Raw genomic sequence first — 72,089 nt, forward strand, 5'->3', positions numbered from 1 at the left:
CCAAGTGAGCTCAGTAAGCATTGACTACCAACTGATATGACATTTGTGTAACATCAAAGAAAACACACAATTAGACAATTGTATCCAACAATTTCCCTCTTTGGCATTGATGGAAACACAAAATGTCATAGCACAATAAAATTTGGAAACAAGACTTTCTCTCACAGAATCTTTCTCCCTCTTAGATTTTATACCATAAACTTCTTCTTCTAAAGAAATTTTAGAAAGATATGATAGTAAACTCTCTCTCTTTGACAACACATGCAAAAGACATCACATACCAAATGAGTAGCAATGTACCTTGAGTATTGATTCATATGCAATGTTCTCTTGACTATGCTGCATCAACTGATAGATTTTCAACTTGGTTCCGATTGATGCATCACTAAAACTTTATTTTAGTGAGCTTTAGATAGGGGAATGACCCCTAACTTACCTCTTAGATACAAGAATGCATCCTTAGGTAATGACTTGGTAAATATGTCTACAATTTGTTCTTTTGTATGGACATATTCCAATCTGATTTCCTTGTCCCACACCAATTCTCTAACAAAGTGATATTTTATAGAAATGTGCTTGGTTTTGGAATGAATCACTGGATTCTTTGATATGTTAGTTGCACTTGTATTATCACAAAAAATGACAACTGGTTCTTTGATCTCAACCTTCATGCCTTCCAACAATTGTTTAAATCAAACAATATTAGAACAATCGACTACTGCTGCAACATATTCAACTTTTTTTGTAGATTGGGATGTGCAATTTTTCTTTTTACTTGTCCAAGATACCAATCTTTTACCAAGAAAGAATGCTCCACCACTTGTACTCTTTTTCTCATCAATATTTCTTATCCAATCAAAATCAGTGAATACTTTTAAGTCCAAATTTCCTCCAAGTTTATACCATAAGCCATAATCTTTAGTACCTTTCAAGTATCTCAAGATTCTTTTTATTGCCATCATATGATTTTCTTTGGGTTTTGCCGAGAATCTTGCCACAACTGCAAGAGCAATATCAAACCTTGTATGAACTACATACTGTAATTTTTCAATAATTGATCTGTATAAGGTCTATTCTACCTCTTTTGAGTCATCATCTTTGGTAAGCTTTAATCTAATACACATGGGGGTTCCTACTAGTTTTGAATCTTCCATACCAAACTTCTTGAGTATCTCCTTGATATATGTAGACCGACTAATGTAGATACCATTCTTGCTTTGATGTATCTAAAGACCAAAAAAGAACTTAATCTCACTAAACATAAACATTTCAAAATCTTTATTCATTTTCTTTGAAAATTCTTTGCATAGATCATCGTTCCCTATAAATAAAGTATCATCCATAAATATTTCTGCCAATACAATCTTGTTGTCTGGTCCTTCCGTAATGTACAAACTGCTGTTATCATTAGTTCTTTGGAAACCAATCTGTATAAGGTAGTTGTGTAGTCTCTCATACCATGCTCTAGGAGCTTGTTTTAGACCATACAATCCTTTGTGTAATTTGAAGACCATGTCCCTTTTGTCTGGATCAAAAAAACTTTCTACTTGTTCAAAGAAGACTTCTTCATCATGAATACCATTGGGAAATGTAGATTTAACATCCATTTGATATATCTTAAATCCTTTATGTACTACATATGCAAGTAAGGTCTTAACACCTTCCAATCTTGCAACATGAGCAAAAGTCTCACCATAATCAATGCCTTCTTCTTGAAAATATCCTTTACACACCAATTTAGCTTTGTTTCTTGATACCTTACCATCTTCATTCAACTTATTCTTGAATACTCATTTTGTTCCTATCACATTTTTATCTTTAGGCCTAGGTACAAGAGTCCAAGTTTTGTTCTTTTTTATTTTCTCTACTTGTTTATTCATAGCCTCAATCCAACTTTCATTTTCCAATGCATCTTTGACATTTCTAAGTTCAAAATTAGCAAGTAAACATGTACCTTTTAGCTTACTTCTTGTCATATTACCTTCTACTTTATCTCTAATAATCTAATCTAGTGCATGATGCCTACTGACGTACTTGGCTAATATAAGTTCTTTGCCTTTTGAATGAATTGCATTGTCATCCTCTTGAACTTCAACTTTAGGTACTGGTTCCTTAGACTCAGTAGGCATTGGCTTAGTAGCTTCAGATTGTGACTTGGGTCCTTGTGACTAAATTTGAACTTCTTGCAACTCGATGACTGAGGAAGACTTGGGAGTAGAAGTCTCTTGATTGATAGATGTTTTTGGCAATGTATCAAGTTCCATGTAAAAAAATCTCTTGTAATCTTCTAGTTCCTTTTTGCTTTCTTTTTCAGTCCTTTTTGCATACTCATCAATTCTTACATGTGCACTTTCTATGATTTTGTGAGTAGACAAATTCAAACACTATATGCCTTACTCTTGCAAGAATATCCTAAAAATATACCTTCATCACCTTTCACATCAAATTTTCCTTTTCTAGATTCTTTCAGAATATAACATGATGCAGGAGCATTCAAAGGTATAAGGGCAATCCTATGTCACCCAAAAAAATGTACTTAGACTTAGTTTCTATTTCATGTTTTTTCATTTTTGGATACCCATTTGGGTCAAATAAAGGTTCCAACTCTCACAGTTCCACTATCAATGTGTTTTAAAATCTCAAAAAAATAGGAGCATGCAATTGGCCATCATTTTGGTGACCTAGAAGGTGTGAATTGGCCAGATGAATGTAATTATGAATTAGAGCATTCCAGAAAAAGAATCAGGTCAAAAGGCCCCACGGTTTGAAAGTTATTGCAATTTTTTGAGTTTTGGAGACCTCCTAAGAATGCTTCGAAGTCAGGTTAGGGGCATTAAATGATCTCAAAAAGGGTCAAAAAATGGGGAATGAGTGAAGCTTTTCCATAGGGCTATAGAGCACTTCAAAAGCTTTTCAAAAATGTAAACGGTTCGTCAATCGGAGCTACAGTTCAAAAGTTATGCCTCTCGGAAGTTCAGTTACTATTTTTGGATTCTTCTAGATTTGCACCAACTTCTTACGCAGCTTCCGAAACCTTCTACTTAGTCGATGGATGCCTACTAGCACTTTCTAGAATGTACTCCTAGTCCTTAACCCTCTGGGGTCTATTTAAGGAGATTTTTGGCATTGTAAAAGAGAGTTCGGAGTGGAGTTTGAGAGGAGGTCCTAAAAGGAGAAATTATCTCCAGATTTATGCTATTGTAAGCCCTTAGGGCATGTTTTGAAGTTTACTTTCTCTGCACTATTTGTACTAGCTTATTTTCTCAGTTAATATAATTTTCCCTTTTCTATTGGTTCCATTCTGTTCTTGGTTTGTGTCCCCATCAAGTGGTATCAGAGCTGGTTCTCCTGAGTGTGTAGACAGAGCGCCGACTGTGAGGCAGTTTGCACCAGGACTGTGTGGTTGTGGGTTCAAGTTAGAAGATGCCTCCACGAAGAGAGTGTGGCAGAAGGGCCAGAGCCATTAATCCTGAGGAGGTTAGAGCCCTCCAAAGGCAGGTGCAGGCATTGTAAGAGGAGCTCCGTAGAGGAGCAAATGTTGCCGCTAGCGACAACAGTGAGGATGACAATGAAGAAGAAGTAATGGGACCAGAAGAGGAATTTGATGGAGAAGTTCTAAATCATGCAGAGGAAAGGCTTTTTAGGGCCATTAATAAGTTTGGAAAAAGACCCACAATTGAAGTGGGTGTATTTTCAGGAAATCTGAAACCAGATGAGTTGATCGATTGGATCAATGAACTGGAAGAATACTTTGAGTATGAGGATATCAGGGACCTCAATAGGGTTAAGTTTGCAAAGGCCAAACTAAAAGGCCATGCCAAAATCTGGTGGCAAGAGGTTCAATTGGAAAGAAATAGAAGAGGAAAGGAGAAGATCACAAGATGGGATCGCATGGTGGACAAATTGAAGAAGCAGTTTATTCCTGTAGACTACGAGCTGGATCTGTTTAAGAAGATGCATGTGTTAAAGAAAGTAGGAAGATCAGTCCAAGAATATACAGAGGAGTTTTACCGACTCTTGATTAGAGTAAGAAATGAAGAAGCAAATAAGGAGAAGGTTGCTCATTATATCAGTGGGTTGCGACCAAGCATCCAAGAGGAATTAAGTTTGGTAAGAATGACCAGCGTTGAAGAGGCATACCAATTTTCCATATGAGTTGAAGAGAAGTTGAATAAAAGGTTTGAAGGAAGACAAAGAGGGCACGATCAAGGAGGAAGGGGAAGTGGTAGATCATCTGGAGGCCACAATGAAACCCAAAAGAAAAATGAAGATGTGGGTACTAGCAGAAACCAGAGGAATGAGGGTTTCAACCGCTCCCATGATCAAGACTTTGGAAATCAAAGAGGAAGAGGTAGAGGATGTGGACAAGGAAGAGGAGGCTTCCATGATACCTATTTCCATTGCAATGAAGAAGATCATTGTGCCTTTGAATGCCCTCAATGACAAGGAAGGACAGATAGGAGAGCTGAGGGCCAAGCTAGGGTTGCTCATGTGGATGAGGATGCACAATCATCACATTCAGAAGATGCAAAAAGAGGAGAGACCTTGGTAAATGAAAGAGTCCTACTAAGTGGTGAGAATGAACCAGGACAATTGAGGAGTTTGTTTCATACCAGATGCAAGTGTGAGGATAAATGTTGTGATGTGATCATTGATGGTGGTAGCACTGATAACTTGGTATCAAAAGAGATGGTCTCTAAGCTGAAGCTCAAGAGGGAGAAACATCCTCAACCCTATCGGATTTCTTGTGTAAAAGATGATCACAAGGTCTTGGTAAGTGAACAATGTTTAGTAAAATTCAAAATTGGGAGTTACCATGATGAAGTTCTCTGTGATGTTATTTCGATGGATGTTTGCCATCTATTGTTCGGTAGACCATGGCAGTTTGATAGACATGCAATACATGATGGACATGCAAACACATACTCTCTGACAAAGGATGGAGTTTACCACAAACTGAAGCCCATGAAAAAGGAAGGTGAAAAGGTATGTAGCAGTGCTAGGATTTGATTCCTAGGAAAGATAAAGAAGGTAGTAGTGAAATACCATTTGAAGTTTCAGATTTACTAGGGGAATTTGGAGATATTATCTCTGATAATGTTCCAGATGGATTGCCACCAGTAAGGAAAATTAGTCATCAGATAGATCTGATTCTAGGAGCTAGTTTGCCTAACAAGGCTGCTCACAAGATGACTCCTATTGAAACAGAGGAGCTAAATAGACAGGTTCAGGAGCTATTGAGGAAGGGCTTGATTTGAGAGAGCCTGAGTCCATGTGCAGTACCTGTAGTACTCGCACCAAAGAAGGATGGAGAGTAGAGGATGTGTACAGATTCCTGAGCTATAAATAGGATAACCATCAAGTACCGATTTCCTTTGCCAAGGATGGATGATCTTATGGACTGCTTGAGTGGAGCTCAGTACTTCACAAAGATAGATCTGAAGAGTGGCTATCATCAGATATGGATTCGAGAAGGAGATGAGTGGAAAACAACCTTCAAGACCAAGGAGGGTCTTTATGAGTGGTTAGTCATGCCCTTTGGATTGACGAATGCCCCAAGCACCTTCATGCGGCTCATGAATGAGGTACTTAAGAAGTTCTTGGGAAAATTTGTTATTGTCTATTTGGATGATATTTTAATTTTCAGGAAGACTTTGGAAGAACATCTATTGCATATTCGTAGTGTCCTTGAAAGGCTAAGGGAAGAGAAATTGTTAATTAATCTAAAGAAGTGTGTCTTTGCAAAAAGGGAGTTAGTCTATTTGGGATTTTTTATATCACCTAAAGGTCTCAAAATGGATCCAAAGAAGGTAAAAGCCATCTTGGAATGGCCTACTCCAAGGACTCCTACTGAGGTAAGATCATTTCATGGTCTGGTTAGTTTTTACAGGAAGTTTATTAAGAATTTCAGTGGCATATGTGCACCCCTAACTGATACAATAAGAGGGGATAGAAAAGAGTTCAAATGGACTGCAGCAGCTGTGAGAAATTTTGAATTGCTGAAGAAGAAGGTGACAGAACAAGCTGTGTTGGCACTTCCAAATTTTAGAAAAGTGTTCCAGGTGGATTGTGATGCTAGTGGCAGCACTATTGGGGCTGTATTAAGCCAAGAAGGTAAGCCTATTGCATATTTTAGTGAGAAATTGAATGATGCAAAGAAGAAGTATTCTGTTTATGATCAAGAGTTCTATACAATAGTTCAGGCCTTAAAGAAATGGAGGCACTATTTATTGCCAAAGGAATTTTTTTTGTATACTGATCATTAGGCATTGCAATTCCTAAATAGCCAAGGTAAATTGAATCAGAGGCATATGAAGTGGGTAGAATTCTTGCAGAGTTATACCTTTGTGTTGAAACATAGAAGTGGAAAATCTAACAGGGTTGCAGATGCACTAAGTAGGAGACAGTCACTACTTACAGTAATGCAGGTTGAAGTAGTTGGGTTTGATGAACTCAAGAATTTGTACCTTGAGGATCTTGATTTTTTTGAAGCATGGAAAGCTTGTAAAGAGCCTGTTGCTGTAAATAGAATGAAGTGGTTAGATTATTTGATTCAGGATGGTATTTTGTTCAAAGGTAGTCAATTGTGCATTCCAAGGAGTTCCATGAGGGAAAATCTGATTAAGGAGAAACACAGTGGAGGGATGGTAGGACATTTTGGTCGAGATAAGACCATTGCCATTCTTAGAGAACATTATTTTTGGCCTCAAATTTCACAGGATGTGAAGAAGTTCGTACAAAGTTGCCAGGTTTGTCAAATTGCCACGGGGTTTAGTCACAATACTGGTCTATATCAGCCATTGCCTATTCCATTAAGGCCATGGGAGGACATAAGTATGGATTTTTTTCTTGGATTGCCAAGGACACAAAGGGGTAATGACTCAGTATTCATGGTGGCTGATAGGTTCTCCAAAATGGCACATTTCATTCCATGCCACAAAACTCACGATGCTGTCCATATTGCAGACTTGTTTTTCAAAGAGGTGGTAAGACTACATGGTCTTCCAAGGAGTATAGTTTCTGACAGAGATACTAAATTTGTGGGGTATTTCTGGAGGACATTGTGGAAGAAGTTGAGAACAAACCTAAAATTTAGTTCCACGCATCACTCGTAGACTGATGGTCAAACAGAAGTGGTAAATAGAAGTTTGGGCAAGTTGCTGAGATGTTTAGTTGGGGATAAGCCCAAGGGATGGGATTTGATTCTACCACAAGTAGAGTTTGCTTAAAATAACTCTATAAATAGGAGTACTAGAAAATCACCATTCCAAATTGTATATGGGAGTAGCCCAAGGACTGCACCAGAATTGAGAAAGATAGAACAAGGAGAGAGAAAAAGTGCTGAAGTAGAAGAATTTGCTGAACATATCAAGCATCTACATGAGGAGGTTCAAGCACACATTACCAAGATGAATCAAGAGTATAAAGCTAGGGCTGATCAAAGGAGAAGACATAAGGAATTCCAAGTAGGGGATCTAGTCATGGTGCACTTACAAAAAGAAAAATTTCCAGCCGATACTTAAAATAAACTAAAAATGAATAAATTTGGCCCTTGAAAAATTTTGAAGAAACATGACTCAGGAAATGCATATGAAGTGGAGCTGCCAAATGGTATTCACATTTCTCCCATTTTCAACATTGCAGATTTAACAAAGTATCATGATGATGGTGCAGATGATGAGCTCGTGTTAGAGCCATGTCCAATTCTTGCTTCTAAGAAGGAGGAGATAGAAGACATTTTAGATCATCATGTGGGTAGGAGTACCAGAAACAGGCAGTATGAAGAGTATTTGGTCAAATGGAAAGGACGACCAATCGAGGACTCAACTTCGATTTCAGCAACTGAGGTTTCCCATTTGGGATTTCCTTTACCATCCATAAAGTGACAGGGTCACTTTTCAATCTACCCTGGGTGTCTGATGCAGGAGCATCCAGAGGTATAAGTGCAATCCTGTGTCACCCAAAAAAATGTACTTAGACTTAGTTTCTGTTTCATGTCTTTTCATTTTTGGATACCCATTTGGGTCAAATAAAGGTTTTGCTCTCACAGTTCCACTATCAGTGTGTTTAAAAATCCTGAAAAAATAGGAGCATGCAATTTGGCCATCATTTTGGTGACCTAGAAGGTGTGAATTGGCCAGATGAATGTAATTGTGAATTAGAGCATTCCAAAAAAAGAATCAGGTCAAAAGGCCCCATGGTTTGAAAGTTATTACAATTTTTCAAGTTTTGGAGACCTCCTAAGAATGCTTCGAAGTCAGGTTAGGGGCATTAAATGACCTCAAAAAGGGTCAAAAAATGGGGAATGAGTGAAGCTTTTCCATAGGGCTATAGAGTGCTTCAAGAGCTTTCCGAAAATGTAAATGGTTCATCAATCAGAGGTACGGTTCAAAACTTATGCCTCCCAAAAGTTTAGTTACCATTTTTGGATTCTTTTAGATTTGCACTGACTTCTAATGCAACTTTCAAAACCTTCTATTTGGTCGGTGGATGCCTACTAGCACTTTCTAGAATGTACTCCTAGTCCTTAACCCTTCGGGGTCTATTTAAGGAGATTTTTGGCATTGTAAAAGAGAGTTCGGAGTGGAGTTTGAGAGGAGGTCCTAAAAGGAGAAATTATCTCCAGATTTATGCTATTGTAAGCCCTTAGGGCATGTTTTGAAGTTTACTTTCTCTGCACTGTTTATACTAGCTTATTTTCTTAGTTAATATAATTTTCCCTTTTCTATTGGTTCCATTCTATTCTTGGGTTGTGTCCCCATCATAACATTTACTTCCAAATACTTTTAGGTAACTTACATTGGGTTTATAGCCATACCATAACTCATAGGGAGTTTTATATGAGTCCTTCTTCAACTGTACTCAGTTTAAGGTATGAATTGTAGTGCTGATAGCTTCCTTCTAGTATTTGATAGCAATGTTCTTTCAATCATTAGAGTCCTTGCACAATCCATGATGGATCTATTTCTCCTTTCAGCTATTCCATTCTACTTGGGAGTTCCAGGGGCTGATACCTATCTTTTGATTCCTCTTTCAATGCAAAAGTTATTGAGTTCATTGGAGATGAATTCACCACCTCTATTTGATCTTAAGAATTTCAATATTTTCCCTGTTTCCTTCTCCACTCTTGCCAAATACCATTTGAATTCCTCAAATTCTTTTGACTTCTCTCTTAGATACATAACAACCATCATTCTAGAGTAGTCATTGTATCACCTAGTTTAGTAGAGTAAAATGAACACTAACTATTAAGGAAAGCATTAACAATACTAAAATGACTAAACACTTAAGATAGGCCCGATTTGTTATCACCACAAATAGAGGCAAACTAAGAATGGTAAGCTCCAAATGGTATAACACAATGATGCAATAGATATGTCCCCGATTTAAGGTATGTATGCTCACAAGTATAACTCAAGCTTAGATGGATGGATGGAGTGAATGAGGCAAGGTTTCAACAATGGAGTCATAGAGTGATTTTTCTATTATAATGGTATTTTGGTAGTTTATGAGCTCTCAAAATAGCATTATAACTTTGCATGGAAGGTGGATGATTTTAGTGAAGGGAGAGGGTTCAATTTATAGGCTAAGGGCTTGAGGGATGGAGGGGTAAGATGCAAGGATGGCAAGATGGTGAGGGAGGGCTAGGATGCACTTAAAGGGGAGCACATGGATTGTGCTTGTTTAGTACTAATAGGAAGTGGACACTTGCCACAAGGAGGATGGAGGTAAGAGGATAGGATAAGGGTTGGTCAAAGGCTTGATGAGGGTGGTCGGGTATGTAAGAGTCATGAGTGAGGATGTAAGAGCCATTAATGGCTTTGTAAGAGCATTCATGGCTTGGTGGTTGGGATATTTTGAGGGGAGACTTTGGTTTGGATTAGGAAAGTCTTAAGCTCATTTAGGATTGTGCAAATGATTAGGGGATGGGTTAGGCTTGGGTTAGGATTAGATTAGGGATGTTAGAGATGTGCAAGTGGATGGTATTGATGAGGGTGGGTGAATTAGTGGCTAAGATTAGTTAGTATGGGTGGATGGGGTGGATTAGGCTAAATGGAGGATTTAGGATAGGATAGGGGCTATTAGATTTGAGGGCTTTATATATTTATTTAATAAATGAGGGTTTTGGAATTAGATAGGATTAATTGACAAATAGTGGTTTATTTGATTTATCAATTAGGACTATAGATGATTAATTAAATTAATCAACTAGGGGATGGAAAAGGATTTAATTAAATAGGAATTTAATTAATGATGCCTTTAGAGATAGCTAAATAGGATTACCAAAGTAGTGTAATCAAATCTAGGTGTCTACAGTCATCAATAAAAAGAATGAATAATTTTTCTCCACTATAGCTTTCTATTCCAATAGGTCCACACAAATTAGTATGCACAATTTCCAAGATATCTTCAGATTGATAGTTTTTTCTTTTAAAACTAGTCTTTCCCATTTTTCCAATTTGACAATTCTTGCATAAACCAACATCAAGTTTCTTCAAACTAGGAATGCCTCTTACTTTCCTAAATTTTCTTATTTTCACCATGTTATAAAAATTTACATGACATAACCTTCTCTACCATAACCAAATTTCTTCAACTTGAGCAATACAGCATGAGCATTCACCAAGATCAAGATAAAATAGGTTACCTTTTGTTTGTTTGCCTGATCCAATTAGTTTTCCTTTGTCATCTAGTAGTCTTGCCTTGCTATGCATGAATTCCACCTTGAATCCAATGTTGATTAGCTGTGCCACACTCAATAGATTATGTTTTAGTCCTTCAACCCAATAGGTATTATCACATACAAGTTCTTTGGTTAATGAGATTCAAACTCTCCCTTTTATGCAACAAATTTTATTATTTCCAAACCTTACACTACCACCATCATAATCTTCGAAGTGTTCAAACTTTTTTTTGTCACCAATCATATGATGTGAACATCTACTATCTATGATCCATGTATCATTTTTTCTCACATGAGAGATAAGTGCCATCTTATCTCCTTCATCATCATCAGATTCATCTTTCACAGCAATGTAAACTATTTCATCTTCACTATTATTAGAATCTTTAGCCATAAAACATGTCTTCTTACCTTTGTCCTTGAATGATTTGAAATCCTTCTTACCATTGTACTTGTGACCTTTCTTCTCATCCTCACTTTCTTTGTTTGGGCACCTAGTAGCAATATGACCAATTTCTTCACATGAAAAATAGATTAGGGGAACTTTACCTTTGTATTTTCCTCTGCTTCTAGAATATTTCCTTGCAAGTAGAGCTTCAACAACTTCAAGATCACTGTTAGAACTTTCCTCTAATTCTTCTTCACTTTCTGATTGAGTGTCCTTTATTTTCTTTCCTTTTTCATTAAGTGAAAGCTTGGCCTCAAATAAAAATTCAATATTCTTGGAAGCTAGAACATAATTGTCAAAGTTATGTAGCTCAAAGGCTATCAATCTTCCTACTAAGGTATCCAAAGTTATCTTATGATTTTTCTCACATCTTCTTTCTTAAAAAGAAGATACTCTAATTGCATAGATAGGAAACAATGTTCTAAGAACTTTACTTACAATAGTTTCTTCCTTGATATCTCCTCCAAAAGCTTTGATTTCACTAACACTTGCTTTGATCCTTTCAACATATTTGGCAATGTTTTCATCTTCTCTCATTCTCATCTGATCAAATTGTCCTTTAAGACTTTCTGCTTTAGCTCTCCTCACATTGTCATCACCACCATAGATGTCCTTTAGCTTGCTCCACATTTCAAAGGTGGTTTTTTAGTCCTTGATATCATCAAATTCCTCATAGCTTAGAGTAGATGAAATGTCTATCATCATGGTTTTATGAGTCTTTTTCTTAGCAATGTCTCCAACAGATAGTGTACCAGTGGGAGTTGTGTATTCTTCATCAAGGTATTTCAATCTTGAATCACCAATAGAAGTTAGATGAAGTCTCATGAGACCCTTCCATGCTAAAAAGTTATCTCTGTTAAGTCTTGGAATTTCTCTCTTGTAAGACATCTTGATCTTTGGCTTAGGTCTTTGAAACCTTTCTTGCAAGCACCAAGAGCTTTGATACCAATTGTTGGAAGTATAGATAGAGTAATTGAGAAGGGGGGGGGAATTAGTTACCACAAAAATATTTTAGATCCCTTGGATGTTAACAATAATACTGATTTCTATTGCAATTCGGTAAACACACAGAAAATGCTGTAACTCGGTAAAAGTAGTGTGATTTACTTATTACTAATCTTTAACATTTATAGTGATTAACTTGCAAGCACAAAATAAATAACATGAATACATGAGACACCAAGATTTAACGTGGAAACACTAGTACATTTGACTCAAATTTTTGACCAAACTTTCAACCATCTGATAATTTGGGGTCAATTTGGTCGAATTGTGATGGGTTTTGTTAAAGATGAACCCGTGTTGGTCAAAATTTTGACCAACACGGGTTCATCTTTAACCAAAAATTGAAATAAGTTATGTTTGCCACCCTAATCTTATTGTATTGCACCCAGAAGACTCATGCATGCACTGAACCATTTTCTACCACTGCGATTTGTGGCCACGAGTACGTGGCAAAAGGGTTTAATAGCATCAGCACCAGTAGGGTTTGACATATTGGGTTCCTTGGTGGTTGATTGTAGCAGAGGAGAGCTCGTGAATGCTTCCAAGTTGATCCATTGAAAGAGATTTCAGCAAGAAGGTGGCATGAAAGGATCAAATAATAGCTAGAAATGTTGAAGAGTCTCCTTCCCAGTGTTACAAAGGCGAGTTGAAGTTTTGTTTTATAGATTGACATTTCTTGCCTTGTTTTGAATATATTTATATGCACCCTATACAATGTTTTCCTTTTTTTGGAGTAGACATTTCTCATTTGCTTTGTTCCCTAACTGGAGTTTTCAAACTAGTGCTTATTACAACCTCCTAAGATATTCATAAATACCAGTAATTCAAAAGCAAGGCAAAAAAATTTGATGAGTCAAAAAATAGAACACAAAATTATCAAAATCTAATCAATGGACTCCTGCAGTTCAATCACTAACACAATCCAAATTAATTTCTTGAAGTTCAATCCACTCCTGCAATGTTCAAGCACATTTCCCTGTCAAAATTAGCTAGGTTGCTCTAGGGATCAACACTCTCATTGCTTGTTATTTCAAGTTTGGCAGAGAAAAGCGAGGCAATAAAATATTACTTTACATACTTGAAAGGAACATACCTCATGATATGTGCACTTACAGCTCATTTCAGGTCATTGTAGAGCTGGCAGGCTAGAAGAAGCAGTCAAACTCTTAAACCAACTAATTCTAAATGGTCTGGCTCCAAAAAACTTTACGTATAATATCATTATTGCTGGACACTGCAGGGTTGCTTGCACAAGTGTTGCATTCAAACTATTTTATAATATGGTAAAGAGTGGTATTTTGCCTCATGTGATTACTTATACTACTCTTACAATTGGGTTATGCAAGGAAGGTAATATATAGGAGGCACATTTGCTTTTGAGGGAAATGTTTGCAGAAGGTTTGATTCGTGACAAAACTGTACACAGTGTATTGATTGATGAACAAATCAAGAATGGTAATGTAGAACAAGCTTTTAAACTGTGGGCACAAATGGACAAGAAAGAAATTCCACCTGATGTTATTGCTTACACTCCTTTTATGAATGGGCTTTGCAAGATAAGCTACATAAAGCAGGCACATAGATTCCTTATGGAAATGGTAAATCGACACATTTTTCCTCACAATTTCACTTATAGCTCATTGATTGATGGACATTGGGCTAGAAAAGGAAATGATTAAAAATTGGGCTTGCACCTAATGTCGTTATTTTTAATACTCTCATTAATGGATTTTGTAAACAAGAAATGATAAGTACAACAAATCAACTTTGTACCCTCATGCCAAGCAATGGCTTGTCCCTTGATATTTTTACCTACAATATTTTAATTAATGCTCACTGTAAGGCAGCTGATATGAAGCGAGCTTTGGAGATCATGAACATGATATCATGTAGTGGTTGTGCTCCTGATACCTACAATACTTTGATAAATGGTCTTTGCATTACAAAAATGACTCAGCTAGCTTTTAATCTCCTTGAGAGCATTGTTTCCATAGTATTTTCTCTAGACATATTCACTTTCAATACAATTTGGGATGGGCTCTACAAGGATTCCCTTGGTCTGGTTCTTACTTTGTTAGAAAAACTTTTTTAAATGGGTTGTGTCCTAGATACGGTGTCCTATAGTACATTGCTTGATCATTTTTGTAGCCTTGGAATGCTGAATCAGGCTATGATGTGGCTGGGTAAACTTATGAAAATATTTTTTATTCACAATGCTGTTACATATGAGATATTGGACAATGTTCACTTTGGTGGGAAATGGTCTACCAATAATCCAAAAAATGTCACTAGAGAAGGATATCTTTTGCATTGTGTAATGTAGTCAATGAGTAATAGATCAAAGAGGCAAGAAGGCACTCAAATGCCATTTGTAAGTCTTAATGAGAATCTGGATAGTGTAATAAGCATAACTGATATTTATTCTAAGGTATACAAGACAGATGATAAGGGGCATCAACATGTTTTAAAGAGTGACGACTGGGATGATTCGACTTGTAATAGGCTGATGGTAAGCTATAGAAGTGGTCTCTATTGCAAAGAAAAATTAGAGGTAGATGAATTCTTCAATAGTTGGTCAGCTGTAAAATAGAAAACATTAGAGCCCTATGAAATAGTTAAAATTAATGATCAAACTTGCTCTTTGCTCATAGATTGAAGATACAGATATAATCTTGAATAGATGATGAAGCATAGTGCCAAAATTATGGGTAAGTCCTCTCAGTCTGTTGGTCAAAAGTAAAATTTTAGAGTCCAGACAAAACCTTGTCTTCCTTTAAGAAAGTTCTAATTTCAGCTCCACAATTTTATGCTTATTTTAGCGCACTATTCTATACAAAAATTTACGACAAAGATATACCAAATTAAATAATGTCAAAAAGTGTTAAGGTCAAGAAGAAAGTATCCCTTCTTAAACAATAGGCTGTTGGTAAATTTTTTCCTAAAACAAGAACACTGTTGTTTCCTCTAGAACCATAAGTTGAGCAATGCACAAAGGTGAGTTTAAAAAAATAATTCTTCATCTCTTCTAAATCCATTAAGGTGGATACTTGTGAAGGAATATTTATATGTTTCAGCATTACATGCATATGGGGCACTAGTGTCTCTTAGGTGATCAAATAACCTGATAATTGAAGTGAACCAATATTAAACTACATATAGTAGAACATTCTTTAGAATTATGTTAATCTATCCTTATAGCACTGGAATGCCTATGTATTCCCACAAGATCATTGCAACATGTTTATCCAGTCTTCCATGCCTTCAAAAGAAGTCTTTCCCCACTGTTTATATCTAAATGAGCCTTTTAGACAATTTAGAAGCATTTTTCTACATTTTGTTTATCCTCATCCTCTTTTTATTAGTATTGTTGCATTTATTTTATGCATCTTCATTAATCTCAGCACTTGTGCAAGTAGCCATTATGAATGACAAATGATTGATCTACATTTAAGTCTCTTAAATGAATTTTTAGTAAACATAAAAATTAAAACTATCCTATCAAATGAATCATAGTTTTGTCCAATTATATATTATTTCCAAGTTTAGCAACCCATAATTATTAAATGCCATGTACTCTTTTGTAGTGGTACAAGCCATCCTCATAAATCAGATATGATCTTACCCAAGCATTCAACAAAAATATGCATGATCTTCATCATTAGCTTTCTCAGGGCTTCGAACATCTACCAACCAAATTTTGAAAGTTGTCTCACAAAATATATCACCAAGGGATATAGTTGTTACCTTTTTTCTTTTGGAGATCAAGTCAAAATTTACTATTATATTTAATGCTATTCATTCAAAACATTGACATGTGAAGTCACAACTAAGCTGAACTGTTTCAACTTTCATAATGGTTTTCTAGCCTCTATCTAGTGTGTGTTTGTGTAAGCTATCTGGGAATTAATGTGACTAGAAGAAAGATATTCATGTCTTTCTGAAGATTGCTACATACAAAATTCACAATTTTTGAGATCTCTGTGTGTGTGTGTGTGTGTGTGTGTGTGTGTGTGTGTGTGTGTGTGTGATAGCTATCCCAGAGTTGATATGGCCAAAGATATTCATGTCGTTCTCAAGAGTGCCATGTACAAAACACCAACTTTTGATCTTTCATGTTCATTCTAATGTCTTTTTCCTTTGACACTATTTGTTTAATTGTAAACAATTCATCCCTATATGGCTTGTTTAGATTCTCTCAGTCTAGAGGGTTGTCCCATGGAAATATCTTGGGATCCAGATTATTGATGAAGTTTGGGGATGACGTGACATGAATAGTGGATGTATATTATTTTGAATTTTACACGTGCGATCTGATAGATTTTATTATAGGTGTTTCTAAATCTCTATTTCAGCATAAAGAATGGTGAAAAAATTGGCAATGACTCTGACATCCCTCTTTGTTATCTAGCGATGGAAAAAATTGGAACCATTCTTAATGAGATTTACAAATTGAGCCAAGAATAGTCCAAGTGTCTACAAGTGGGTGTTGTGAGTAGACTATGCAAATTCAGCTCTGTTTCCTTCCTTTTGGTGGTGTTCAGTGTAGGTTTGCATTAATGTAGAATACTGCACAGGTAGTGACTGATTGCTATCACTGAGATCCCCTCTCAAGTAATAAAGAACTGCACCAAGTTTTCTAGCATACATTTCCATCTACAAGTCACTATGCCTCGTATAACTCTCAAAGGTTTTGGCATGTCAATTGTAGCCAATCTCTCTAAAATTTTACTTTAATTTGATCTTTCCATTAAGATTCCTTAATATATATAGTTAGAATGTACAAAATTCCTAACCTCTTAGCTGTAGCTCCCTAGAGACTATCAATTCTTTATTCTACTTTAAAACTTTCCATATGTGATCTTGAATCTTCTATAGTTATAGCATGCCCAAGAAGGTATTCATGTCTACATTTTTACTTTACATTCTTCTTGAAATATAAACATTAATAATTCTTCCTATAAGATAATCTTCAAAAAGACTAAACTTTTGAGCCTAGATAGTAACATACACAACCTAGAAATAATAAACCTTGAGAAAATTGTAATGACATCATTTACTAGTATGTTGTATATCCTTTTTGTTAATAAAAAATGGTAGTGCTAATCACCATAGTTTTTAAATAAGAAAAGTGACTAAATGCTCTACAAGAAGAAACCATTGCATTAGTTGACAATAGGATGGACAAAACCAAAGAGACTAAATTTAATGTGAAAATAAAATATGTAAATGGAAAAAAAATCATCTGCTATAATATGAAACTATCTTAACAATGAGCTTTGAATTTTTGTGTCTCAAAAATCAAAGCATATGAAAGTGATACTTTAACAGTCAAAGGACTCTACCAGTAACACAACTAAATTTTGTATGTTCTCTCTCCCTTCTAGCATGTAGCATGATGGTAGAAGATATTTCTTGTATTTAGAAAACTATAACACTTTCAACTATTTTATGAATTCTAAATTATCAGATCAAACTTACAAATGGACAAGATGTGGGGCAATTCCAAGTATAGCAACATTTGATCCATTGGAGCCAAGTTTTAAATTACAATTACACTTACCAAACTAATCTATGGACAAGAGTCATTATAATTTATAAGATGATGTTCTTCAGCAATTGTAGTTAGAAGTTAAATTCATGTATCTCTAGGATTTGAATACCAAAGGAGGGAATCTTATTCCTTAGTAACCCCATGATCTAACATGACTTAAGTTCAAGTGGGATAGGATGAGAGGTTAACTTCATAGTTGTGAAATCCTTTGCCTAGGTACACTAGTTCAACTGTTGGACAATCCTAAGATGTTGCATACACCTCTAGTCAAGGGTCACACCAAGATGACAAGAGTTATAGGATTTGACTAATAAGGTGTAAGACTCTTACACTAGTTCCTAGAAGGTTTTCTCCTATTCCCCTGTAGAGGATTGGGCTCACTTTAGTTAGCAATATGCAAGGAAGGATCAAGATTGATCCATGGTTGGGTGGATAAAAACTTGATGATACATTTCCCCTACTTGAAGAAAAGTAAAAATTCTCCAATTACCACCATTTTTAACTTCTTAGTAATTTTTTTTCCAATTATTCATTTTTTTCTTCAATTATTCATTTTTTTCAATACAACTATTCATATAAAATAAAATTAATGAAGACTTACATTATTTTAGTTATCATTCTATTATCTTATTGAATTTTTTGTAAACATGCTTAGTGTATATTTGTTCTTTAATTCTCCAATTCAAAAACTATAATGCAATTAAAGTAATTAGAATAATCTCTTGTCTTATATTTAGTAATCCATTCTTTTAAGAATAAATCTACCTTTTCACTCTCCTTTTAGATCTTTTGCTTACAAAGGCAAAGATGGAATACATTTCATCTACATACCCCAAGTGATTTTGTACTAAGTTTATGTATGGAGAATCTAGGACAGAAGACGAGCATATTCATGCTTTTAAAAAAACATGTAATGTCACATGTTACTATAATTTTTAGCACTAATCATGACACACAACCCTGCATACCTGTCTTTCAAATAATATAAATGGAAGATGCAATTTTTTCTTTCATAATAATCATTTTTATTTACTTAATTAAGCTTCCCTAGCAGAGTTAGGGACGATTCCGTCCTCATTTTTACACAATGCTGATGTCTTCCCTGCTTCTTTCAGATTTTTTCTTGCCATCTTTTTTGAACAAAATTATTCTGGGTTTGAGAGAAGATTAGTATTGTGCAACACATGGAAGTTTTCATTTTTTTGTTGGATGGTGAAGTTAGAGGGTGGATAACTTTCCCCTAGAGTTTGACCCTTTTTCCAAGTTGGTTGTTATGTAGGGGGCTGTACCTTGGAAGTAATAAAAGGTGCTAACAACCTTGAGCAAGAGTATCACCCTTATTCCAATATCTTTAAGAGGGAAAATTTGTCAGCCAACAATATATTGCCAACATCATTGTGTAAAGAATCATTTCCAAAAAAGTGTAAAGAACTAGTATTTCCAGATAGGATTGTAAAGCTGCTACAAAGGATTTCTAACTTGAATCATTATGCCATAACGAAGTGTCTAGCTGTATTGAGAATTCACTTGAAATAAGAATCCAGTGAAGACATAAATTCTTTGTGATTTTTGTTTTGAAATGCTTTATGTTCAATTTTTTGGGAAGAGTAAATGTTATCTATATCCATGCCTTAAGAGGATGGTAACAAACATGCCTCTACAACTATGGAGAAGCATGAGAATACATAGTTTTACTTTAGCAAAGAACTTTGCTTTGTTGCATGTTAATAAAGGTCTTGATTCCTAGATACTCTAGATACTACTTTAATTCACCATAGCCTGTCCAACCAATAGAAATGGTTAAGTTTATCGTAGTGCTTATGTGGCAATATCGTGGTGCCTAAGTGGCATAGTAATTGTAATGTGCGCCAGTCACTTCCAGGAAACTTTACAATGTAGATCTTTACTAACATTTAAGTATACTATAAGTTGATCTCTTGTGATTGTAAAGGCTTTTGGTCTTTTTCAAAAGTTCCCCGAAGGATACAAAAATTGTTTTGTAATTGGAACCTTTAAACTTCTAAATCAAGTAACGAAAAAATGAGATTGACTATTTTTGTCTGTTTATCCATTGTGTAATTTTATATGGAGTATTTGGTTTTCTTCATTATCTAGCAAGCACCACAAAACTTTTTAATGAATTAATGTCTTTGAATAAATGAATTAATATGGTACTTTTGATTCTCCAGCTCTAGCTAAATCAAGTTCTAAAAACTCAAAAAAGGCAAATGGTCCTGATGATGTAGCTATAAGTCTTACATTCAAAATCAACAACAAGGTTTCATACAGAATAGTACTAAAAGGTGTGTGTCTTTTTGGGGTTCAAGTTTCAAACTGCAAGTGCACATATTTGTATATTAAATTGGCACCTTCTATGCTCAAATGGTTGCTGATCTTTGTTTCATGGCTTTCTATTCCAGCACATAGTGCAATTGTGCTGAAAGTAGAAAGTATAGCAGATAAAACGGAGTGGGTTAGCAAAATTAGGACCTTATTCAACTTTCAAAAGGCATATCAATAGAAGGACCACTATTATTGTTGTCTTGATCTTATCCATTATTCTATACTAGGTGTGTTTTTTTGGTAGAAGGGTGGTACTGCACATTTTGCAAACATCTACACCTTCTAGAAATTATAGGATCATTTTAGTTACATTTGAAAAAATTAATCAAGAAAAACCATATGTGTAGATGTAAACATTAATCAAAACATGTCCAATTTATTTGCAGATATATTTTCTTGTGAAGAAAGACCACGCCTGACAATATGAACGCTGAACAAAATGAGACAATGGCTACATTGTGGGCTCAATTTTGAAGAAAACCTAATAAATGTTATTGTCCTTGCAAGATGTGTAAAGGCTTAAAGACTCGAAGAATTCTAATCACAACAGCCCAGAGTCATTGTAGGCAACATGGTCATGTTGAAGGGGGCCACAATTTTTTTCCATTGCTGAATGTGGATTTCCTACTGGAGGAACATGGAGGTGTGAATATCCAAGCTGAGGATAACACTCTCATGGAAGAAGATGATAATGTGCTAGAGGACATGATTGAAGAAGATGGTATTGGGGTAGGTGATGAAGAGACTCACAATGATGGTACTAGCCAATCTGATAATGATGATGAAGATGGTCTTGATATACCTTTACTTGAGAAGGCACACGAGCCCTTATATGAAGGCTCCCAAACAACTCTACTCTTGGCTATAGTGTTGTTGGTGAACTTAAAGGTTATGAATGGTATATATAATGTAGCAATGTCACGTATGCTAAGGTATGTCATTTTTGTCATTTTCAATGTTAGCATACAATTACTATTCATTATATTAACAATGCATATTTTTTGTTGTAGGTTGATTAGTGAGTTTTTGTTACCACCATCAAACATTTTGGCTCGTTCGTACCGAGAATTATCTAACATTATGGATTAGATTGGAATGAAGTATCAAACAATACATGCATGTCCCAATGATCACATTCTATATCATAAACAATATGAATTTGCAGTAGAATGCCCTGATTGTCATAGTAGTAGATATCGGTCAAATCAAATAACAAAAAAAGTGCCTCACAAGGTTCTTCAGTACATTCCCATTATTCCACGTCTTCAATGGTTATTCAGGTGCACTACCTTGGCACAATTTATGGATTACCATGCACGCAATAGAAGTCGGGATGACATTATGTGAATGCCTGCCGATGGTTTTGCATTTAAAGAGATAGAAGAAACATGGTCACACTTTAAAGAAGAACCTCGTAATTTGAAGCTTTCATTGGCAACAGATGGTGTCAATCCATACAGAGATATGAGATCTATTTACTCAGTGTGGCCTATTTTTGTTATTAATAATAACATTCCTCCTTGGATGTCCATAAAGAGGGAGCACATAATGTTGTCAATGATTGTGCCAGGTATTTTTATCATTTTATAGTTATCTAAATTAATTTATAAATAGTGCATGAAAATGGTCATAATAATAATGTAATGTTTATGTTCATTCAATTGCTAGGTAAATACCAAGTAAAAGATATGAACGTATATATTGAGCCCCTGATTGACGAGTTATTGAAGTTATGGAATGGCATCACTATGTATGACATCTCTAGACCGATAGGACATCGACAATTTCAATTCCATGCAATGCTTGTATGGACAATACATGATGCCCTTGGGTTAACTCATTTTTGTGGTATGTTATATTGTTAATATCACATATTTTTGGTCTGTTATAGTGCTTACACATTACTATCAAATTTTTAAGTTGCGCATGATAATTATACATGATCCACTTCTACATGATCTTGTAGGTCTTCAGACAAAGGGAAAATTTGCATGTCCAGTTTGTGGTCCGAAGATGAAATCTCGTCATTCGAGAACTTTAAGAAAGCAGGTGTTTGATGAGTTTAGACACTTTCTCTACAATAATCATAGGTATCGAATTGCCGAAAAATGTCTTTTAAATGGGAAAGAAGAGACTTCATCAAGGCCACGAAGAATGGCACCTCATTTATGGAAGTTGGAATATGATTGACTAAATTGTCAAGGTAATATCCAATTTTTCATCCGAAGTTTAAAATTTGTATTTTGATATTGTCTTATATTTACTAACATTGTAATTGATGCTTGTGAAGGTCGTCAAGGCATCAATGACCAACTTCCTAGAGGAATGAAAAGTTATCCTACTCAATTTAGTAGGTTACCGTACTACAACGATCTCCCAATTGCACATTTGTTTGATGCTATGCATATTGGAAAGAATGTAATAGAGACACTATGGAAAATTTTGGATGGAAGGTGTGATAGAGAAAAAATTGCCAAAATTTGTACCGACATTCATGAATCCAATCATGCACTAAAAGCTTCCATTGAATCAAATAGAAATGGAGACTGCATAAATACAAGTGCCCTTCCTTGGTTATTAACGGAGCAACAGAGTGATGCATTAAAAGAAGTCATAAAAAAAACAAAATTTCCAACAGGGTTTGCTGAAAATATAAGGACTCTTCTATCAAAGAAAGATGATTTTGGGCCTGGGTTGAAAACACATGATTGGCATACCTTCCTCAAGGTAAGTCATGTTCTCCATTTATAGTATATTTGTAAGATTGAATGTACTACCTATTGCATTATTTAATAATATATTGAAATGATCATTTTTAATGATTGCAGTTCATCCTACCTCTATCCCTTCCACAATAGTTTGACAATAGTATTAAACAAGTTATATATGATCTTGGAAAATACACGAGGTTAGAAGTGTTTTTTCTTAGATTTGTAGCTTTCTCTTAAATCTATTGTATAATTTTATTTGAAATCTCATTTATGTGGTTTTGTGTGTTGAATCTCTTTTAGGTGGTTATCATCTAAAGAAATTGACAAAAAAGATATAAAATACTGGAAGAGAAAAATTCCACAGCTTTTGTGTGAAATGCAAAATTGTTTACCTCCAACCTTTTTCAATGCTCAAGAACACTACCTCATACATCAAGTTGAGGATATTGAATTGTGTGGACCTATACAAGCTAGATCAATGTGGATGGTTGAGAGGCACTTGAAATTTATGAAGGGCTTGGTTTGACAAAGAGCACATCCTGAGGGTTCTATGATAGAGGGATATATGATATACCAGACCATGGTGTACATTACTGAATATCTTCCAAAGTTTGCAGCAGATATCCATGTAGATCGCATTTGGGATCCCAACTCTAATGAAAAATTTGAAGGGGAGTACCTGAGGGGGAAAGGTAAATTGAGGAGGGTGACAGGTAATTATAAGTTTTTTTTTTTTGTAGTTTAATAATTATTATTCATCATCAATATATATAAGTTGTTTCTAACTAGTGTAATTGTCTTCTTTATAGTTGGTCGTGAGTGGGATGCACTACACTTGTATATTGCAAACAATCTTGATTAGATGACGGTATGGATTGAGCAGTCTCAAGAAAATGATCGCTCATTAACATGGGATGGTGTTGTATCGTTGGTTAAAGAAGCTCATCGTAATGGAGATCCCAATGTTACACAAATGGTACTTGATCTAATATATGGCTCAAGAGATACAAAGGTACACATAAGATTACTAATCATCACACATAAGTTTAATATCAACTCACAGATTGATGCAAATATTCTTGACATGTTTGAATAATTGCAGGTCAAACACCACAAAGCTATGTACTACCATAGCTATAAATTCCCCACCAAAAAGTCAAATGAAACAAAGAAAACGTGTGATTCCGAGATAAGTGTTGTCTTCGCGGTCACCAATATTTCATCTAGAATCGACATACATCCTCAACGATCTAAAAATTGATACTGTGGAATTTTGGATGATATACTTGAGTGCGACTTTAATTCATTCAAAATAGTTCTATTTGTCATCAAATGGTTCAAGTTACGACTGAATCGAAATGATCTTGATAGGACTGTTATTGAACATGATAGTGGATTTAACTATGATTAATAAAAGGTCATTTGAGCCAGTCGGAGATGAGCCATATGTTCTTCCAAGCCAATGCAAGCAAGTGTTTTATTTTGGTGTTCCACAGAAACCAGGTTGGTCATTTGTTGTTAGACATGACCCAAGAGGAAGGTCGGTAAAGTATAATGTGATCAAAGAAGAAGAAATTGAAGAAGCAGAAGAGGAAGTAAATGATTATCAAGAACAACAGTTACCCAGTGGTGAAGATGAAGAAGATGGTGATGATTCTGGTCATGCTGACGATAATGGTGATAATGATGATGATGATGTTGATGAAGATGATGATCATGGCGATGATGCTCATGATGATGATGGTGATGAAGATGATGATGATGGCGATGAAGATGGTGATGATGGTGAAGAAGATGGTGGTGGTGACGACAACGATCAAAGTGACAAGTACAATGATGGTGATGATGATGATGATGATGATGACATGGATGAAGATCATGATGATCAATGAAATGTCCAGCTAGGATCAATGTCAACTATGATGGGGTTTTGTACGACCAAACTCTTTCTAAACCATATGTGCACATATAAACATTAAGTAGAACATGTCAATTTTTTTTGGATATACACATTAGTTACACTAAATTTATAACTTAAGACAAATGATTTACATATACAATCTACTTTTTTTTTTTTTTGGTAAGTCTATTACTTTAATTTCGCTGTTGATTTCTAAGACTTACTAATTTTTTTCACAAGGCAATATGGATGCACCATCTCAGACACCTTCAGTAGAGGTAAACATTAAATATTGTAAATTTTAATGTTAATATAGAAACGAATGTCATATTATTATGTTCTTTTCTTTATGGCTTTGGAGTTGTTTTGATGAAATTTTACTGATATTTAATGTCACAAATGATAGGAAAAAGCTAGAATGACCGCTGATCAAATGCGATCTGAAATATGAGCTTCATATCTACATAACATCGCCCTTAGTACTGACCCTGTGTTCATCACCCAGAAAATCAAGCAAAGATACACTGATGAACTTGTTAACATTATCATCGAGGGTGACAAAAGTGAGGAGAAAGAGGCACTGAGAATAGAATTGGGCCGTAGAATCTAATCTTTGTAGGTAAGCAGTAATTCGACTAAAGCAATAATAGAAGTTCAATAGATATGAATATTTTATACTATCTTATGGATCTTGATCTCTAATTTTATGTGTACTTGTATAGACATTTTTGCCATTTGTGACATCACATGGTGAACATGGTGATGGTCATTGCGCACAACCTTTGTGTAAGTAGCACTTTGTTTGTTTTCATCAACATTATAACACTTACTTTTTTTTTGTGGACATTTCTAGCTAGTATCCCATTTGATCTTTATCCATTGAAAATGTCTTTGCTAACAATATTGTATTCCTCAGCTCATGATGATGTGCGGACTCCTCCTTCGGTTGCCGGTCCACTATTGCCTAGTGCATTGTCGGCAACAAGGGCCATGCAAACATCCTCATCTATGCCCACTAGAACTGGTAAAACCTTGTTTTGCTATATTTTGTAATGTATTTGTACAAGTTGATGAACAATGAAGAACCATATATTGTACTACGTAGGCAAGATTTTGTGCTACTTTTTGAATTAATGTTTCAGATTCACATGGAAAAAATAGTCTAACCTTTTAATTGAAAAGTAAACTAAAACATCATTTAAAAAATATATTTTAATTTTGTCTTTTATGTTTCTCTATGATGTTTCTCTACAATGTATGTGCATAGATACTTTTATATTCTTGAACTCTCACTGTGATAACAGACCATGGACCACTGAAAGCTATCCTAAACATACCTTGTTTTGCATTTACAACTTGTCTCGAATAGTGCCTTCCTTTGTGTCATCTCCTTCAACTTAGTGTATCTCTCTTTAAATTCTCTAATCTCCTTTGTCACATTATCTTCTCTGTGCATTATGAATCTTCAACTTCCAACCTTCAACAAATCGCCTATAATATATCTAAAAGCTATACTCTGATACCGATTGATATAGAGAAAGAGGAAGGTGACGGCAATGGTAAAATTTGATTACCTTTTTTATACCTAAAATTCATCTCACTCATACTGGAAAAGTTCCTTCTAAGACAAGAAAACATAGATAATTTTGCTGAACCATCTTTTAGTTTTGTTCACATTATTTTAAGATTTCATGCCACTGGTTACAAATAATATTTAAAAGATTAAGTCATTCAAATTATTGGTATGATTTAATAATATTAATTTGGAAAACAATATACTCACAGCTCTCTTTACCTTGTCGCAGTCAATGTCACATCAGTATGCCTTCCAATCGACCTTTTCCAGACAGGATGCACCAAACAAAGGTATTTACTTGATATGGTTTCCCACTACAATACTTAGTCATTTTCTTGAGTGCATCTATAGTTTACTCACAAGGTTTTTAGAATTTCAATGATGCACAACATCTTGATTGACTAACCTTTCCAGCCCATCAGTACCCACTGACATGTTTACTTGCTTTCTGAATGCTTTCCTAATGTGCTCTTCTTGTTTGCATTTTCAAGGTGCCCCAAGGACAAGAACACAAAAACTGAAGAGAGTACCACTCCACAAGATAAACTTAAAAAATGGTAAGATATCTTAATCATGCTAGGAAAATGTTTCCTTCTATTATATTTTAGTAGCTTTATTACTTACACTCTTCCATTATTTTCTCATAGCCACCTTGGCACCAAGACCACCAACAACTTACCTCCTCGTATGATGGATATACAAGACACTGAAACAAAACAAAGGTTCTCTCTCTTAACACTTTTCCTCAGAACATTTTCTTATTTGTTTGCTGCCTTTAATAGGTCTTTCTGCCCACATGAAATTTTCTATCACATGTATCCCTGTATTAATTTTTGCCTCTCTAAGATGCTAGATGCAACACTGTCTGATCTTAGTGACTCTAGTTTTGACACATGCAAATTCATGTAACCATTTTCTAAAAAATTCTAACAAGCTCTACTTTTTTTGCTACATGCTTTCCTCTTACAGCCTCCCCTCAATATGGCAACATGTAATTCAATATTTGATCTCTGTATGCAACAAGCTAGCATTTGAAGGTGAAGTTATGTACAGTATTGGATTTTTGCAAACAATGAGCTTGCATTTGGAGGTGAAGTTCTAGTTGTTTATGGACCAGAAACCAACAAATTCCCAACAATCAACCTAGAACAGAAGTTGTCCATGTCAACCTTGTCGATTCCAATGGCCAAATAACAATAACAATGAACATCAACAATACTTTAATAGACAATTTCCTACCACGTATCACAGTTGGTTCCAGCATACAGATCACTAATTTCACAATTAAAAATAAAACACCATAAGAGAGGGGATGCACATTCCTACATTGCTTTAAATGCTAGAAGAACAATGGAGATTGTCAAGCCTGTGTGTAAACAACACAAATTAACACTCAAGCATAAATCATATTTGTATACTATTCTCCAAATCTATCCTAGAACTCTATTGACAGGTTGTCCTTCTATCCATAAATTGGAAGTTAACATTCCCTTGCATTTTTACTCTTAGAAATAAGATTGAAATTATATGACCCAGTCACATACTCATTGTCAATAGATGTCTCAATGCTAAGACAACTGAAAAGTGCACTAGGATCTCTATTTAATTTTCACAGTATATGTTTCATTTTTCTAAATGGATGTATTGTATCATATTTAATTTTCACTATTTTAAGAAATATTTTAATCCATTCCATGTGGGTGTTGCAGGAAGCATATATTCTGAAAGTTGGTGAAGGTTTTGTTGCTAGGTGCCTAAGCGGATTTGTGGGCATGGATGTTCCTCCACCAATTGGGTCCGACATGGTATGTTGTGCCATGTAATTTTTCCTTTTCTATTTGCAAACATAGAGTTAGAGTAAGTTTTTGTAAACACTAATTTTTTTTTAGGATTCTCAGAGATATTTTCATGAGTGCATACCATACAGTTTTTGATTATGGGAACTTAAGAGTAGGCATTGTTAGGCAGAAGCTGCCTAACAATGCACATATATTTTGTCTACTATGAAAAATTAGTGCAATATTGCATATAGGAAAACCATGCACATTAACTCATCATTGTGAACCTCTCTAAATTGTCTTTTATTGCTTTTGATGCCTCCTTGTGTGGACTATTTAAGTATCTGGTGTCTTATTATACATAGTTTGTTCTATGATGTTACTATTGTAATCTAATATATGTATAGAAAACAATATAGGATAAGGGGCGTATCACAATGCGAGACACAATTGGATATAGATGAACATTTATTTATTGTCACTTTTGAAAGAACACAAATAGAACAACGTGAAAGGTGAAAAAATCTTCCAATTAAAAGTGAAAGCTCTCATAACTTATAAATAAACTAAACCCTAGAACTTACTGAAATAACTTGTAGCTCTCTATAAAATGTAGAAATTAATTCTTTGGGTTTTGAGCACACATCACAAACAAACTAAAGCATTTGTCTTTTGTCTTTGTTTGCAAGGGACAAGTGATGTAGGAGCATCCAAGCAACCTTTGCATACTGTTAACTTTTGTTTGCTCAGTGGACTGTTAAATTTTCCTCCTCGTTGTATTTTTTTTCTTTGGTTCTCTTTTGCTATTGCAGATACTAGAGTTAAGAGGTTATTTGTTGCCACCGCCTGTTGTTATGACAGTGATAACCTTGGGTGTTAGTATTTCTAATTTGGGTGTCTTAGCGGGTATTACATCAAATAACCAGGTTTGTGAACTGATGTCAATAACTATTGGTGCAGACTTTATTGCTTCTAAATTTGCTGACAAAGATAAGAGTACTACTTGTACTTTGCTATATTTATGAATGACTACTTTTAGGTTAGTGCATGATTAGCGGCACCTAAATTTGGATGTTGACTGGCAGACTCAAGTTTCATGTCATTTAAAAAGATGTCAAAAAGCGGATTGTTGGTAGAGGTGGATGAGAATATGTAGGGAGATTGAAGGTGATCTAGACCTAAAGAATTAATTTGGTAACCTGCTAGAAGCATTAGAAATCTAGAATGTCATTTTGTAAGCAAAATGTCTCAAGCTAAGCACCTAGACAGGATAGTGGGTACTGGAACATTGATATAAGCAAGAGTTGTACTATTGTAGTATAATTCTAGATTCCTCTGTTATGTTCGCGTTGCCATTTTGGTTCAGCTTTTGTAAGGAGTTGCCTGTTAACTAGGTTCATGAATCAGTACTGCATTATATGGTATCAAAGCAAGGTGGGATCTTGGGGTATTGTAAGTATAGTCTTGGAAAGCCCATAAAGAATTTGTTGCGGGTGATGTTAGTCATCTGATTGTAGAGGTTATAAGATAAGTCACCATGATGCTGAGCAAAGTTGTTGAGAGCAACAATGGCAAGGTTATAGGGATTGGAAACAGTGCAAAGGAAAAGTGTAGCAGTTGATAATGTGAGCAGATATGAAGTGGCAACAAAAAAACCTGATGCGCAAGGAGGAGAATAGATGAATGAACCCTTCATAAGAGCCATGTCTCTTATTGGAAACCAACCATAGATGCTATCATGGAAGTTTGAATGTATCGAAGAAGAGATTCACATGAAATGCTAAAAGGGTTACCACTTGGTAAAAGCATTAGCCATTGCATGGACTTGATTCTAGGTGCAAACTTGTCAAAGGCAACATATAGAATGAAGCCGATGGAGAGTGAGCAAGGTAAAAGAGAAGGAGAAGAGGAGAAGTAGTATTCATCAGATATTTGCTAAAAGAAAGCTATACCAGCGGTAATAACTACCAAAGAATGATAGATAATGGTATGCGTGTATAGATTCTCAAGCCATGAATAAGATCATGATAAAGTATCACTTTCACTAACCTCGTATGGATTGTTTGAATGGGGTGCAATACTTCAAAAAAATTGATCTAAAGAATGGGTATTGTCAGTTTCAAATTAGAGAATGAAAAAATACTTTCAAGACCAAAGACAGTTGGAAGCAGCTACAATTGGCCAATCCCAAAGAGTACATTTAGGTAAAGAAGTTTCCATGTCCTCACAAGCTTCTATGGAAAGTTTATCATAAAATTCAGCAGAACACAATTTGAATCAATGAAAAGGACACCTTAAGAAAAGTTGGGTATGACAACTACCCCTGAAGAGAAAAGAAGTTCAAGCTATCATAGATATCCAAATAGCCAAGAACATAAAAGGAAAATAATACAAAGAGTGTACGATCAGGTGAAGGAAAAGGGCAGTTGACAAAGCCAATTGTATGCATGCTTTTGAGGTGGCTAAGCAAGGGATAATAGTTCCAAAATCTTTGTTACATGTCCATGAGTTTTAGACTAGGAACATTTTTATCTACATGGAGAGATTGCTTTAGGAGTACCCAACCCTTCCTTACATACTTGTTGCTAGCTTCTATTTGCTTAGTTTTACATGTAGACTTTCTACTTTGTTATGTTACTTCGGTTTTGTTTGTGTTGTTTCAGGTGCTTGAGTTGGAGGTTATTCTTTTGACCTTTTGGTTTGCCTGGATGGAATGTCTTCTTTTTGAACCCTTCTCATTAAGAATAATACAATGCAAGCATGGACAAGGAGTGGCAGTCCTGGAGCCCCATTATCAGTAGCAGTTAGTAGAATTAGCAGAAGTTAGTATACTTAGAAAATAAAGTATAATTAGCCTCTATTATTGAATTCTCTTCCCTATCACCCATATTCATTTCGTTTGCTATTCATGCTTCACACGGGAGTCTTTTTATATGATGATTTATTGTCAATCATGTCCATTTGCTACGAAAAAATTCTTATTCTACAAATTCGAGATGCTGGAACTTTTGTGGATGTGTAGGCCATCAGAACATACTGTAGAGAGGATGATGAACTTAATCTCAACTGTCAGACTCAAGTAAGTGATGTTTTATTGTAGAATCTTAACATATGGTTGTTCAAATTTTTTATCTCCTAAATGATTTCCTTTTAGCGTATAAGTTGTTGTGCATAGTTGCCAAGTTTGGTTATTGTATCAAGCATATTAATGAAGAAGCATATTAGTTACTGTCGGTGATTACGAAAATTTGATTAGTTATTGTCGATATTTTTCAGCCATTCTATAAAATAGTTCACATGCTTTCCCTATGATATGACATTTTGCATGCATCCTGCAGTGTCTCATCTGGCTGATGATGGATTACAGAGAGTGATATGAAACGATGACGCTAAAAAACATCACAATCAAATCCAAAATGAACTTGCATTACAAATGGATTGTGGAAATCTGATATTGTTGATTTTGCATGCATGTCTACTAGGTTGACATGTAAGTCAAAATTTTGACCAATAATGGTCAAAAAGTGGCCTCATATGTAGTAGTGAAACCCAATATGGGAAAAACCACCAATGTAACTAGTTACTGATTTTCACTCTTCTTAAGTGAGCCCTGTTAGGAGACAACCCGGTTAAAGCTTACAAAACACATTGTTAGGTGTGATCTTGTTAGAAGATTTAATCACCCTGTTAGGAGTCGCCTTGCAAGAGTTCTTTAGAAAAATTCAATGGAACTATCACCTTGTTAGAGGACTTACAACTAGCTATTAAACCAACTCTATTAAGAGATTTTAGAATCACTGCTACAATGATAAGAAAGTAACAATGAAATGACTTGAATGAGATGCAACTGAATTGTTGATTACAGATCTCTGTTTTGCTTCATGCTAGATCCTTCCTGATCGAATATTACTTTTCTACTCCTCAAGGATGTTTGACCTTCCTTCAAGTTTGGTCATACTCTTTCCTTCTCAATCAATCAATACACTTGCCTTTTATCACATGCATTAGAATCTTGACTTGACCTTTTATTTATACCATTTAGATTATCAAGTCAGCTTAATTACAAATTAAAATGACCAATAATCATTACCACATTTGGCTAGAATCAATACTTGAAATAATTAAACTTCATATCTCAAATTAACAAAATCCTTCATTGGCTGACCTTGCTCGGTAAACATTGATCCAGAAATGATTTCCTATGTTAACCAACATAAGCTTGGTTAACACTGCAAACTTGCAAAATCCTTTTGGCAATCGAGTGAACTCAGTGAACACTGATTCTGACCAACTTTCCTTTGTTAACCATGATAACTCAGTTAACACTACTTTTTGCCATAATTTCCTTTGATGCTTGAGTGAGCTCGATAGACACTGTCTTCATAAAGTAATCTCCAGGGATGCTCAGTAGACAAGGAAAATTGCCTTGCTAACCAAGTGAGCTCGGTAAGCACTGATTGCTAACTGATATGACATTTGTGTAACATCAAAGATAACACATAATTAGACAATTGTATCAAATGCTCACATGTAGGATTGGAGGAGTGGGATGTAACCCAAGAGGGATACCATTGATCAATGATTATATCATATTGCATAGATTGTAGGTTTTTCTATTATCATTACATAAGGAAAACATTTCCATGACTTCTAATTTGGCTTCTTGATTGAATGGGAACTATCAAATTCCCCCCACTCCTTCCTATAATTTGAATATCCAAGGTGATAGCCATGTCTACTTTCATTGACTTTTTCATTAATTACCATGCAAGCCTAATAGGGATACAAAAAAACCTTATTCATTCCTTATATCCCTAAGTCTTTCAATTTCTTTACATCAAATGAGGGAATTTAAGTTGTGATAATGTGATTCCCCCTTTTGTACTTTCACTCTAGTTCATGACTTAATTGTCACAGGGGCCATGAAGGTGTGACACAGTTAATTTCTTTGTTAGTGCAATGATGTAGCTTGTTAGCTTCTGCATTAATAACTTTCGAATAATCTATTGATAAGAATATTTACACCTAGGGGCAACTTACTCCCATCCTCAATGCACCTATTCAGACACTAGGCCAACTATAAGGCCATTTAACTATCCTTCTTCTCTTCAGGCTCTGTAAGACCTAGGTGGGTGGACCTTAGATTCTTTATATGGTACTAGTGTAAAGACATATAAATGAATCTAGATAACAGTTAAACACCCATGAATCTTCTATATTTATACAAACATTCATGAACATGAAATGGCTAATGACATAACACATGACTCTGATAAAATAAGTGAGGGTCACTTCTTTTCAACTCTTAAATAGGAAGGGAAAGATATTCAATTAAAGAATGATATCAACAAAATCCAAATATGCAAATAGCAAGAACATGTTGTTCTCACAACTAATCAATGCCTTATCTATTGGGCAGTCCCACAACTTAGATACACACATCCCTAATATCATTGACACATATCATCTATCAGGACTCCAAATCTATCCTATCACCTTGTGAATTAGACATCAATGTTCATGAAAAATCTCATACTTATGCGATATCCTTTTGATGAAAACTGCAACCTTGTCAAGGTAAGTAAGCATTTACTTGGCTCTTCATTCCAATAGCAAAAGCCAACATGACATATAACTTTAAGGGGCTGCAAATGGGTTTAAAATTTTTGTTCCTAAACCACAAAATATTATAAATAACAAAGGAAGGAGATGAGAATCAAAATGAAACTAAAATTTTTCTATTCACTGTATTCATCTCTTTGAAGCAATACACTTAAGATGCATGTAAATAACTTGAGAAACAACTCAATATACCAAGATTATACATACAAACTTGTTAATTCTATTCATATATAGATAAAAACTAAAAATATGGTATCATAGTCATGAGAAAATTCTCTAGAACTAGAACCAACAATTTTGGTATCACAGTAATGAAAAAAAGTCCAACCAATATTGGAACCATTACAATGAGGAAAAGAGAGAGAGATATAGGCAAGAAGAAGAATCCTAGATTAGATCTGCTACTACCAAGTGTATAGCTAAAACTCTTCCTTCTACTACTATTGAAACTATCTCTTCATTCCTCTACTAACAATCAAAACTCATTAATGTTGCCTCTAGAATGTTTGAAAATATCTCCTTTAGAAAATATGAGAAAACTCCCTTCTGAAGGAAAATTTGATATGCATCAAAAGTACAAGAAATCTCAATCTGATTTCACCTAACTTCATTTGCCTTGGCCATGAATCCCCAACTACCTCTATTGACAAAACACTTATTACTTGCAACTACCAATAAAACATTCAATTCTTCCATTATGGTAGTGAGTGAATCAAATTATCTAAAAAACTAGTCATAATCTGATCTTATCTCATTCTAAAAACATCAAATTTGCATTTATGCTGAGAATGTCTTGGAAATATAAAACCTCTTGTATCCTGTACTCCTGAATACTTGTGCAAATTTTGGCTATGGAAATGAAGAGTTCAGATTTTCTCAATTCCGATGGTATGCTACACTGCATATTTTTAACAAAAATCCCCTCCAACATGCATTTGAAAATAAGGTTCCTAGTTCATAAATAGAGTATTTTAATTGAAAAATTTAAAATTAACTATAGTCAAAACTATAGAAAATCTGAGAAACATTAAATTTTTTTAACCTTAGGTTGGCACTTTCAAAATTTAGGGAAAAAATAATAAAATATTGATTTTTATTTTTTTATTTTTCTGCCTTTTCTCCATCTGGGTCAACCCCCTGTTGACCACCAAAATGTCACCACATGTCAACTCCTAATTGGCTAGCTTCACCACCTCACACAACCCTCACCACGTGTCATCACCTCGTGAGTTTTTGGCTTAACCCTTAACTCCACCTTAACCCCAATGTCCAAACGACTAACCTTGTTTCACAGTGTCATGGCTTCATCCTCTTAATTGTGGTTAAGGCTTGCAACCGGGAAAAATGAGGCATTTCACATAGTTGTGGCACTTCCTTAGACTTAGCATTAACTATTGGCAACCTGATGACTGTGATTGAATCTCCATTTTGTGTCATTATGCAATTTGACACTAACTACATTGTTTCTACTGTGAACACGTGATTGACTACCACGTGGTGCCCTACAAATGTCATCATCTTTCTCTAGTTAGCATCTACATATTTGGTAAAAATTTGTTGACTTTTCCTTGAGCTTTCGTCCATCAAAGGTGGGGCCCTCAACATGGGGCTATGGTTTTCAAAAGCCCATTTCTTATATAATAAGTGAGTGCTATTGTTTATATAGTGTTTGACACATCCTCATACAATGAAAGTGGGATATTTGTAAAAATATTTTCTTCAAAAAGCATACAACGAACACAGGGGGAAAAAAATCCTAAATTCCTTTCATATGCACTCATTGATTTCTAACATCATATGCCACTTTTGAAATGGATACACTAGCTGGTGCATGCTCTATAGATCTGATAGCGCTCCTACCCTTTGTGTGGAGGTTTGCTCATGCCATGAGATGCTTGTTTCTCGTACCATGGAAGCTCTTCTTTCCTTTTTTTAGCATAGGGATTGTGGTCTATTCCTTTCCTCCTCAAATTGGTGTAAATGCTTGCTTATTACACAAGGGTTCTCCGTCAACTTGTCTATTCTGCTACTCATCTTGCCCATACTTCAACTCCTTCCATCCTTGATGAGACACTACCCTGTCTCAATTCAAAAGCATCCCATTTGATTTCAATGTACAAGCCTTTGGTTCTGAATCCTCGGTGGTGGCTCAGATGTTCCATCATTTGTATTCTATACCTTTCCTAGTAGAGGATTGAGAGGAGATCCACATCAACCTTGGGTCAATGTTGTGAAGACTTCAACATGCCTCTAACAAATTCCTTCTTCTTCCATAGCACGCTTCCTTTTCTCCATTGTAGTTGTATCCACATATACTGCATTACTTTATTTATATATTCATCCAATACATTTGCATACAAATAAGTCATGGACAAAGATCCAAAGCATTTTGCTCATTGATATGATACAAATAATTTTATTTGTTTCTAGATAAGGAAGGCATATTCTTCTAGATGCAGAGGGAAGCAATCTATTTGAGATTGGTAGCGATATACATCATTCATTATTGATCAGTGATATTTTCTCATAACATGGTAAGTGAAAAAAACTTCAACCTTTCCTTCAACTGGTGTTTGAATTGATCCTCTTAAGGCATTTAGATGCACTACTTTCTCTTTACAAGGAATAAAGAAGAATTAATTTAAACACCACTATTCTCATCATAAGAAAACATTATAACTTTCTCATTCTTTGTACTTTAATGTGCATACAATCCTTTATGCCCATTTGACATTTGAATAATGACGTTCACACACCAATTTTTTTTAAAAGATTATAATCATTAAAATCCTTTGAAGTCCTGATAGCTTATTAATTTGTTGAAGTTGGTCAGGCCCCCAAAGCAGGTCTAGCTATTTTTTTAAAAACTAAAAAACCTGACCCTTCAAATTGATCCATTGAGCTTCTAGTACTAATCAAAATAAAAATTGACCATTGAACCATCATTTACAACTCATTTCACCACTTTCTGCAACTATGATTTTCTAATATGAAGGCCTAAACACTAGCTTTAAAAACTGTTTGAAAAACTTGACTGAGCCTTAAGATATGACATGACATGCTGGTTCTTTTCTCCACCTTCTCTTACCTTGTCAAATCTCTTCGTATGACAAATTTGGGGTCAAAATATATTGACCGTCAAAGTTTCCCTCTTAAAATTGCTTGCAAATAAACATGCTAGAAAATAGGAAAGTGCATTTGGATTTGGCTTCGAGAACAAGGAAAATGGATACTTGAGGAATTGAAAACTAGTGAATTAGTTCATTTCAATGAGGAGAAATATATATCTATTATTTGGGATCATGACAAAAAATAGGATGCATTTGGTGAGCATGCAAAGTGGGGTACTCAGAATTGTAGAACACTAAACACTAGCAGAACTGTGGTTTTCACAAATCGAATAGACTTGGGAAAGTATGCAAACAAAATTTTTATAGGCTCAAAATTGAATAGTAAGTGTCTAACCTCTAGAATGCAATGTAAAATAAATTTTATCAGTATGGTCAACTGGGTCAGAATTATAACTGGTCAAATAGGGCTTCCCAAATTTCTAAGAAATTTGCATTAGCATGACAAAGATAAGTGACCAACTTTGAGGGATTCAAAACCTAATCAAAACATATTGAGATGACATAAAAATTGGAACATAGGTTTATTGATATTCATACTAAATAACCCCAAAGAAGTGAGTCATGAAACATAATTGGGTGCAAGATATTCAAATTCAAACTAGGCTTCTTGTCACTGTTTGACACTTAGGCAAAAATGCAGAAATGACATTGTTCAATATGAAACCTTGCAGAATGACTCAAAATGAAAATATATCATTAGGGAGAACATAAAAATGCTGAATGAAAGGTGTTACAAACATTAAACACCTCTTAGGCCTCAAACAAATAGTTGGGTACACTTGCAATAAAAGCACATATATGGTTCAATATAACTCAAAAGTTTGTAATGGTACTCAAAATTAGGAATGAAATTTTGAGTCCCAACACAACTATTAGGATAGCATTCAGATTTAATTCATGAAGATGTGACTAATTGTGAGTTGCATGATTGTAGATAGCTTTAGGTTTAAGTGGATTTAGGTAGTTAAAATGCAAAGTTAACCAGAACAAACCATTCATGTGCTTTTGCATCATCACAAGTGGTCAAGACTAACCTAAGGTTAGGGTAGCGATGCAGTGAAATACATTGTTCAAATTTTCATAGGAAGTTCAGGGAAAACCATGGTTAAGGTAGTGAAACCACATAGTACATTATGCATACCATTGTAGGGTTAACATTGAGGTTATAAACTTAACTCGTGATGGTGTGATGTTAGTTAGTTTGATGGCTGTCATAATGTCACTTGTAGTTAAGCTTAACCAAGGATTCAAGTTGTGAAACATTGATTCCCTTCAATGCATTATCACAGGGACAAGAAATTTTAGATCCATGACAATTGTGAAGATGCGAGGTAGTCATTGTAATGGTTTCCACATGGTCATAGGTGTCTCAACTGTAGTCAAGTTTTAGGGTGCGATAATGTGAATGTTAACACTAGTAGTTAAGTTTCATATGGATCATAGTATCATATGAATTTCATGTTAACCAAAGATTAATCCATAAAGCTATGAAATGATAATGATGGTCAACCTAACTATGTTCGCAATGTCGTAGGGTTTAAACATGCTCAATGTTTGGTAGTCATGAAGGGGTGACAAAGGAAAAATGAATGATTTCACATCATCAGATAGTTAGAGGGTTATTAAGTCCAAACTACGATGATGGTGTGAAGGGTTAGTTCATATTGATTGTAGGCTCACTATAGTTAAGGGGCTAAAGTGATAAAGGGGTGTGAAGCATCAATAAAGGTAAAAGATGAGGACATCATAGTTCTACAAGGTCAGATAGCTAATGAAGAAGATAAGTTGTACAACCATGATTAAACATAAGCATAGGCCAACAAGATAGTTAGAATTCCAAGCAAGTTGGCAAAATATTTCAAGGGTATAGTGCCATGTGGGAGACAAAATGATTGAATTCAGTTGACTTGCTGATGTAGCTGATTTGACATGACGTATATGTAATCCATTCAGAAATTGGAAAGATTAAGGAGAAATGATTTGTTCATCTACAACCATTTTTTTTTATGGCATCAATGCCATTTCATTCCATGCTTTTGAAATACTGATCATGAAATTCTATTTTGATTTGATCTCTTGTGACTAAGTGCACTCTTTCCCTTATTATTTTTGTCATTTCTTGTGGGTAGTCATGCTTCATGATAAGGTTTTCTTTTGATTCTCAGTTATTTCTCTCATCTATAATTCAATCTCATGGTTTTATGAGTGTAAACTCAAGGTTGTATTTGGGTTATGCTTGCACCCTATAAAGGCAATTTTTGTTATTATTCAAAGGATCTCTCTTCTCTGGTCTTCTGTAGATATCCTCTATAAATGTTCTTGCATCTTATTCAATAGAAATAACTATTATTGTGTCTATTTTCAACCAGTTAAGTTTGTGCAATCTGTTATGCCTCATTTTCCTAGATGTGTTTCAACAATTGTAATAGCATATGATTATGTTCATATAAACTAACTAATATGTTAGGTGAACCTATTGTATTCCTTGCATGGTTATGTTAATTTGTGGCTTCTCTATGGTATTAAGATTAAAGGAATGCAAATAGTGGTTTATCATGTGGAGTCTATTGGATTCTAGTGCAGTTATTAGGAAGAAGTAGATCAAAATACTATTTGGTGTATCACCCCCTCTAAGTTAGGATAGGTAGTTTCATGCATCTCCTTCTCCCTTATCTTCTAAAGAATAGTTAGGTGCACCCTGATAGTAAGGAAGCCAACCTTCTCTAGAGATTTAATATCTAATTGAAAAGTCCCACACTTTTGAAATTTTTTCCATGTTACACAAGGTTTCCTTTAGGTAAATACTTTAGGCAAGGGTGCAAACTTTTGTGTCCACAATTTTTGTCACACTCGATGGGATAGATAGTGAAGAATTTCTTAAGTCTACCAGTTCAATGGCATGAAGAAAAGAACTTTAAAACTAAGTTAAGGAGATAGTGCTTCTCTTAGCATTTTAGGCCTTCAAGAGGTTCACATTCAGGCACTTGGTAACTCCATCTCTATATCTTGGTTTCTAGATTAGAATTGCTATGATTCATGCCCAAAGCTCAAACAAGGGAATCTTTTAGAGGTACTTTTCAATATACTAAGCTTTCATTTTCAAATCCTAGAAGAAAGAGAAGTAGATTATCTCTATCACTAGTTAGGAGCTCAGAAGTAGCACATACACCTACAAGATTTTTTTCTACTCCTCCTGTTGATAGACCATAGCCTAGGGTGCTATCTTTCCATTTGAATAGATCATTATTTCACATGGCCTTCCCTAGAAATCAAGTTTTTTCCACCTTCAATGGTGGGAGTCCTCTCATTCTAGCCCAAAGACATGATATCCCAGGTTCTTCTCTTGAAAGTCTACCAAACTTTACTGGTGAAACCTCCATCTCTCCTATAGAGCACATTCAAGAAGTTTCAAATATCTATAATATACATGATATTACAGAGGATGATGTTGCTGCTAGACTTCTACCTTCATCTTTAAAGGGAAAATCTTTACAATGGTATAAAGGATTGCCTCATAACTCTATAAATAATTGGGATGAGCTAGGAGAAAGGGTTTGTTAAAATTTTGAACATAAAGGTGATCACCTATCAATTTTGGAATAGCTAACTACAATCAAGAGAGCACCCCATGAATGTAGATTCCAAAAGACATGGGATAAAATCCCTGCTATAGTGAAACCTACTCTCGGTAGTGCCTTTTTGCATTACCTTAGAGCTTTTAATAGTGATATTTCTACCATAGTGTAAACCGTGGGAGGGGATACCTCACTAGCTATGTATGAAATTTCCATAAGAGCTAAAAATATCTTGATTCAAGGAGGAAAGTTAACTCCAAGGCCTCCAATGCCTTTCTTCCCAGACATGCCTACTCATCAGCCTATGGTAGCCCCTATTCCTACCACATCTACAAGTCAGCCTCTTTTTGTTATCCCTTCAACTTCCACATCTTCTAGTGGAATAGATAAAATTTAAGCCATGATGCAGGCTATGATGCAAAACATTGATAAAATCAAGGATCATAACTCTGATATAGATAAGAGATTTTAGGATCAAAATGTAGTGATGCAAAAAATGAACAATGAATTGGTGACTCTAAAGAGACAAGCTCAAAGTAGTAAGCCTTTTGAGACCAACTATCAGAATCCTTCATTCAATAGGAAACAAAATTATGGTCAAGGCCCATTTAACCAAAATAGGCCTATGGGTAATGCTGCCCCTGCAAGTGCAAGTGAAAATCCACTAAGGACTATAGTTGCTCAAAATAACTTGGCTCAAGAACAAGAATATTGTTTAGTTTGTAATTTTTCATATGAGAAATGTATCTACCATAGAGTGGAACCTTCTCAATCCTTGACTACACAAGAGCAAACAACATGGCATCAATATGATGCTAATTAGCCCATTGTTGGTTTTCAATCCCAACAATAAGGGGACTACACTTTCATGAATTACTAGCTTGCCATGTAAATCACGGTGATAATGATGGGATAGCTCACAAAACTATAAGAAAAAGGAGAGTTGTAGAGGAAGCTCCATCCTCTTCATCAAGTCTAGCTACAAACCAAAAGACTATTCCATAGGCCATACGTACAAATATACAACATAATATTGCTACTCCATTGTAAAATTAGAACAACAGGAAGACTAAAGAACCACATGCTACCCCTATTCATAATTTAGACCCAGTAGTCACCAAGGTTCTAGCCAAGTTAGCATATACTCCTCTCAATATTGTAGACCAAATAAAGAGGACCAATATCAATGTTCCTATGTGGGATGTTCTTGCAATGCCATCTCAATTAGAATTGTTGCAACAAGGATTAAAGACTGTCAAGGTGCAAGATAGACCAGCCACCATGGAAGGAGCAAAAAGTTTTGTGCAACCTACAATGGAAGAAGAAACAAGTAAGTAGAGTAAACATTCCCCTTTTAATCTCTCTTTGACTATATGAGATAAGTTAGTTCACAATTGCATAATAGACTCTAGAGTTAGCAACTTAGTTATGCCAAAGTGTGTGGCTAATAGCCTTGGTATTTAGATAAACCAATTGCTAAAGGAGTTCTTCAATTGGATGGTAGCTCCATCACAATAGTAGGAGTGTTTAAAAATATGAAGATGACATTACATGCATGTACTAGTTGCACTATCACACAAGACATATAAGTTGTTGAGCTCCCTTCACATTTTTGTATTTGCCTATCTAGGAATTTTACTACATAAATTGGTGGTTACATTGCATCTGACTAGTCCTACATGTTTTTTTAGAATAAGGTATGGAACAAAGGCTTCCATAAAGTCTGAGCTGTTGACCCTTAATCATATAGAAACTTATACTCCCAGCCCCATAAATATGAATTGCACAATTTGGGAGGAGGATGAGGAATGTATAGCTCATGAGCATGCTACATTATTAATAGGGGTCCCTAAGTATCTTTTAGATGAATGGTGTAATTCTTTCCAACTTGACCCAATACAAGAAGCTAAGGAGACAAGTCTTGGAACCTATTGTATATTTGAGGAAGGTGTTCCCATTCCAAATCTCATGAAAGAAAAAGAGGATATAGATGGATTGTGGAATATGTTCTTTGATGGCTCAAGGAAAAAAAATAGTTCAAGTGCTGGTGTAATGCTTGTTTCTCATGATTTGGAGAAATACTACTTTTCATATAGACTCTAATTCAACTACACTAATAATGTGGTAGAGTATGAAGCCCTGATCCAAGGTCTCCAACTTGCATAATGAAGAGGCATTTGGTTCTTGAAAGTATTTGGGGATAGCGAGTTGGTTGTGAATCAAATTAGAAATTAGAATGTCACAATAAACAACCTACTCAAGTCATACAAGCATAAAAATTGGGATTTAATTGAATGCTTTCAAGAATTCAACATTCAGAGTGTTCCTAGAAATGAAAACAAATATGCTAATAGGCTTGCAACAATTGGTGCTCATTATGATATACCAGAGCATGTTGCTAATGAAAAGGAGCAACAAATCAAATTTTTTGCAAGGCTTGATGTCCCAAATAATTGCACAAATTGGAAAGTATTTGGTTTAGATTTACAAATTGTTAATTTTTTGCAACATGAAGTAGAATTTTCTGCTAAATCAGTCCAAGCTATAAAGTTAGTATGGTGGTCATATTATGAATCTTAACTCTGAAAAATTGCCTAAATGTATAGTCACTTTAGACAACATATTCAACTCTAATAATCAAGCAAGAAGCAAAGGTTCAAACTTGACTACAAGGAGAGATGACTATGTGTTTGTCACCATTATTGATGGAAGGTCTCTTAACTTGGGAAAGGTATGCACTGAGCCTGAATAAAAAGTTTTTATTAAATTATGTCAAGAATTCAATGATGTTATTACTTGAACATATGAAGACTTAAAAGGGTTTGACCCAAACTTGTTCCAGTATTCCATTGATTTAAACCATGATGCAAAATTAGAAACAAGGGCCAGTTAACCCTAAGATTAAAGCAGTAATGAGAAAGGAACTGTCTGAGCTCATAGAGGATAGTATAATTTTTCCTATTAAGCATCTTCTTGGGTAGCCAATCTTGTTCTTGTTAGAAAGAAGTACAGAGAAATTAGGCTATGTGTAGATTTTAGGGACCTTAATAAGGATTCTCTTAAAGATCACCATCCCCTTCCTTCTATAGAAAAAATTCTATCCAAGGTTAGTGGTTTAGATAGGTTTTCCTTCTTAGATGGTTTTTTAGGCTATAATTAGGTGTTAGTCCAAGAGTCAGACTGATATAAGATAACCTTCACTACCAAATAGAGCACCTATGCCTATTGTAAAATGCCATTTGGACTAACCAATGCATGTGCTACATTTCAAAAGGTAATGGAGATGGCCTTCAAGGGTGTACAAGAAAATTTTGTGTTGGTATATCTTGATGATATAACTATCTTTTCAAAACATGTAGAAGATCACTTTGATTAATTGAGGTAGGTATTCATTAGATGTAGAGAGTATGGTGTGTCCATATACCTAAAAAAGTGTGTATTTTCCATTGATTAAGGAAATCTCCTAGGAAACATTGTGTCAAGAGGTGGACTAGCCATAGATCCAAAAAGGGTAGAAGAAATTCTCTCTCTCCCACTCCCCAAGTACAAAAAAATATTGTAGAGTTTTCTTGGTAGGATCAACTTCATGAGAAGGTTCGTCCATGATCTTGCTTCCATGGTGAAACCTCTCACAACCATGTTGTATAAGAATATGGTGTTCATTTGGACCAAGAAAGGGAAGGACAATTTTGAGGAGATCAAGAAATCAATTGCATCATCTCCCACTCTTGTCAATCCTAAATATTAATAGAGATTTCATCCTCTACTCTCTTGGAGGAGAGTCAAGTATATCAACTATTCTAACATAGTTGAATGAAGAGAATTTGGAGCAGCCCAATGCCTTCTTTAGTGAAGGGCTTAAAGATTATGAGAGTAGATACAACTATGTAGAGAAGCAAGTCCTTTTTTTTGTAAGGGCTCTCAAAAGGTTTAGAAATCTTCTGTCTCATAACAAGGTCCAGCTCTTGGTCCCACATGTAAGTGTGAAAGATTTCCTACTGAGTAAATATATCAATAAAAAGAGAGTTGGATGGATTACCAAAGTCATGAAATATGACATTGATATTAAGATCACCAAGATTGTGAGAGGTAAGGGATTGTGTGAGAAAATGACCTCATCTCTTGAGACTCATGATGAAGCTACCCTCTTAATACAAGGCAAGCAACCAACAGAGAATGAGAATCAAAATAATTGGTTGCATGACATGACTACTTTCTTGATAGAAGGAAGATATCCCCAAGGCCTAGATAAAGTGTAGAGAAGACAATTAATATTATTGTCGATCCCTTATGTCTTGGTGAATGCAATATTGTTTAGAAAGGATTCTAATGCAATCCTATTAAGGTGTATCCAAACCAGTTTTATGGGACTCGGACTCACCTCTGACTTAGAAAGTCAAAATTCGACTCGGACTTAGACTCGACGATTGGACTCGGCCAGGACTTGGCAAGGACTCAGAAAATCATACAAGTATAATAACAAAATTTTGAAGGAAAAATTTGAATAACATAATATAAAGTTGAAGATTTAAGATTCAAGATTAAATCCTTAATAGATTCTTGACATGCCACGTCATTTTTAGAATTCATATACATTGTAAAAAACATCTTCCAGAAATCTCTATCTTTTTAATTTAAGAAAAAAAAAAAAGAGTCCTGGGCTCTGGACTCGCCCAGGACTCAGCAATGTCCTTGGACTCGGCGAGTCCATGTGGACTCTGCCAGGACTTAGCTGAGTTCGAGTCCAGAGGCAGATTGCCTAGAAAACATGGACTCTGCCTCAGACTCGCAGAGTCCTGGCATGACTTAGCGAGTCCCATAACACTGATCCAAACTGATTAGATAAGTATGTTATTAAAAGAGTTCCATGATGGCCCTAAAAGTGGTCATTTCTCAGCTAGGATTACAACAGTGTAGATAATGAGGACTATTTATTGCTAGCTGACCTTGTTTAATGGTTCTCATAAAGGGTGAGGAAATATAAGAGGTGTGCATTCTTCTTAGGAAAGAAAATATTGGTTTCCTTTCCTCTTCATCCTATTCAAGTAGATCAACCCTTTGATCAATGGGGTTTGGATTTCATTGGTATGATAAATCCATCTTCTAGCTCTAGTCATAGGTGGATATTGGAAGCCATAGATTACTTCACAAGATGGGCAAAAGTAGTAGCCCCAAGAGATGCAACATAGGCTTTAGTGGTTGAGTTACTTGATGGAATAGTGACTAGATTTAGCATTCCTTCAACTATCATATTAGATAATGCCAAGTCTTTTGTTGGAACTCATATATGTTCCTAGGCTCTAGAATATAGAATATATTTGAGTACCTCCTCAAATTATTATCCCCAAGGGAATGGTTTGGCAAAAACCTCCAAAAAGAACCTCATCAAAATAACGAAGAGAACAATTGAAGATAATCAGAGGTGTTAGCATGCTAAGTTGAGGATTGCCCTTTGGGCTGACTGAATTACATCCATGAGAGAAATTAGGAACTCACCTTTTATGCTACTATATGGATGGGAAGCAAGGATTCCTATTTCACTTGAGTTCCCCTCTCTTGAACTAGCTCATCAATTGGAGCTAGCTGAGAATGATGCATTGATAGTCAAGCTAGTAGAACTAATTGAATTATAAGAGAAGAGACAAAAAGCTTTTTATACACTTGAGGCGCATCAACGATAGGTCAAAAGAAGTTATGACAAGAAGGCTACAACCATAGTTTTCAAAGAAGGAGACCTTGCTCTCAAGTGGGATGCAGATAGAGCTAAACCTGGTAGGCACTCCAAATTTGATGCTATGTGGAGTGGGCCATATGTTATCACCAATTGTAAGGAGGCCAATGCTTTTTAACTATCTAGGCTTGATGGTGATATTCCACCAATCCCAATTAATGGAATTCACATTAAACCTTACTTCTAGAGGAGGTTAATAGGTTTTCTTTACATATTAGAGTATTCTTTCCTATTTTTAATAAGTGCATGAACACATGCTTTCTCCATGAGAGGAAAAGTTTTGGAAGTTTTGAGGTTGCAGGGGTTCTAGTTTTCTTGCAAAATAAATTTTATTTTATGACTCTAGCTGATGGATTGCTTTAGGCCACTAGTCCATGCTTAACAGGCAAGCATCCCCTTTGAGTCACCCAAAATGTTAACATTTTTCCCCCCCTTACTATAATTTGAATATCAAGGTGAAAGACATGTCCACGTTTATTGACTTATTATTAATTACCATGCAAGCCTAATAAGGATACAAAAAAACTTATTCATTCCTTATATCCTTAAGTCTTTCAATTCCTTCACATCACATGAGAAAATTTAAGTTGCAACGATGTGATTCCCCCTTTCTCACTTCCGATCTAGTTCATGACTTAATTGTAATATGGGCTACAAAGGTGCAACATGGTCAAGTTCATAGTTAGCAAAATGACACAACTGTTAGGCTAGAATTTAGATTTAAGTCATGGAGATGAAAATAATTGTGAATTGCATGATCACAAAAAACTTTAGGTTTAAGTAGATTTAGGTTGTGACAATGTGAATTTAACCACAAAAAAACATTCATGTGCTTTTGCATCATCACAAGTGATCAAGACTAGCCTAAGGTTAGGGTAGTGATGTGATGGAATACATTGTTTGCACTAGCATAGGAGGTTAGGGAAAACCATGGGTAAGGTAGTGAAACTATACAATACATTGTGTGCACCATCACATGGTTAACATTGAGGTTATAAACTTAAGTCACAATGGTGTGATGACAGTCAGTTTGGTACCTATCGCAATATTGCTTGACCAAGGATTCAAGTTGTGAAATAATGATCCCCTTTACTATATCATCGCAGGGAAAAGAAATGTTAGATCCATGATAGTTGTGAGGATGCAATGCAATTAGTGTAATGGTTTTCACACAGTTGTAGGTGTCTAAGCTGCAGTCAAGTTTTAGGGCACGATAGTTTGAATGTTGACTCTAGCAGTTAAGTTTCATATGGATTGTAGTATCACATGCATTTCATGTTAACCAAAGATTAAGCCATGAAGCTAAAAAATGGTAATGATGGTTAGTCTAATTGTGTTCGCAATGTCACAAGGTTTAAATATGCTCAATGTTTGGAGGTCACAAAGGGGTGACAAAGGAAAATGAATGATTTCACATCATCGCATGATTAGAAGGTTGTTAAATCCAAACCATGATGATGGTGTGAAGGGTTCATTTCATATTGATCATAGGGTCATTGCAGTTAAGTGGCTAAAGTGATAAAGGGGTACAAAGAAATGATAAAGGTAAAAGATGAGGACATCATGGTTTTGCAAGGTCAGACAACTAACAATGAAGATAAGTTGTAAAGCCACGATCATACATAAGCATAGGTCAACAAGATAGTTAGAATATTGAGTGAGGTGGAAAAATGTTACAAGGTGATGAGAGCCATTTATGACCCATATTCATACCATCTTTTCACCATTTTACATACCATCATATTCATTTCCATATTCTATTCTATTCCATGTCATCCATATTTTTGTCATCTTATGTTGCATATGGTTAAATATAAATAAGTAATACTTAATAAAGTTTTAAGATAAATTAAAGAAAATCTATAATTGATTGATTTTACTAATGAATGTTGTTATTTTATGAATATATATTTATATATCTTGGAACATATAATACAAGATATGTGGACTTATGGAAAAGAGAAAAATTTGCTGATCTAAGATACCATAGTCTATTTTACATATCAATTTTCAGAAAAATGAAGATGAATTTGAAAAATCCATGATCTGGGTTTTGTGCAGAATGAGGCCATTTAACTCTACATGAGGAAAAATCTTCAGAAACCAAACTGTTTGGAAGTTACATGCAGTTTTCTAAACATCATAATTTCTAAATTTACTCCAACAAATGCTCCATGTTTTTCTCCAATAAGATATGGCTCTATCAATGTGGGAATTGATCTTTGGAAGATTCAATTTTCTAGGGAACTTGTGGTACAAATTTTTATATGGCTGGAGAAGATTATAACCATTCCATACCTATTTTTCTATTGTTGTTGCAACAAATTTGGAGTATGTGACCAAAACATTGTACGTGAGTCATTTAATTGTGATCTTTGTTGGTTGGAAGAAAACAAATATTATACTATCCTTCAAAAAATTGTAGTTTGTTATACAAATGATATTTATATATATGCATCTTCTCTAAATGGGGGAGATATACTGATATTAAAAAAAAACACAAACTTTTGTACACAGATCTTCTTGTAGCAAAATTCTATAATTTTATGGATGAATAAAATATCATTATTTTGATCATGAAAGAGTAGAAGGGAATTCATGTTTCCTCACTAGGCATACTAAGGACATTGGATCCACTTCTTGGAATGAATGGTAATTTAGTTTAGATTGTTTGTGTGTTTTCATTTTTAGTGTGTTATTATTTTGATTTTATTTCATACATAGAATTATCTTTGGTTTGTGTTTTTTTTATATTTAAATGTAAATTTAGATTTGTGTACTTCTTTATTTAATTATTGTAATACCAATTTGTAGATTAAAACTTTATTCTTTCTATTTAGTTTAAAGTAGTTTTTCTTTAACAAATTTAGCTTAGCTCCTGTCGCTAGGAAGTGACAGTTCCTATCACCAATTTTATTTTGGTTTGTTGTAGGTTTCCTTCCACATGTTCTGAGTTGCATGCATCCCCACTTGGCATGCTATCTTCATCCCTTGAGCATATAGCCACTATACCTTTCATGAGTTTACGACATCGGATTGATATGTAAATGTGAGATGAATTGGCTCTTAATCTTATCATTTATCCTTAATATTTGTACCATAGTTTCACCCAACATTTTTGGCACCGTTCTCAAGGAAAGGTATTAAAGGTGTGAAATCATAGTAAGTCAAGTTAGGAATAGTGTGCCTTTGGAAGTGTTTGATCATGTGTCGACCTTGCTCAATCCAATACCTTGGGTTTGTGTTGTAATAAATCATTTAGGTGCATTGTTTGCAAGTAGGTCTTAGAAGTTAGATCCATTATTTATGTTATAATTTTTTGTTGTGATCAATTGGTAACGAAAGGGCAATTTGAAGAAAAATGTTTAAAATGATGCATTTTCAAGGTAGTCCAAACACATCAAATTTGAAAACAAGAATTGGTGGAGGTATTTCTTTAACCAAAGGTGATGTTTTTACACACTCTCTACCTAATGAATGCAACTTAAATGATCTTGATCTTCCATTGTCACAGGTATGTCCAATTGTTATTTCTATGTCTGAACAAGAGGACATAATTGTTGAATTTTTAGAACAATGTGATTTTGAGAATGACATATTAACCATTTATTGTTCTGTTTGTTATAGGAAAGGAGATAAATTCGTATGCATGAACAACAAAGAACACGTGGTGAATGAAGTATAAGATCTTTGTGAACCTCACCATGCTAAGGATGTAAATGAACAAGTCTTCCTTGTAACTGGTGAACAATTTCATACACAAAATTGAGGAGATCAAGGTATGGATTACTCTATTGTATTGGAAAGACAACATGTTTCTTCAAAACATAATTTTCCACCTAGTATGCACAATGAATATAATCATGCATTCTCATAACAACCTATATATCCATCTTATATTTTGCCATCTCCATTAGTCCCATCCTACTCATATCCACCTACTCTATATCCAATACAACCTTTTCCATTACCCTTATTCCATTCATTTCACCCACCATCTACCCCAACTTATCCACCAATGGAAATTATAATTCCTCATGAAAAATTACATTATAAGGTGGATCATATAACATATGCTAATGAAATTTCAATTATCCTTTTAAATTCTCTTCATGTGCATGAAAATAATGACGTGACTAAAAGATGTGATTTTTGTATAGAAGAATTGAAATAACATATCGATCAATTCAAAAACCATCGATTTACTTCTTCTTATCTACTTCTTGAATCATAAATTTTTGAGATATTTTACACACATAAAGAAATTGTGCATTTTGATTCTATCATTGGAAAGATATGTATGTGTGTTGGAATTAATCATGCACTACAAGCCAATTTAATAATCATTCCAGAGTTGTGTGATGAAAAATGATAAATTACAAGATCTATTCTCTAAAAATGTTTTAATAGACAAATATATAGATCTTGGGAGGCCTATGATAAAAATGTGTATTCCTCACACACTTATTGATTTGGGTCTAGCTAATTAAACAAAACTTGAAGGATTTGAATGCATTAATGACCAAATAACATGTGTTGCAAATGGATGTTCATTATTCTTCATTATTGATTCTTTACATTATCCCACGATGACTAAATACCCTATGGATGATTCATTCATTTAACAAGAACCAAGGTATTAATATCTATATATTTCTCATTTTTTGTTGTTGTATCTTAAGATGATCATTCATAGATAAGGTGCTGAATCACTTTCTTGATTCTTTGGATGGTTTGAATACTCATGAGACATTAAGAAGAAATCCATAGAAATACTAAAACTCAAAGATATTCTTAAATTTGTTTGCTTAAAAATTTCTTGATGTTCTTATGACCTTTTAGAATGAAGTTAAGTTGGGGGGAAATCCCTTCAATTCTATGGTTACTGGATAATTTCAAACAAAGCTTCATTAATCATTCCACTAGTGCTTTTGGTAAACCTCCACATGTGGGATCTCAACCAATTCAAGGTATGTGTTCTTGTATTGATTTTCCTTGATATTATATATACACAAGCATTTTTAGTTATTTATCCATTTTTTATTATTATCATGTATCAATTCATATTAATAACTCTACCTATCATTTGCAAACATAAATTGCCTACTTAATGGTAGAGTTATTGAATGAATGATTTTTACACTATACTTGATATGCTTGGTCTTGAGAATGTGGTTACAAGTCTCTTATTGTGGAGAGATAATATTAGTTGGTAATATTTCTTTGTGTGAGTGTCAAGCAACACTCTATCTTGGCTTTTCCTGGCTATATGGAGCATGGTGGTCTCTAATTTGGTCTATGAGATTCCAAAATCTTTTAGTAATATTTTATATAGCTAGACATCTAAAGACAAATTGAAGAAATACATAAGGATCTTGGGTGTATTGTAAATCATCACATGCCTTCCTAGACAAGTGTCTCTATCCGCCTCTAGTTTTATGGACACACTGGTGACTACAATTGGTTTTTAACTCTACCACTTGGCTTTTGGTAATGAAGGTGCACTATTTCATGCAATGGATACCTCATATTCTTATCAAGATATGATAACATAGCTTCATGTGGTGTCATCATAGAGTAATATATCTTTTGAGAATCACCCTCATTATCAGTAATTCTTTTAGCCAAGTGTGCTAGTGCATGTTACAAAGTTCTAAAAGAAGATTCCATAATCAATGGCATTAGAAACATGGATCAAGACTGGTTTTGTGGGAAAGTGGTTATCCTTTCTAGGTTATTCTTCATCATCATTTCAAGTTCATTATGCAATCAATTTTCAATGGTGCCTTTTTGTCAGGACATGGAAATAAACCAGGTTTTTGATGATATCACTCTTTGTCATCCAAAGAAGGAATTATTTTTTCCTTTGGTCATTCTATGCAGTTATTCAAAAAAGAACAAAAAAGAAAAAGAAAAAGAAAAAGAAAAAAAGCAATAAAAGATCCAACAATGAAAACCTTTGGGTGTTGTTCTCCAGTTAATATCTGAAAACCAGTTTCTGGCAGATATTAATAGAAAAATAAACTCTTCATGGTGAAAACTATTTTTACAGTGCCATTAAGTGGTAAGTTATTGAAAATTGGCTTGCCAATGGTCACTTGTTGTTATCAAATTTTTAAAAAAAAAAGAGAGAAAAAGAAAAGAGAAAAAAAAAATGCACTAGTTTGGTTGAGCTAACCATTTTTTATCAGGGACACCCAGTTACTTCTTTGGTTGTTTCTCTCTCAGTGTTTCTTGCGTCTCTTGTTGTGCATTGTGTGGTTGTACTTCAGTTTTGGTGATCACCATGATTTTGACCACATATCCTAAGTACCACACATTCAGTTGAGATGCTATGAAAGATGGATCAAGTTCCCTTCAATTTGCTTTATATTGCTTCTTTCAGATGGTGACCTTTTCTCCAACATTCATTCCAATTAGTATTTGTGGTTCTTTCTCAGTTTGAGCTTCACAGTTGCAGTAATCTTTTGGCTTTTGGACCTTGGCATCCATGGACGTGCATGTTCATAAAATAATCAATTTTCATTTTCATTTTTTTATCTCTTAACTTTGTTAATATTTATTATATTATATTGATTATTATGCAACACTCATAACTAACCTCTCCCTATTTCCCAAGGATGGTCAACCCTTTAAGTTGTGGGGAGGTACGTCATCCTATTATATATCTTCCATCCATCACCCTTAATTATCCCATCATACTATCTATTACATCCATCGTACAACATCCTTTGTTTGTCTCCTATTTTGCCCAATTCAAATCATCTTATGCAAGGTGAGATACATTTCTCCTATATGTAGCCATTTGAACCATGAAGCTATAAATGAAAAGAAAAGGAAACAAAGAAGAAAAAAAATGAAGATGAGAAAAAATAATAATAGGTATCGGTATTGGATTAAAAAAAAAATTTTTAAAAAAAAGGAAAAAAGAAAAAGAAAATAGCCAAGTCTGTCTATAAAGTAAGGAATGGAATTTGTGTTCTTAAATGATTTATCATGGTTCAGGGTGGAGACAAAGCCAAACCATAAATCCAAAGTGCTACTAGTTCAAACTAAAGACTTCTTGATCATAATGATTGCACGAGGACATGCAATATGTTAAGTTGGGGGGAATGATGAGAGCCATTTATGACCCATATTCATACCATCTTTTCACTATTTTACATACTATCATATTCATTTCCATATTCTATTGTATTCCATTTCATCCATATTTTTATCATCTTATGTTGCATATGGTTAAATATAAATAAGTAATACTTAATATTTTTTTTAGATATATTAATGAAAATCAATAATTGATTGATTTTACTAATCAATGTTGTTATTTTATGCATATATATTTATATATCTTGGAACATATAATACAAGATCTGTGGACTTATGGAAAAGAGAAAAATCTGCCGATCAAAAATACCATAGCTTGTTTTGCATTTCAATTTTTAGAAAAATGAAGATGAATTTCAAAAATCCATGATTTGGGTTTTGTGTAGAATGAGGCCATTTTACTCCATTCATGAAAAAATCTTCAATAACTAAACTGTTTGGAAGTTACATGCAGTTTTCTAAACTTCATAATTTCTAAATTTACTCCAACAAATGCTCCATTTTTTTCTCCAATAAGTTATGGATCTATCAACATGGGAATTGATCTTTGAAAGATTCAATTTTTTGGGGAACTTGTGGTACAAATTTTTATATGGCTAGAGAAGATTATAACCATTCCATACCTATTTTTCTATTGTTGTTGCAATAGATTTGGAGTATGTGACCAAAACATTGTACGTGAGTCATTCAATTGTGATCTTTGTTGGTTGGAGGAAAACAAATATTAAACTATCCTTCAAAAATTTTTAGTTTGTTATACAAATGATATTTATATATATGCATCTTCTCTAAATGGGGGAGATATACTGATATCAAAGAAAAACACAAGCTTTTGTACACATATATTCTTGTAGCAGAATTCTATAATTTTATGGGTGAATAAAATATCATTATTTTGATCACAAAAGAGTAGAATGGAATTCATGTTTCATCACTAGGCATACTAAGGAGGCAGATCCATTTCTTGGAATGAATGGTGATTTAGTTTAGGTCGTTTGTGTGTTTTTATTTTTGGTGTGTTATTATTTTGATTTTATTTCATACATAGAATTATCTTTGGTTTGTGTTTGTTTGAGATTTAAATGCATATTTAGATTTGTGTACTTCTTTATTTAATTATTGTAATATCAATTTGTAGATTAAAACTTTATTCTTTCTATTTAGTTTAACATAGCTTTTCTTTAACAAATTTAGCTTAGTGCCTATTGCCAAGAAGTGATAGTTTGTGTCACCAGTTTTGTTTTGGTTTTTTGTACGTTTCCTTCCACATGTTTTGAGTTGCATCCATCCCCACTTGGCATGCTATCTTCATCCCTTGAGCATATAGCCACTATACCTTTCACGAGTTCACGACCCCAAATCGATATTTAAATGTGAGATGAACTGACTCTTAATCTTATTATTTATCTTTAATATTTGTACAATAGTTTCACCAAACACAAGGGTATAGGGCCATGTGGCAAAAAAAATGATTAAATTTAGTTGACTTATTGATATAGCTAATCTGGCACAACGTAAATGTAATCCATGCAGTAGTTGGAAAGATTAAGGAGAAATGATTTGTTCATCTACAAACATTTTTTTATGGCCTCAACATCATTGCATTCCATGCTTCTTAAATGCTAATCATGATTGATTATGCTTTGATTTGATCTCTAATGGCTAAGTGCACTCTTTCCCTTATTCTTTCTATCATTTCTTGTGGGTAGTCATGCTTTATGATCAAATTTTCTTCTGATTCATAGTTGTTGCTCTCATTTATAATCCAATCTCATGGTTGTGTGAGTTTAAACTCAAGGTTGTATCTAGGTTATGCCTACACCCTCTAAAGGCAAGTTTTGTTGCTGTTCAAAGTATCTCTCTTTTTGGGTCTTCTATAGATATCCCCTGTAAATGTTTTTGCCTCTTATTCAATAGAAATCACTACTGTTGTATGCATTTTCAACTAGTTAAGTTTGTGCAATCTATTATGCCTCATTTTCTAAGATGTGTTTCGATAATTATAATACCATATGATTATGTTCATATCAACTAACTAATCTATTAGGTGAATCTTTTGTATTCCTTGCATGGTTATGTTAATTTCTCACTTCTCTATGGTATTAAGATTAAAGGAATGTAGATAGTAGTATATCTTGTCAAGTCTACTGGGTTCTAGTATAGTTATCAAGAAGAAGTAGATCAAAATACTATTTGGTGTATCACCCTATTAGAGTGGGGTTGTTGTTGCACCAAAAGACTGATTTGTTAATGCTCGATACAACCACTCGACTTATAGTACATAGGAGTTGGTTAATCCCTTGTCACAAATCTTGAGGGGAGCACTGAAAAAATTCCCAACAATAAACCCCTCAGCATTATCCAAGGGTCTGAGGATTCAAACCTATGACCAAGCTCTAATACCACTTGTTAGAGTGGGGTTGTTGTTGGACCAAAAGACTGATCTGTCAATGCTTGATACAACCAGTCAACTTATAGTACATAGGGGGTAGTTAAGCCCTTGTCACAAATCCTTAGGGGAGTGCTGAACAAATTTCCAACACACCCCCTCTAGGTTAGGATAGGTAGTTTGATTTTTATGCATCTCCTTCTCCCTTTTCTTCTCAAGAATAGTTAGGTGCACCTTGATAGTAAGGAAGTTGGCCTTCTCCAAAGACTCAATCTCTTATTGCTAAGTCCCACACTTTTGAGATTGTTTCCATGTTACACGAGGTTGCCTTTAGGTAAAAACTTTAGGCAAGGGTGCAACCTTTTGTGTCAACAGGAACACAAAACCCTAGTTGTTGAATTATTCTCCATTGTAGGAGGTGTGTTATAGGATTCCAACACCATAGCATTAAATTGTAAGTGAGAGCTATTTTTATCTTGTGGATTTTGATTTGGACCACTATTATCATCATAGTAATAGTTATCATGATTATTTTGTGCATTTCTATCAGTTCATGTGAAGTTTACATTAGGAAAATCAATATTTTTAGCATTATTAGTGGGAATGCTATTGTTGTTTGGATGAACCGTGTTCTATTGGTGATTTGGTCTCCACACTCCATTTATCTTATCTTGAACATTGTAGTTGTTCCTATCATTGTTTTTGTTATAGGAACTATATATTTTATTCTAATTTTTTGCATATGTTTTTCTATTTTGGGAGTATTAGGATAATGGTAATTTTGGTTTTGTCCCTGGGAAAACTCCATCCTGATGAGGTAGTTAGATAGCTAAGACATTACCTTCTTTATACCTTTGAACTCACTTGCTAGGTTGTTTTTTCATTCAACTAGTGGAGTATTTTATTGATCAAAAAATGTACTTTAATGGGGCTCATAGCTCAAATATGTGATAGAAGGTAGTGGAGTAGAAACCTATGGTATAGGCACTATGTTCAGTAGGGGTATTTGATTTGGCATGGGTTATGTCCCTGCTAGATATGGTGGTGTAGGTGCTACATTACCTAAGATATAAGACATCCCAAAGTTTCCTCCACTATGTGGGTCCATCTATCTTGTGAATGCAATAGTTTAATTGAAGACCTTTTCAAGTGTATTGATATCTTTGGTAGGAACCTTCTCATAAACATTTTTGCTAATGAGTCTAATGCCTTTAGGTAGACCTAAATTGTAGTAGCTAGTGTGACAATATAGGGAAATTTGAACCTTTTATGGAACTCATAAAAGTAATGGTTGGACATTGAAATAGGTTTACAGGGCTCCTTTCTCACTAATATAAATTGGTGATGCAAAGTTACTAGATCCACATAGACTTTGAACTATGCCAAGAACCTTATTTCAAATGTATTCCAATCCTGGATCAATCTTGCTAATAAATTAAGATACCAATTGAATGTTGTTTTTCCCAACATATAAGGGAATAAACTCTAGACTACATCTATATGTTTTACTTACTTGAAGTTACAAATTTCTTTGTAAGTCTTGATGTGCTCTTCCATTGTTCAAGATTTTCCATAGATGAATTGTGCAAAAAATTTCTTAGGACTTTTGGAAAGGTCATGTAGTTGACCTTGGATTTTTAATGGTGAACTTTGGGTTTTGGAAAAGAAGGCCATTAGATGCAATGGAGGTGGAGGTGGTTGAAATTTGGGAAGCCAAAAAGTGTTAGAAACTTATGTTTGTATGTTTGTAGAAATGGGGGTGGATTAAATAAAAGTGGAAAAGAAATAATGGAATTAGAATCTCCCTTGTCACTATTATTTTTGTTGAATTGGTTGATCTCTGGAAACTCTCTCTTATTTGATGATAACCTTAGTTTTCATTCAAACTTTGGAAGACTCAAAATCTTCTAGCTTTCTCATATTTACAAAAGTCTCTTAGGTCCTCCTTTTAGCACCAATTATGTTGAGTGTTGTTGTTACATGATGATAATGACCAAAATCCTTTCGAATCGCTCTCTTGAAAAAATGATAGAATAAAAAACTCCAAGGTTCTGGGAGGCTATTCTTCGACCACTAAGATAAATTAGTTGAAGATAAATGTTTATGTTCATGAGGATACCTTTGTTGATTCTATAAGATAAACTTATAATTCTACAAAAACTTAGAAAACGTTTATGGAAAACATTTTTTTGTTGTAATTTCTGATTTTTTCATGAATGCAATTTCTACTGTACAACTAATATGAATTCTTGATTTAAAAAGTTTTGTGATTAAATTAAAAAAGAATAAGGTAACATTAATTTTTTGAAAATAACTAAAAATGAAATCCTAAATGAACATATGCCACAACAACAACATGCTTGTGAATTAAACCTTTGAAGGGAATGGAAGAAAATTGAATCAACACAACCGTAACTTCAATGATGTAATCATTGATTGAATTTTGTTAGATTGTATGATTTTTCACAACTCATCAAATCATACAACCACTAATGAGGTGCATGCACATGAGATAAATTTATATGAATGTACGGTAGAATTTTTCCTTCTCTAATTTATCACTACATAGGTATCATGTAGCTATACATGACAAAATCCAAAAACTAAGATTGTACAAATATTACACACAATAGAAAAATTGGCCTCATAACTATTCATGAACATAAATTCATGAAGGAAACACTCATTCAACAAGAAACACTATACAAAAAACTAGACAACCAATTACATATACTTTATTGCATAAAACATTGGCCTGTTTTAAAAATTACAATTATGTAATTATAGAAAACCCTCTCTATTGAAATAATTTAGGAGCTATGAATTTTTCCTTATGAAAGACATACAAAAACCATTAAATCTATTCTAATTATGTACAAATTAACTCCTAACATTGTGCTAAGTAGGTCTCCACTTTTAATTTTCATTATATTATGGTGCATGAGCCTTTACATATCTCACAAATATACAAAAGTAATGATAGAAGATAGACTTCAACTCTAGTTGATGTATTCTTCAAAATCCTACTCAATCTCATAATAGAGCTATTAAATATAAATTCAGTTCTCCCCTTGTAGCTCTCACCCAATTAACTCAAATTGTCCTCCATTTGCTCAAAATATACATGCATATCTTGCTAAATTAAGCTCTAGTAATAGAAGTAACAAAAACACAACATTGAGTGAAAGCATTGAAACCCAATATCCTGTCCAAATTTTGGAGTTTTGGACTTGTCGAGCACCAAAAGTTTTAGAGTTTCTAGACACCAAAACTATTAAAATTGTCAAAAATCAAAATTGTCAAAAAGCAGAATTCTTTCTAGGTTTTTCTTTGATGTGGTTTGGGAGCATCCCTAGGTACTTGCTTCAAAATATTTCAATAACATTCCACACTTCATTTAGGTTCTGAAGCTCTTGGGACTTAAGTTATTAGATAGTTTCTCTAAAAACTTCCTCACTTTATTCTCTACTTCCCTATGTGCATCCATCGTCTTTTCAGGATGAGTACATTCTTACTATCATCTTAAAAAATCTCTAGACTAAGAATACTAAAAATTCTTCTAACCTCTACAACTTGGACCTCCGCAGCTTCACTTAGATTTTGAATTTATGGAAACATCTCTATAAGCTCCTTGGAATTTATCCTAGTAGACTTGATTCAACCTTTTATCAGGATCATCTACAATATCACAAAGCTCTATTTATTAATGATCTTGAAGTAGTGCTTCATTGATCCCAATCATGCATTTGGTCCACAATTCTATTTCTCCCTTATACCAAAGTGGCTAGGCTATCCACATTAAATATAATATCAAAAGAAATGAATTTGGGGTCTCATGTAAATATTCTCTACCAAACACATAAAAAAGTCCCTCCATTAGACACATGCCTATACAAAAGAATCAATATACTCTACCTTAGTTACCTCAACATGCCTCTTGAGGGAAACTTTAATTGATGCTTTCAGATTCACAAGGTCAATGGGACTTGTGAGCTTATTCACAAAATATTTAAAATATTTAAATTTCTCCCTAAGTACTTAGTTTTCTGTCTCATCTACATCTATACATTTGAATACCATTTTGAGGCCTATAGTTACCAATGCCTTATTTAAATTTCTCATGGGCTAACCCAAGTAAACCTCTTCAATCCTATGATCTATGCCAAAGGGGCATCAATTCTCTAAGGAGAAGGAATGACAACTTATATTGTTAAGAAATCCTATCTATTTGGTGTTATAGATGACAACCTTTGCAATTCTTTCGGTGTAACTGGTGCTGCAGCTTCACAATGTATGCCCCATTTTGAGTCACAAAATGGGGGACCCCTAGTTTCAAAATTCCCTACAAGTCATCTAGTTTGAAGCCTTAGTCATTTTGGACCCTCCCCTAGGTCTAGATCAAACCCCGATCTCTAATTGAGAAGGGTCAGTTAGTTAGACACAGATAAAAGGATCAATTTTAAGACTTTCATGTACTTAAAGTGCGCACATGCACACTTGCACACATATGTAGGTGTGCCAAGTGTGAACATGTGCACTTCACTCCCACTCTAGGGATGCACACATGCACACATGGACACCCTTGGAGGTGCGCACCTATGGAGGTCTGCCTCTAGTCCTCCCCTCACTTACACAATGCACTAATATGCATGTACGTAGTTGTGCACATGCATACCATGCACACCTTCTCAAGGTGCACATGTGCACTAGTGTGTAGTTGTGTACTTTTCCATTTCCAAAGAAAATTAGTGTACTAGTGCATCTTCCAAGGTGCGATAGGTGTAGTAGTGTGCAAAACTAGCTTTCGGGGGAAAATCCACTAAATTATCTATTTTGACTGATATTGATCCATTTTTTTGCCAGTTTGAGTCTTGTAGAGTCCTCTTTTGGGTCTTTCAACATATGATAACTAATGTTTGCTTCTTTATGTAGATAAAAATGAATCCTTAACTTGTCAAGGTCATAACTTTTGACCTAGAGCTTAGAATTCAAAACCATTTACATTGTTAGAAAGAAGAAGTAAAAATCTAATTTTAGTCCCTAAAATAGGGAGCCTTTGGCTGCCCAATTTGAAATTTTGAATAGAAGACCTCTAAAAAAGCCAGTTAAAAGGGCCTAGGAAAGCTTGTTAAAAAAAATAAAAAAAAAGTTTCAAACATTTGATCATTTTGGATAATTTGGTAGTCAAAGAGAAGAAAAATAAAAGAATAGACTTCATAGTGCATGAAGTCGTACATAACATGAAGATGTACAAGTGCACATAACACAAAGGTGTGGTGCATAACACACAAGTGCACATATTACCAACAACAATAGATATCTCACCTAAGCTAGTAACCTTCACCTTGAAAGGTGTCACATGTAAGTTTGGATTTATGAATTTGTACTAAAGATCAAAGATATAGGGGTTGGACACATGAACCAAAATAGGTTCCTCATCTTATGCAATTATTAATGACAAAATTCAATACATGTACTTTGGGAGTTCATATAACATAAGCATAAGGAGTTAAAATCTATGACAATGTTGGGCTATAAAGAGGGTGTAAATCATCAAAAAAGGGAAAAATAAGTACACAAGAGTGCTCCCAGACCTCTTATGAGAAAAACCTAGAAACCATTTTCAAAATAGAGAACTTTGATTTGTTGGTAAATTGAGCACCTTGCACAAATTCCCTACAGGTGCGTAGGTATGCTATTCTAGAGGTGCACTAATAGTTAACTACCAGTTCCAAATTTAGAGCTTTCCATACACCAAAAATAGCATTCTGATGGAAATTCAACTCCCAGAAATGCCTAGAGAAGGTGAAGCTTCTATTTTAGAGCTTCTAGTGACTCTCAGATCCTCTTACAACTTCCTTCTTCTTATCTATTGCTTCTTTCTTTGTTTTAAGACATGTAAAAGCTCATGCACCCATTAATTGATATAAACAAGGGTGGAGTCCTACTTAGCACCATTTAGAGAGTTAGTTTGTACATAAATAGATTTATTTTATTAGTTTAGAAGCATATGTTTGCATAAAGAGATCTCTCACTCTCAACACAAATTAAGGAGATGATTTCTCATAAATTCAAAAATGTAATATGTATTCTAGGTCATTGTTTTGATGCAATAATATATGCTATTGGTGCTCTCATTTTGAGTGTAGTTATTCTTGCTAGAGTGTGTTCTTTTTGTTAATTCTTATTCATGATAATAATGGAGCCAATAGTTTTGTTGTGTTGATTTGATTGTGTGATATTTTAGTTATGGTGTTTGCTATGTTTTGATGAATTTTGTCGATGTATAGAGTTGGAGAAGAGATCATCCTATTGTCCCTAAATAGCTTCTCATTTTGCATGAGTGCACTTTGCATGGCCTTGTTATTTGATAAGAAGTAAAACATCTTTTGGTTTTACTAAATTCCCATCGATGATTGCATCGGTGGATTTGGGGAAATGTTGCTCCTACTTTCATTGGTTTCCTACCCAATCTTTTCAATGATTCAACTCACATACATGTTGTTACCATGGTTTATGTTTGCTAGAAATTTAAATTTCATGCTATTGAATTTCATCTCTCATTACCTTATCTTTTTTATTTGCTTTGCTAACCCTTGGTTAAATTAGGAATTCATATAGTTGCATTGTTAGATTGCATTCATTAAAAAACATAAAATACCAAAAAAACCATATCTTTTTTATGGTTAATTTTGAAATAAAAAGTAGATGGATCATCTTTTCCAAAATTGGTTTGAACTAGTAAAGGACTCTTTGTGAACAAACGCATTTATCTTCAACTGAGTAGATTTTAGTAGGCCACAAGATCGCCCAAAACCTTGGAGTTGATCTTAGATCATCTTTTCAAGAGAGGAGTTCAAAAGGATTCCTGCCTTTAAGCATCATGAAAAATGATAGCTCAACAGTTTGTACAAAAGTTCCTCCTATGAGTGACACATCCACATCATCTTGAGTGACATATTTTATTCCCCTATACTCCATGAATCTTTCCATCCAAGTAGGCGTACTAGTTTGCATTAAAGTATTGGGGACAAATACCTAAATATGAGAAGAAGTGGCTATTATCATCTCCACTCTTCGGATATCCTTTATTTTATCTTCCTCTTCTCTCTTTTCTTCATGCAACTCACTAGCTTGATTCTACGTAAACATTGGGATCTACGGCATCTTAGGCATGTCATCATTTATTGACTCTATCCTGGGCCTAGATTTTACTTGTTGTTATTCTCTAGATATGGGCTTTGTTTGAATTCTCCATTTTCTCCCCCCTTCTAGGTGTAGCTTCTTTTGGTAGAGGAGGAGGTGGTGTTGGCATTGGCCCCTTAGGTGAATATGGTGGTGGAAATGGAATTTGAATACCAATAAGACTTTCTTCTGTTGGTTGCACCTCTTATTATTGTTGAGAGTAATTTCCTTTTGGCTCATCTTGTGTATATTATTCCTCTTTCTATATCTCCCCTTCTTTAAAATACTTTTCCTTTTTTGGAACATCTCCCTTTTCATTAATTTATCCATGCACCTATGGTTGGGTATATATGTGTTGAGTTATACCTTGAGGGAAAACCACTAGTACATGTACCTCTTATGCCAATTGGTTTTCTATCCTTGGTCTGTCAACCACATTAGGGAACTTAATATCACCAAGATGAAACATGTCTAACCCCCTTTCCCCTTCATTGAAACCCATTTCTTTAGATCAATAGAATCCTCTATATGGATGGGCTCTGTTTAAGGCAAGGGAGGAGTTTTGGTTTGGCTCCATCATCTCATAGTTGTAGCATATTGCCTTATCCTTTGATTGAGAGAGACATTGTTTGTCAAATCCTCTTCATCTTTTTCAAGAAGTGCTTCCCTAACTATAGGAGAGGGTATTTATCTACTCCTTTTCCTTGAGTAAGTGTGACCACTAGATAGAGGTTGAAAATGCCTCATTATTACTTGTAGAGTTCTCCTATTTTTTGAGCCTATATAGATGCAACTTGCTTAGGATCTTCTTGGGCCTCCTCTTAAGCATATACCTTTATGTTATTTGCTTTTATTTTTCATCAATTACCTCATAGGACACCTTTGCATTGATGTCTATATATAGTTTCTAAATTATGCAAGATGTTTGTCTTAAACATGGAAATAGTTATATTCTTCCCCTTTCCCTTATCAACCTTTTGAGAAGAAATGAATTGGGGTTGATTTGGAAAAGAGGCCAAATTGAAAGGCTTCATAATCCACTTCAATATTAACTTGACTACAAGCCTTTCCCTATGATTATTTCCATCTAACTCGAGCTTATCAACTTCTCAATTGAGGATGTGATGCTCAAATATCTTATCCATATTGTAGAGAGGGTCCATAATATCCTCTAATTTGTGCTACCAAGCCTTAATAGGTATCACCATATCCACTGCTTTCTTTTCCAGTTCTAAATTTAAATGACAAAAATCTATAATCCTTACTTTGTAATCATTTGAATAGCTTATCCAATGGTCTTCCAAATGTGGCACATGGATGTACTTTTTTCCCTTTACCATGATAAAGTGTTCTATTAGTTCAAAGATAGACCATGGGGAAGGGTAGTCCTCTAATGGGTAGTCATCCTATTCATTGGTAAGTGTTATGAGATCCTTGATATCATAAATTAAGCATACACCAATTTAGATGGGTAAATCAAAAGAATATTTCTTCTTTGTTTTTACCTACTCATATGCTAACTCTACTTGTCACCTAACCTCCAATAAAACCAAACTGTCTCAGAGATAATAGGGTAACTTCTTAGGATAGGTAGTGGTGCCTAAAACCCTAATCTCATGAAGGTCTTGTATTGGATCTAGTATGCTCCAATTTGACCGATCCTTGTTGCAACCTCCACTAGCAAAAGTAAAAAAATAATTCATCACTAATAATTATGAATTTAGGGTTTTTCTTTGAGAGCTTATTTAGCAATTGTAAATATGTCATATATGGCCAAACTGGTATGTTCTCTTGAAATACACAACTTTATAGGTTGGGGTAGTTATCTCTAGCATCCAACATGAAGATAATGTATGACATCATAAATAACTTAGGGTCATCCTCCACCATTATTAATTGATCATGTAGATTGTTGCTTACAATGGTGGCCCAATCTATCTAGTTCTTTCAAGTGTAGATCTTCTCAATAAAATACACTATCTATAACTCTATGAACCTATCAGTTGGTCTTATCATTACTTGTGAGAGAAACACAATTCAAATTATATATTCAATATCTATCACAATATAGTCTCATCTCATCTCCACATTTTTAATTCTACTATATGGTGGTGGTTTTATTGAATACTTTTCCTTAATTAATTGGTTGGCTTGGGGAACATGATCCTCATACCATTTTGTAGCACTTTCATAAGAAATGTGCTAGAAAGCATTCTTTGTAGAAATATGGAAGACCCTAGCAATTTCATTAGTATGAATATTGAGTACCAAATTAGTTATTGTGTTCCTTGCCACCTTTTCATTAGGGATAGAGTATTCAACCAAGGTCATTTTTATCTCAAATAACTATATAGCCATGAGCTAAATAACCATTAGAACTAGACCACACATCACCATGGTCATGCACATTTATGATTTGTCACGAGGATTTTTACACTCCTAAAGAAACTCATTCTAATCAATATTTTCAATCTTAGTATCTATAATGCAAGCATGTCTATCCATCATCTTAGACTATACGAACCTCCCCTAGTACTTGTGTGTTAAAGGTTGAGGTAAAGTAGGTTTGACTCTAAATGATGAAGATGCCATTTTATAACCTACACAAAAGATAACCATCAACAATAATTGATAATTCCAAAAGGAAACCATAGGATGAACCTCATAGTGCTAAAAAACTTGACTAAATAATTGATATTACAAACTAGATTGATTAAACTAGGCATCAACATTGTTAGGGTTTACATAGTACAAAATCATGACCAACTCAAAAGTTTGAGTAGAGTTTGAACTTTGGTAGATTGGGAAGAAGGTCCTCAAAATTAAGAGCTAATGGTGTTGTCAGAATACTACAATACCAATATGTTGAAAGTCTACAAGGATTTAGAATTTTGGGAGATAAAGATCTCAGGCATGAACTAGGGAAAACCAAAATGACATGACACAAACTAAAAGGATGAAGCAAAAAACATAAAAAGAAACCAAAAAACCTAAAAGAAAAAGTGGAAAGAGGCAAATTCCAACTTGGTGAACTTCAAAAAAAATTACAATGTGATAAAATTTTGAATAGAAAAACCCTAGCACCATAAGAACACCTATAAACCAAAAACAAGTTTAGGTAACGAAAAAGATAAAAATGTTGATAGTAGTGGGGGAGACACCACCAACCATAAGATGATCAAGAGGGTGAAGATACACAACCTCATAGGGAACCAAGAAGATACAAAGAAAACCTAACACATACCAAAGACCAAATGCAAAATGAGAGACAAATGTTCTTTTATAGACAACCTTAAACTAACGTCAACCCCAATGGGAAAAACTTTAGAGACATCAATGTTTTGGACTCCTACAAGTATGAAAACCTAAAAATCTAATGAGACACCCAACATGGAATATAAAGTCATAATGTCTTTAGTTTTTGAGGGTACAAGCCATTAGACAGTTAGACCTATTTGACATGTTAGTGCTCGTAAACAACTACAAGTTTTAAGGATGAATCACAAGTAGAATTTAACTATTAAAAGAATATAATAGAAAGGGAAATATTTGGCATTTTAGATTTATTGGTACACAAGAAAATTGACACATCTGAAACACCAAAAGAGGGCTAGGACTTAGCCAAAAAGGACCAAAACTTGAAATTGAGAAACTAGAAGTCTTATAACAAAAAGCTGGCATGACCCACCTATTTGTGGAATCTTCTTAGCTATGGAGATCACTTAGGAGAGACCATCATTAGAATTAACAAAAATATACAGTGAAATTAAAAATGTAGAAAAGTAGAAGAATAAGGAGGCCCCAATTTGTGAAGCCAAAAATGGGGCATGTGTTGTGATACCACAACATGTAGTTTTACACTTATTTAGTCATTCTTATTTCCTTGTTAGTTTATTTTGGTAATTTGTGGATATGAATAGTTATGTTTTATACATCACTAATGGATTATGATGTATTTATTCCCAATTTTGATGTAGAAGAAATTCACAAACTTATACATTCATTATCCCTATCCTAGGGGTTGAGATTAGTTAGATAGTTGGATGCTCTTGATCATGACATGATTGATCACTTAGGTCTTGGGAAGCTATTGTAGCTCTTGCATATATGGGTGAACCATGATTTTATGACATCATTGGTAAACAAATTTTACTTGGAGAATAACACATTTCATATTTTAACAAGAGAGGCAACTATCACACGAGAGGATGTCTATTGTATCTTTCATACTCCTTATGCAAGAGAGCTTGTGAGTATTTTCTTTGATATGTTAATAATTTCCTCTTGTTGATATAGTGAGTTGTGTAAATTATTATCTTATATGTATTTGTGTATTTTGATCAGACCCTTGGGTAGTGTGTTGTTGTAATGAGATGCATATTCAACGATGACACCATTCTTGACTAACATATCACATGGGAGTACTTGATGACTACATGGCATAAACTTCCAAGTGTTGTGTATACATGTGTCATTGATGGTTGTATACTTAGAGCTGATTGGAGCCAACAAGGCTTGTTATTTGGACGGTGTTTCCTTCTGATTGGTATGTTTTCCCAACCGCATCATTTTTCCTAGGGGCACTTCCTTTTTTGTGATGTTTATCAAGATCTAAATAATGTAGTTTAGCAAAAATGTAAAATTTGGTTCGATGGATTTTTTATTGCTTAGATTTGGGTCTAGGAGTACATACCAGTTACAAGGCCAATAGTTAGTTAGAGGGCCACAATGATGCACTATATATACACATGTATATGTATATATGTACATTTATATGTGTATATATACACTTACACACACACACACACACACACACACAGATAGATACATAGGTTACATCTATCAACCCTAGCTAGGGAAGACTTTTATTTTAGAGATAGAGGTTTAATGATTTGACATCCATAATATATTGATGTAATGTCCCTTTTTCTAGGATATTATAAAAATTAATAGGCCAACCCAATTTATATTAATATTGAATATTGAGGACTTAATGCAAAATTATTAAAGTCAATTTAATGTTAAAAAGGGGGTTAATATGAGACAAATACACATGTATTTACACACACATATTTTATATATATGTGTGTGTGTGTGTGTGTGTGTGTGTGTGTGTGTGTGTGTGTGTGTTTGTGTGTGTGTGTATACATATATGTATATATATGTATACATATGTATGTATACATATATATACATATGTATGTATACATATATATACATATGTATGTATACATATATATACATATGTATGTATACATATACATATATATGTATATATATGTATACATATATATGTATATATATAGATAGATAAATACATAGGTTACATCTATCAACCCTAGCTAGGGAAGATTTTTTTATTATAGACAAAGGTTTAATTATTTGACATCCATATTTTATTAATGTAATATCCCTTTTTCTAGGATATTATAGAAATTAATAGAACAACCCAGTCTATATTAATATTGAATATTGAGGACTTAATGCATAATTAATATAGTCAATTTAATGTTAAAAAGGGGGTTAATAAGAGACAAACTGGAAAAAGGACAAGGAAAGGATTAGGGAAGTTGAAGAGTCACAATTTGGTTCATTATAAGATAAAAGATGAATTCATTTTAAAATATGCTTGATTTTATCATTTTGGATTTGGATTGAGTTTCTCTTGGAGAAACATTGGGAGAGATTTCAACTTTCTGATCAAAAGCCAAGGATGAAAATTTTTAGGCTTAACTCATTAGATAGATGCCAACCTAGCTCAACATTATAGGTGGAATCATATAAGAGTTCACATACAATGATATAGGTTCATTTATAAAAATCTCTAATATGATTGTTTTTGGTTAGTTAAAATAGGTTTTGAAGGGACCTTGAAACCCTAAACAAAAGAACTACTAATTTACTCCATTAAAGCCCATGAGATAAAACATTGAAAAAAAAAGGCTAGCCATAGGAAAAAAGACCCACTAGAGAAGGATATCACCAAAAATACAAATCCAAAAGTCCCAAAACTAGGAAATAAACACAAAGAAATACTAGATTAAACAAGACTACTATCCAATGTTCTTGATGAAACAACTACAAAGTAGCACTAGATAAAACACAATCACTATCCCATGTTATTTAGAAGCTCTACTACCTATAACTCTAGTTGATCCATCGTCTCAACAACCTTCTTGATTTTCTTGATCTCTATAGATGAAAAGAAGGCCATCTTTCTAGTGTTGGCCTTGGTTCTTTTACCTAGCCCATCTTGCCTATCCACATGACCCCCTTGATCATCAAAAACTTTGATAATGGCTTTGTCCCTAACTAAGCTCTCTAGCTTGCTGATGAGAATATTAATGTGCTCATTAAATGCTTTTAGTATTTTGAAACTCTAATCAAGAACACTTTTTAGAGTGTTCTCAATTTTGGAAACCTTGTTACCCAACTCCAACATATTAGCCTCCATCTTGTAAAAGGAAGTCATGTCAATCAAGGACCCCACATTTAGGCCCTCCCTATCAACACTTTCAAAATCCTTCTAACTATTGATCTTAACCTCCAAGGCCACCATCCTACCACTAATGTCATTGGTTTCTTGATAAACCCACTTAATGCACCTAAAACTATCAAAGAAACAATTCCTGGCATTATTCAAAATATCCAACTTAGTCTCTTTATTGGAGTTACTTAAAATCAGCTTTGAGGGATCAATCAACTGCCCAAGTTCAATTTCACTAGACTCCTCACCACCATCAAATCAATCTTATCCCTAGTAATTCCCAACCACATAGTATTTATGTTGAGGTTTCTCTAAATAATATTCCTTACCCTAGGAGTGCCTCTAACAAGAGAACGAATAACGTTATCCAATGAGGTATTTAGAGGGATCTTTAAATGAGAATCTTTACAAGCTAAATTATCCTCTCTACCAAGAGATTTGTCCCATAATTCTCATGGATAAAATTTAGGGGAGAATTAGAGACCCTATTCTTCCCCTCACTGCCATGAGATTTACTCTATTTTTTCTTTTCATTTTTCCCGATAGAGGTATCCTAGTTATTTTTTCTACTTATCCCCTCCACATTATTAGTTTTCATATCATTATATTCCTCATTGTACTCCTCATTAGAGGATATAACCACCTTCACATATATTTTATCCAAGGATCCCTTGGTCTCTTTCCTAGCAAAAATCATAGGGTCTTTGGAAGAAGAGATATTACCCTTACCCTTATTGTTGGTAACCTCAAGATCCTCCATGTGAATGTCCTCACTATCTTTAGTATCAAAATAATCCTACATAGGATCATATTACTCATCTTCTTTCTCAAAATAAATCCTATCCTCAATGGATTTACCAATTTTGGGGACCTTGATATACTCATAAATAAGTAACATGAGGCCATTGTGTAAAGGTAGATTGGTAACCACTTCTTCCAATACTAGAATTCAAAGAAGTATATAGGTAGAAAGGAATAGAAATTTTAATACCGTACCTAAAGTGGTTCAAAAGAACAAAGTGGTCGGATAAAACATAGGTGATCTAACTATCTAAAGTAACATAATATATGATGGCACATTGAAAAAATCTCTAAAGCTTAATAATGCACTTAGGGTGATAGAGAGTTTTATGTTCCTTGATTAGGGATTCATGTTATCCTTACTCCTTACGAAATTCATCAATAAAAACATCCGAGATTTTCTTATTTTTGTAGAATTTCTTCCCCACAATGGAAATGGCCTTCAACTTGGAGATGAGGTCCTCTATAATATTAATGTTCTAACTGCACACTTAGTTTGTACACTTCTCTAAACCCTTCTATCCAAGGTATCTCATAGATTGGAACAATCAAAGGGAAACTTAGAGATCCCTATTTATGGAGTGAAAAGGTGTGTGTTTGTGCATATTAGAAGCTCACAACTGAGCCTTAGGGACACAACCCTTGCTAGTAAACCATGCAATGAGAAATTCCTTAGACAAGAGAAAGAGTGAAAATTTCCAAGAGAGCTCTCAAACATGCAATGCAAGAATGAACTATGCTAATATGAAATGCAAGAATGCAACTAAACTAAGAAAGATGGCATATTAAAACCATTATAATTAAGCTATGTTATCTATGATAATGTGAATAAAAAAGCTAAGCTATTACAAATGAATCTAAACTTAGAATGAGGATGATGATGATAGAATGAGACAAGAAACAAGAAGTTCTCCATAAAGCTCAAATGAAACCTATCAAGAAATATGTACCATAATATTAGCTCAAAAACAAGATCTTTAGAAGGAGAGAGCTCTTTCTTTTAAAGGTGATTACATTTTCCATTCTTTGATTGATATGTGATTGATTTGGAAACAAATGACATCAAAAAATATAGGAGCCAAGTAGGCAACAATAAATAGAGAGGTCTAATTTCAAAGAATGAAATGCAAAATGAGATAACAAGTCTTGAATTCACAATTTGGTAGCAAAAGTACTAAACACTAGGAGAGAGATGATATAAAAATTCAAGAAGAGTACTAACATCAATAAAAGTAGATAGATTAAGATCAAATGAAAGGATCAAACATATGCTTCTAAGAAATAGATAGTTATATCAAGCAAGCTATGATACAATATTTTTGCCCCCTCAGGATCAAAATTGAAATAAGTTAAAGGGAGCTAGATATGAGAAAATTGAGATATAGAAAAGTCTATGATGATAGATAAGTAGTTTAAAACCAAAGAGTGACCATAAGGAAGTGATAAATTTCCCAATTTGATTAGATTTGACCAAGAAGGATAAAGTATGCAAATTAGGTCAAATTAAGTAAAAAGATGATTTAGAAGTGAAACATGTAAATTATAGTTGGTACAGAGTGAATAAATTATGAAGACATGGAGAAATGCAGATGTCCCAATGAAGATTTGAAGATTGGACCTCAAAATGTCAGCTAACTACATAAAAGAAAATAAGATTTTAAAATGTGATTTTGACTATCAAGATGAACTCAAATTTCAATTTTGATCTTGAAAATGGATCTAGGATATCAAAATTAGTTAGGAGTACAATTTTTGCAAAATTTTGAGGAGTTTGAAAAATGAGCCAAAATGAGGTTGAAGGACTATATAATAGGTCCAAGGGTCATTTTCAATTCATACATACATACATACATACATACATTTGCATATGCAATTTTATTACCTTGGAAAATTGTATTTGATCCTGCTAGCTAGGAACAACTGATTGTTCATTTTATTGTACCTAATCTAATGGCAGTTCTAATTGAATTTGTAATCAACCCAACTAATCAAAAACTAGATCAATTTAACTAGGTTATGACTTGTTTATTTCTAAAAATATTTGCTATGATATGTTTTTCTAAAA

This window comes from Cupressus sempervirens, chromosome 6 (assembly GCF_028749045.1).
Source record: "Cupressus sempervirens isolate cs-2001-9-10 chromosome 6, ASM2874904v1, whole genome shotgun sequence".
NCBI classification, from domain to species: domain Eukaryota; kingdom Viridiplantae; phylum Streptophyta; class Pinopsida; order Cupressales; family Cupressaceae; genus Cupressus; species Cupressus sempervirens.